The sequence below is a fragment of the Zea mays genome, chromosome 9 (assembly GCF_902167145.1).
Source record: "Zea mays cultivar B73 chromosome 9, Zm-B73-REFERENCE-NAM-5.0, whole genome shotgun sequence".
Lineage (NCBI taxonomy): Eukaryota > Viridiplantae > Streptophyta > Magnoliopsida > Poales > Poaceae > Zea > Zea mays.
In genome coordinates this window covers 83,784,278-83,856,366 of record NC_050104.1, presented here as the reverse complement: position 1 = coordinate 83,856,366, position 72,089 = coordinate 83,784,278, and the positions used below count along the sequence as shown (strand labels likewise).

The window sequence follows — 72,089 nt, the reverse complement described above, 5'->3', positions numbered from 1 at the left end:
GAGCCCTGGGTCGGGCGGGGCGGAGTTCGCCGTCTTCTGGGACTTAGCCCGAGTCCGAGCCCTGGGTCGGGCGGAGCGGAGTTTCCTATGGTGCCTTCGGCCGGGCCTGACTGCCTGTCGGTCTCACTCTGTCAAGTGACACCGCAGTCGGAGTGGCGCAGGCGGCGCTGTCCTTCTGTCAGGCCGGTCAGTGGAGCGGCGAAGTGACGGCGGTCACTTCGGCTCTGCCGGCTGGGGCACGCGTCAGGATGAAGGTGTCAGGCCACCTTTGCATTAAATGCTCCTGCAATTTGGTCGGTCGGTGCGACGATTTGGTCAGGGTTGCTTCTTGGCGAAGACAGGGCCTCGGGCGAGCCGGAAATATGTTTGCCGCTGGAGGGGGGCCTCGGGCGAGACGGAAATCCTCCGGGGTCGGCTGCCCTTGTCCGAGGCTAGGCTCGGGCGAGGCGTGATCGAGTCCCTCGAACGGGCTGATCCCTGACTTAATCGCACCCATCAGGCCTTTGCAGCTTTGTGCTGATGGGCGTTACCAGCTGAGAATTAGGAGCCTTGAGGGTACCCCTAATTATGGTCCCCGACAGTAGCCCCCGAGCCTCGAAGGGAGTGTTAGCACTCGCTTGGAGGCTTTCGTCGCACTTTTTTGCAAGGGGACCAGCCTTTCTCGGTTGCGTTTTGTTCCGGTGGGTGCGCGCGAGCGCACCCGCCGGGTGTAGCCCCCGAGGCCTCGGAGGAGTGGTTTCACTCCTTCGAGGTCTTAATGCCTCGCTGTTGGAGACTTGTTCTCAAATGCTAAGAATTAAGAACAAGGCAACACAAAAAATGTTAAGTGTTAAGGCCCTTCGTCCTCCATAACGATATATCCCTTCGGGATATAAAGCATCTCGGACGAAGGTTACGAAGGACATACCTTCGTAAGCATAACAACGAAGAATGAAGCATTCACATAAATCATAGAATATGAAATAAACATTTAAATATTGTCATAGAATTATCTCTACTTGTATTAATGAATACAAATGACTTTGAATTACAAATGTACCTTCGGTCCTGCGGAAGGCAAAAGTACAAGCGTGATGCGAAAGCAAATGACAAGTTAGCGTGAACAGTACGGGGGTACCGTTCACCTATTTATAGGCACGGGGTACAACCCATACAAAATTACATACATGCCCTTTACATTTGGTGATAATTCTATAGCATTCTATCGAGGTCTAAATGGCCTTTTCATCTTTAAGTCGGTTCCCCTTTCTGCGAACATGCCGAAGCTTTCCTGCTTCACAGCTTCGGCACTGTGTCAACCTTCGTATCTTTTGAGCTTCTCCCTTTCTGATTCAAGTCCGAAGATACCTGTTCACACATTATACTCCAGAAACATTGTTAAATCATGTTTTTGAGGACCTTCGGAAGCCGAAGGCCCCCAACAGTAGCCCCTCGCAATATTAATTTGTTTGAAATAATAAATTCAGATTGCGATATGAACGAAGGCTTTATGCCGAAGGTCCGAAAAAACACCTTCCCTTTGCTAGAATAGCAACATTCAATGACAAGTGGGGTCTTTCAACTTTCAACGCATCAAGCGTATAAATACGGCCATACCGCAAACTTATTTTGCACGCTTTCTGGCCAACCACTCCTGCTCACTCATTTTTTAGCTCTTGTGCACTGTGATCTGCTAAGTTTTTAGCTTTGAAGCTTCGGCTTTTAGAAACAGTTTTTTAGCGCTTCCGAAGATGTCTGAAGCTGCTAAGAAGGCTGCTGCTGAGATGAAGCTGAGTCTTGATGAAGAGAAGAACCTAGGGTTTCTTATAGCGATGTCGAAGTCCAACACAGAAAAGATTACCAAGGAAATTCTGGAGGGGCTGTCTGAAGATACTGGTGACAGTGAAAGTTATGATATGGACAGCGGTGGCGAAGACTCCGAAGATCGCCCCTGGCGACCAAGCCATTCAGTTTATGGTAAGTCAACTATCAAAGAGAATCATCTTGTTAATATGAGAGGAAGGTATTTCCGGGATCTGTCTATTGTGAGGGCGGACGAAGGGGAAAAAACTTGTCCACACCCTGAAGAAAATGAAGTTGTGGTGTACCGAAGCTTTTTGAAAGCTGGATTGCGATTCCCCTTGAGCAGCTTCGTCGTGGAGGTGTTGAAAATCTTCGAAGTCTATCTTCATCAACTTACTCCCGAGGCAATTATAAGGCTAAATATCTTCGTGTGGGCCGCGGGGAGTCAAGGTCTGAAGCCTGACGCAAGAAGCTTTTGTAATGTTCATGAATTATTATATGAAACAAAGCCTTGGGGCAAAGAACAGTACCATAACAACTTTGGCTGCTACAGCTTCGTTTCTCGGTCCGGGGCAAGCTGTCCCGTACCAACCTTTCGGAAGAGATGGCCCGGGGATTGGATGACAGAATGGTTTTATGTGAAGAATGACTTATCAGCACGAGAAGACATCAAAGGTATAATTATGCGTCCTATTTGGCAAAGCTTCGGCCTTCGGAGGCCGAAGGTTGAAATGAACGAAGCCGCCGAAGAGTGCCAAAGAGCCTTCGGCGTTGTCTGCTCTTTTATAGGAACAAGGGACTTAGTACAAGAACATATCGCCTTCAGGGTGTGGCCGCTTGCTGAGAAATGGGAAATGCCACAAGAAACCATAAAAGAGGCCGACGAAGGTGAGCTTGTGAGACTGAAGTACACGTTCAAATTTGGAGATAAATTTATTGAGCCAGATGATGAGTGGTTGAAAAGCATTGACAATTTAAGTGATGAGCTACTCGGGACCTACTCGAAGGCTGAAGATAATGCAATGTCAGCAGCCTTCGGAGGCCGAAAAAAGAAGAGACTGAATCGGGTATTTGATGCCATTGGGTTTGTCTACCCTGATTACTGCTATCCCATTCGAAGGCAGAAGAGAAAAAACACAATCTCTGCAAAAGAAGAAGCTGCAGCTGCTCCTAGCGAGCCAGAACCCAAAAGGAAAAAGATAAAGGTTCTTACGCAACGGCCTCGTTATATTGAACCAGCTTCGGTGCCGGAGTTTACCGGGAAGACTTCTTCAGCCACCGAAGCTGAAAAACTAATCGAGCCAGCCTTGTTGCCAGAGATCGCAGAAACGGCCGAAGTGCCACCAAAGATAGAATCAGAACAATCAAACATTTTGTTGTCAGAAACAAAAGAGGAAACCGAAGCACCGCTCACAGAAAAAATTGAGGAGGTAAGAGAAGCAACTGAGGGCTCCAAAACATCAGAAGTTTTGAGTCCTACAGCAATCATTGGGACAGCAAAAAACCAAAAGGGGCCATCAGTGACCCCAAAAAGGAAAAGAATGGTAAATGTACTAGACGTCTTGGAGACAATTAAGTCTTCAAGCACAATTCCAAAAAAGAGTGTTGAAGTTGCTGAAGCTTCTACTGAAGCTTCGGCTCAACAAGCTGAAGCTGAAGCTGGGCCTTCAGAGCCCTTCAAAGAACATCCTTTTGAAGCCGAAGCAGTAAAAATTCCGGAACCAATATTAGTTGAAGAAACGGACACCGTCATCCCCGAAGCACCTGCCGGCATGCATGATTACATCATACGACATGCTTCGGGGAAAAAGCTATTTGAGGAAGAAACTCATGAGGCCAACCATTACGCAAAGGAGCTGAAATATCCGAAGGGGGCAGTAATATTCAATGGAACAAATGAAGATGACTTCTTATACTGCCTGCCTGATAACAAAGAGCTATCCGTCTGCCGAGAGATGGCGAGAAGCATAGGCTTTCCGAAGCTTGAAGCTGGGTTAAGTGCCATGACGAAAGAGGATCTCGCAGACAGCCTCGCGTACAACAGCCTGAAGGTACGGGAATTAAACACTTGAGAAAAAACCCCCTATCTTTTTTTTTTACGCAACTCATTCCTTTTTCCTTATATGAATTCTTTTTTCATATAGGGCCTGATCCTAAGCAACGCGTTAAGAGCGCAAAAGAGCGCCGAAGATGAAAGTTATGAAATTGCGTTTAATAATTTACGCTCCGAAGTTATCAAACTGAGAAACGAAGCTTTGGAAAAAGATAAAATTCTACTTACACTGGTAGATAAAGTGAAAAAAGACGAAGCTGCTTCAAAGGCCCAGGCCGAAGCTCAAAAACGCGAGATTAAAGATCTTCAGAAACAGCTGGCTAGAGCTAAAGAGGAGCGCGCGCTTGAGGAAACGAAACGAGAACTTAGTGATTTTATGGTCAACAAATTGGAATCAAAAGTTAAGGAGCTTCGCACATCTCAGGGGAAATGCTATGTCAAATCTGTAGAATGTGTGAATAAAATTAAATCCAGCTTCGCCAGCGTAGGCGCCTTTTCCAGCGAAGAGAATTTCTCTCGAGGCAATCCCGAAGGTCCGCTGGAATGGATTAGCCACGAAGCAGAGGCCTTCGAAGAGATTCTGAACAGTCGTGGCGACATATGTGCTTTTTCGGGCGCCAGAGGAATTGCTTCCGTCTTAGAGAAGAAAGGTTGCGAACATGTAAAATTTTTAGCTCAATCCGAAGCTACCTTATCTACCGAAGACATCAAGGACCCCTCGGCCGAAGCGAGCGTGGTTGGTGGCAAATTTTTTACTGATATCTGGAACGACGGCGGCCGAGGAATGGCGCGAGAGATCATTGAAAGAAGCGAAAAAGGCATTCACGATGCTAGAAGAGTAGCAGACGCTGCCGAAAGGAGTAGGGAGCCCGAAGAACAGTTAGGTACCAACTAGTCGTTCTTGTTGCGCTGTAATTTTCATTTTAAACTTTGCTCACGATCTGTAAAAGTACTGAAGAAGTGCTCTCTTCGCTCAGAAACTGTTGGACGATCTGCCGACCCCCATACAAAAGGGGATGAAGAAATTAATCAAATGGCCGAAACTATCATGGACAAGGTTGTTGACCAACTTCTGAACGAAGCCGCCGAAGCAGTATTGAGGGAAGATTAGGTGCTATTTGAAAAAACATTTAAAGTGTAATCTATGCATCACTTTGTACATTTGAATGTAATATACAAGTCTCTTTTCATTATTGAATTCTTTACGATGCATGAAACTTTAAATACATACCACTTTTGAGCCTTCGGCGAAAAAACACCTTCCCTTCTTTTCATGCGTCGTGAAGAAGGTAGCCTTCGTCAAAATTATTCTGATGAATGACATCGATGCCTCGTAAAAACATTTTCCGAAGCTATTTTCCGAAGCTATGCAACTTTGATATTGATCTGATAAAGTTCGCCCATGTTTCGTGAAAATATTCCCCGAAACTGTATTCCGAAGCTATACAATTTCAATGTCACTTTTTCAAAGCATCCCTTCGAAGGTTGAGAGTGTCCCCTTCTCTTGCCAAATGCGATATGATGTATGATGCTTATGCTATGCAAAATGATGTGATGATGTTATGTTATGCATGTGACATTTGTTCCGAAGATACACATAAAATATATTCGTAAGCTCTGCATTCCCTTAGGAACGTCTTTGGAGCTTCTTCGTCTTTTACTTAGACGGCATCAGCGTTGACTTTTCGCTGTAAGCCTCCCTTAGGAGCTTCTTCGTCTTTTACTTAGACGGTATCAGCGTTGACTTTTCGCTGTAGGCTCTGCATTCCTTTAGGAACGACTTCTGAGCAGAAAACTTACGCTGCGCTCCCTTTGGAACGACTTTCTGTGACTTTATAAACTTACTCTGCGTTCCTTAGAACGACTTTTTGTTACTCCGAAGGATTTTTAGTCCGAAGGTCCTTCTTGGTAACGGAAGAAATTTTAGGCTTCGGCAACTTAGGCCTGTGAATCAAATAAATTTTTCTCGTGGAAACAACGAAATTATTACATGGAAACTATCAATGTTTTTTGCTTCACAGAAAACAAAACTGAATAGAAAAGACTGCTATCAAAGGTAGGATATGTCAATAAATGTGCTTCGACTCTGGCACAGTGCTGTTGACTGTGCGAGCTTCGGACTGTTCTCTGAAGTCCCTCTGCTGTGGAGCGTATTGACTCCCTTCTGGCTGTTGACCTTGCTGCAATGGAGGTGGAGGCGGAAGCTGCTGCCAGGAAGCTTGAGGTTGACTTGCCGAAGCTACAGAAGCCGCAGGGTGGTTGTCTATGTATTGTGGGACATAAGGCGGATGAAACGAAGCAGTATGCATAACCTGCTTCGACTGAACTTGTTGAGATGCAGCTTCGGCTAGTTCCTTTTGCTTCTGGATTGTAACATGGCACGTCCTAGTGGTGTGGCCCTTGCCCTCTCCACAGAATAGGCAAAACAGTCTCCTTGGCTGATCTCCGAATCTTCCGCCGAAGCCCCTGGCGCCTCTGCCTCTTGGAGCTGGTGGCCGAAAGGAAGTTTGTTGTTGCCCCGAAGCCTGTGAGGAGCACTGCGGCCTGTTTTGCTGACTCCCCTTATCATCATTCTGAGTGCTGTGAATGGAACGGACATGCCTCGGGTAGTATCTCCCTCCGAAGCCCCTGGTCATCTCAGAAAATCTGAAGGCCTCCTCCCTTCTCTGGCGAAAGTCATTGTCGGCACGAATGTACTCATCCATCTTCTGGAGCAATTTCTCCAAGGTCTGAGGAGGCTTCCGAGCAAAGTATTGAGCTGCAGGTCCAGGACGAAGCCCCTTGATCATGGCTTCGATAACGATTTCATTGGGCACCGTTGGTGCCTGCGCCCTCAATCGTAAGAACCTTCGGACATACGCCTGAAGGTATTCTTCGTGATCCTGAATACACTGGAAGAGGGCTTGAGCTGTAACCGGCTTCGTTTGAAATCCTTGAAAGCTGGTCAGTAACATATCCTTCAGCTTCTGCCATGAAGTGATTGTTCCTGGCCGAAGGGAGGAATACCAGGTCTGAGCAACATTCCTGACGGCCATGACGAAAGACTTCGCCATGACTGCAGCGTTGCCCCCGTACGAAGACACTGTTGCTTCGTAGCTCATCAAGAATTGCTTCGGGTCGGAGTGGCCGTCAAACATGGGGAGCTGGGGTGGCTTATAGGATGGAGGCCAAGGAGTAGCCTGCAGCTCAGCAGACAGAGGAGAAGCATCATCAAAAACAAAATTTCCCTGATGGAAATTATCATACCAGTCGTCTTCGTTGACGAAGCCCTCCTGATGAAGGTCTTTCTGATGAGGCCTTCTGTTCTGCTCATCGTGAGTGAGATGGCGAACTTCCTCAGAAGCTTCGTCAATTTGCCTTTGCAACTCAGCTAGGCGGGCCATCTTCTCCTTCTTCCTCTGCACTTGTTGATGTAGCATCTCCATCTCTCTGATTTCTTGGTCTAGCTCTTCTTCCTCAAGCGTCGGGCTAACAGCTTTTCTCTTCTGGCTTCTGGCCTCCCGAAGAGAGACGGTCTCCTGGTTGTGGTCCAGCGGTTGTAGTGCTGCAGCCCCAGCCGCTGAAGCTTTCTTCGGCGCCATAGCGAAGGTCTATAGCTTCCGAAGGTGTTCACGAAGACTCGAAGTGGAAGTGAGTTCACCGGAGGTGGGCGCCAATGTTGGAGACTTGTTCTCAAATGCTAAGAATTAAGAACAAAGCAACACAAAAAATGTTAAGTGTTAAGGCCCTTCGTCCTCCATAACGATATATCCCTTCGGGATATAAAGCATCTCGGACGAAGGTTACGAAGGACATACCTTCGTAAGCATAACAACGAAGAATGAAGCATTCACATAAATCATAGAATATGAAATAAACATTTAAATATTGTCATAGAATTATCTCTACTTGTATTAATGAATACAAATGACTTTGAATTACAAATGTACCTTCGGTCCTGCGGAAGGCAAAAGTACAAGCGTGATGCGAAAGCAAATGACAAGTTAGCGTGAACAGTACGGGGGTACCGTTCACCTATTTATAGGCACGGGGTACAACCCATACAAAATTACATACATGCCCTTTACATTTGGTGATAATTCTATAGCATTCTATCGAGGTCTAAATGGCCTTTTCATCTTTAAGTCGGTTCCCCTTTCTGCGAACATGCCGAAGCTTTCCTGCTTCACAGCTTCGGCACTGTGTCAACCTTCGTATCTTTTGAGCTTCTCCCTTTCTGATTCAAGTCCGAAGATACCTGTTCACACATTATACTCCAGAAACATTGTTAAATCATGTTTTTGAGGACCTTCGGAAGCCGAAGGCCCCCAACACTCGCGTAATGCTTCGGCTGGTCTGGTCGTTCCCTTATGCGAGCTGGCCGTAGCCCGGGTGTACGGTCGGGTCCCAAGTTCTCGGGCTGGTATGTTGACGCTGTCAACGGTTTGGCCGGAGCCGGGTTTGCGAGAGCAGCCCCCGAGCCTCTGCACAGGGCGAGAGGGCGATCAGGGACAGACTCGGCTTTTTTACATACGCCCCTACGTCGCCTTTCCGCAAGGAGGAGTGGGGTAAAGCGCCATGTTGCCCTCGATGGGCGCCGAACATGGTGTCTCCGGTGAGCTGCAAGCGGATAATCCGAGTGGACGTCCGTGCCCCGTTCGTTAGGGGTCGGCTAGGGGCCCGGAGGCACGCCCAAAAGTACCTGCAGGTGATCTGCCGGACCCGGTCCCCTGGCGACGGGGTCCGAGGGCTCGATGCCTCCCTCCGATGGGATTCCGTTACAAGATCGTTCCCGCTGGTCTCGGAAATGTCCTAGGGTACCTCGGGAGCACAACCCGAGCCTTGGTTATGTATCGAACGTACCCATGGTCATCCCTCGTTCGGCGTCTGAGGCGGCTGTGAACCCTTCGGGGGCCAGCCTTCGAACCCCTGATCAGTAATGGGCGCGGAGCCCGAGTAGCCTGAGGCGGCCGTGGAACCCTTCCGAGGGGCCGGCCTTCGAACCTCTGACCAGTAGTGGGTGTAGGGCCCACGTGATCTGAGGCGGCTGTCGAACCCTTCCGGGGGGCCAGCCTTCGAACCTCTGATCAGTAGGGAGGCTCGGAGCCTGGTTCCTTCACGGGGAAGGATCATTTTCGGGGTATCCCCCTTTCCCGGTCCCTGTTGCAAGAGAGAGAAAGAGGAAAAAAAGGAAAAGGATACGAAATCGAACGACGCGGCGTACCTTTTTTGACGCGGTCATTATGGCGAAGGCGAAGCGTCGCCCGCTTCTCCTGCTAGAGGCGCCGCCTGTCCCGCCGCGGAGTTAATGCGACGGGGCAAGTGGTTGGCGGGGCGGCCGTTGCACGTGCGCGAGCCGTTCGAGGAACGGAGCACAGGCGCGTTGTCTTCACGCCATGAGAGAGGGTTCTCTTGCTGCCCCCGGATGGGACGTGAGCTTGGCTGACGACGGGGTCGCTGCTCCTGCCCGCCTGCCACCGCCATTACTGCCGGCCCATCTTTGGCCGCATTGACCGTCGCGCTAGGCTGGCGCTGCTGGGTCGCGCGCTGGGTCGCCTCGAGTCGCGGTATTGGTTCCGCAGTCGAGGAGGCGCGGTAGTGGCGCGAGTGGCGGTGCAGTTGCATGCACGAAGCATTTGGCGCGCCGGTTGCATGACGCGTGGGCCTGGGCCCCCATGCCGGGCGTGTTGGGAGTCGGAGAAATGCACCCACTTGGCGCGGTTGCATGCCGCCTGCATGGCTGCCCGCCCTTTCGCCCGCTGGCCTGGGCAAAAGTGGAGGGTCGCTTGTAACCGCTGGGCGGTTGTACGCACCGCGCATGGCGGTTTGGCTTCTTCTGCTCTGAGCCGGCTTGCATGACGTGTGGGACCCAGCCCCCGCGCCGTAGGAGGAGGACCTTGGAGCGTGTTGGAGAAGACTCAGCCCGCGACGGCTGGGGACGCAAGTAAGGGGAGTCGCCTTTTAAAAGGAGGGTGACCCCCTTAGAAGGTGACCATGTCTTCGTGCTCCCTTATGCATCGTGTCTTTCCACCTTCCAAGCCCCCGAATGGGGGATACCCGCCGTCTTTTTGCCTCGTTGTTGGAGGAACGCAACTCCGTGGGAGTTGGTACCTTTCAGCCATCGTGGAGTTGGTACCTTTCAGCCATCGTTCAGCTTCAAGGATTTTCATCATGCAGCCCGGCCGCACACCTCCGCCGGCGGTCACCCAAGACGGTGACCTCCAGTTTGATGGTGGGGGAAAGCGAGCCGGGCTGCGGCCTCTGCCCCTCCCTCAGCCTCAAGGATTTTCATCACCAGGGCTGGGGAGGGGAGTGTGCCGAGTTGGGGCCGGCCCCTGCGTGGGCGGCGGCCCGCTCCTTCCCTCAGTGATCGGGGGGAAGGGCGGTTGTTGTCCGTGGCACCGGCAGCTGCCGCGTGCCTGGCTCTCGGACGCGAGTGGCTTCGGAGCCGCTCCCGGCGCCAGCGTCTGCCACGGCAGCTAGAAGAGGTTCTTCCGCCGACGAGATAGCCAGGGCCGCCCACGGACCGACCTCCAACTCTACGGCCTTCTGCCCGTCCTTGCCTCACGAGTTTGGGCATGGGCGAGGGCCTCCTAGCGGCGGCATCCGCCCTGAGGTCATCGCTGCCGCTGTTCGGCCCCCCGGAGCAGAAGTCGTCGTCGTCGCCGCTGCCGGAGCGGGCGACGGCGTGCCGTTCGTCGTTCTTCTGTTGCTCCGCAGGCCCCCCCCATCGAGTGGGGTTGTTCGTACCTGCGGAGGTGGAACCGGAGTTCCGTTTGTAATGGCACTTTGAATGCCAGTGTTTTTTGTTCATTGTGGCTGTCGAGGCCTGAACATGTATGTAATTTTGGCACGGAGCCGTGTTCTTTCCTCATTTTCGAGCACTAAGACTCGCCTGTTGGTTGTCTGAACCGCTTCACCAAGCGTGAGTCGCCCCGTGTAAAGGCGACGAGTGAGGTATCCGTATCCCGGAGGCGTAGGAGTCCCTCGGCTCGGTCGGCCTTGTTGTCTGAGGCTTCTCTAGCTTACTTAAAGGAACCCCTCGGCCGCTCTCCGATGAGCCGAGGCCAGGGGTAGCGGTGTCAGCATGAACAGAGGCAGAGTTGGCTCGAAAAGAAAACCTGGTTGGCCGGAGCCTGGCCGGGTCGTCCGTTAGCGGGGCCGACGCCGGAGTTGACCAGCCGAGGCCTCGGGTCGGGCTGACGTCCTTGGAGGACGGCTGGCCGAGGCCCCAGGGTGGCCGGCCGAGCCGCCTGCTCGGGCCGGATTCCCGGAGAAGACCCTGGCAGCGATTGCCCGGGCGTGGCGATGACGTCGTCCTTCAGAGTGGAGATCCTCGGACCGCGTCGCCGTCCGAGGCTAGGTCGGACCTCGCCGAAGGTGTCGTCGATCCCGAGGGTGCTGCTGCTCCCTTCCAGCGTCAAGACCCGAGCCTGCAGGATCGGATTGTCTTGTAGCGTGTGTTTTCTGCGGTCGCCGAGGCCAAAACACACCCTCGCCGTGTTGTAAAGCTGTGTCTTTTTTCCTCTTGTTTCGAGTATCTGGACTTTTTTGTCGGTAACAGAAATGTTTGTGCGAGCGAGAGTTGCTTCTCGCGGAAGGTGATGAGTGAGGTATCCGTATCCCGGAGGCGTAGGAGTCCCTCGGCTCGGTCGGCCTTGCCGCTTACGCGCACTCTTACCCGTCCATGGGGCTCTATCACCGACGCAGTCGATAAGGCTCGAAGGATCGCTTCGGCAGAAGAGCTTCCGAACGTGAAGACTTGTTCGGTCCGCGGAATCACTTATCCGAACGTGAGTTACTTATCGCAGAAGGTGATGAGTGAGGTATCCGTATCCCGGAGGCGTAGGAGTCCCTCGGCTCGGTCAGCCTTGGCTGCTTACGTGTACTCCGTCGTTTTCAGGATCCACTTTCGAAGTAGTCAAAAAGCACGAAAGACATTCTGGCAGAAAAGAACTTTTTTCGAGGAAAATTTCGACGCAGAGGGGGTTCCCCCCCTTTTAGCCCCCGAGGGAGGGTCGGGCTTTGCCGAGGCGAGGCCGACCCTTCCTTGATGACTAAACTTTGCGTGGGTGCGAGGTATATGATCAACTTGAAAACATCTTAAGGGTAGAAGCGACGTAGCTGTTGGATGTTCCAAGCGTTGTCGTAGACCTCGCCTTCACTGTTGGCCAGCTTGTACGTTCCGGGCTTCAGAACTTTGGCGATGACGAACGGCCCCTCCCAGGGGGGCATGAGCTTGTGCCGCCCTCGGGCGTCTTGTCGCAGCCGAAGCACCAGGTCGCCCACCTGGAGGTCTCGGGACCAGACCCCTCGGGCGTGGTAGCGTCGCAGGGACTGCTGGTACCGCGCCGAGTGTAGTAAGGCCTTGTCCCGAGCCTCCTCCAGCTGGTCCAGCGAGTCTTCTCGGCTAGCTTGGTTGCTTTGGTCGGTGTAGGCCCTCGTCCTCGGGGAACCGTATTCTAAGTCTGTGGGCAAGATGACTTTGGCCCCATAGACTAGAAAGAACGGCGTGAAGCCCGTGGCTTGGCTCGGCGTTGTCCTCAAACTCCAGACCACCGAGGGGAGTTCCTTCATCCACCGCTTGCCGAACTTGTTGAGGTCGTTGTAGATCCGAGTCTTGAGCCCTTGTAGAATCATGCCGTTGGCACGCTCTACCTGCCCATTCGTCATGGGATGAGCCACGGCGGCCCAGTCCACCTGGATGTGGTGATCCTCGCAGAAGTCCAGGAACTTTCTACCGGTGAACTAGGTGCCGTTGTCGGTGATGATGGAGTTCGGGACCCCGAAGCGATGGATGATGTTGGGGAAGAACGCCACCGCCTGCTCAGACCTGATGCTGTTCAGGGGTCGGACCTCGATCCACTTAGAGAATTTGTCGATGGCGACTAGCAGGTGCGTGTAGCCCCCGGGTGCCTTCTGCAAGGGGCCAACGAGATCCAGACCCCACACAGCAAAAGGCCAGGTGATGGGTATCGTCTGCAGAGCCTGAGCGGGCAGGTGGGTCTGTCTTGCGTAGAATTGACACCCTTCGCAGGTGCGGACAATTCTGGTAGCGTCGGCCACCGCCGTAGGCCAGTAGAAGCCTTGTCGGAAAGCATTCCCGACAAGGGCTCGAGGCGCTGCGTGATGGCCGCAAGCCCCCGAGTGTATCTCTCGCAGGAGTTCCTGACCTTCGGCGATGGAGATGCATCGCTGGAGGATGCCAGAGGGGCTGCGGTGGTAGAGCTCCTTCTCATCGCCCAGCAAGACGAACGACTTGGCGCGCCGCGCCACCCGCCGAGCCTCGGCTCGGTCGAGGGGTAGCTCTCCTCGGTGGAGATATTGCAGGTACGGGGTCTGCCAGTTTTGATCAGGCGTGATCCCACTTTGCTCCACCTCGACGTGCAGCGTCTCGCCCTCAGGGGCCGAGGGTACCTCGGGCTGAACCGAGGGCGCCTCGGGCTGTGCCGAGGGTACCTCGGGCTGGGCCGAGGGTATCTCGGACTGGGCCGAGGGTGTCTCAGGCTCGGGCGTGTCGTCGATCTTGACGGAGGGTTGATGCAGATCCCGGGAGAAGACGTCCGGGGGAACCGTTGTTCGCCCCGAGGCTATTTTAGCCAGCTCGTCCGCAGTCTCGTTGTAGCGCCGAGCGATGTGGTTGAGCTCGAGCCCGTAGAACTTGTCTTCCAAGCGCCGAACCTCATCGCAGTAGGCCTCCATCTTCGGGTCGCGGCAGTGGGAGTTCTTCTTGACTTGGTCGATGACGAGCTGCGAGTCACCGCGAGCATCGAGGCGTCGGACCCCTAGCTCGATGGCGATCTACAATCCGTTGACCAGAGCTTCGTACTCAGCCACATTGTTGGACACCGGGAAGTGGAGGCGTAGCACATAGCGTATGTGCTTCCCGAGGGGCGAGATGAAGAGTAGGCCTGCGCCGGCTCCCGTCTTCATCAACGACCCGTCGAAAAACATGGTCCAGAGCTCCGGTTGGATCGGAGCCGTCGGTAGCTGGGTGTCGACCCATTCGGCCACGAAGTCCGCCAAGACCTGGGACTTGATGGCCTTCCGAGGGGCGAACGAGATTGTCTCGTCCATGATTTCCACCGCACACTTTGCAATCCTACCCGAGGCCTCTCGACACTGGATGATCTCCCCCAGGGGGAAGGATGACACCATAGTTATCAGATGAGACTCGAAGTAGTGTCGCAACTTCCGCGTGTCAGGATCACCGCATACAGCAGCTTCTGAACTTGTGGGTAGCGGATCTTGTTTTCGGACAGTACCTCACTGACGAAGTAAACTGGCCTCTGAACGGGCAATGCATGCCCCTCTTCTTGCCTCTCGACCACAATCGCGGCGCTAACCACCTGAGTGGTCGCGGCGACGTAGACCAAGAGGGCTTCTCCGGCAGCTGGAGGCACCAAGATAGGGGCCTTTGTGAGGAGCGCCTTCAGGTTCCCGAGGGCTTCCTCGGCCTTAGGGGTCCAAGTGAAGCACTCGACCTTCCTCAAGAGGCGGTACAGAGGTAGACCTCTTTCGCCGAGGCGTGAGATGAAGCGACTCAGAGCCGCGAGACATCCCATGACCCTCTGTACGCCTTTCAAGTCCTTGATGGGCCCCATGCTGGTGATGGCTGCGATCTTCTCCGGGTTGGCTTTGATGCCCCGCTCGGAGACGATGAATTCCAAGAGCATGCCTCGGGGCACCCCGAAGACACACTTCTCGGGATTGAGCTTGACGCCTTTCGCCTTGAGACATCGGAATGTCACTTCAAGGTCGGAAAGGAGGTCGGAAGCTTTCCTCGTCTTGACTACAATGTCATCGACGTAGGCCTCGACCGTGCGGCCAATGTGTTCGCCGAACACATGGTTCATGCACCGCTGGTACGTCGCGCCCGCATTCCTCAAGCCGAACGGCATGGTGACATAGCAGTACATGCCGAAGGGTGTGATGAAAGAAGTCGCGAGCTGGTCGGACTCTTTCATCCTGATTTGATGATCCCCCGAGTAGGCATCGAGGAAAGATAGGGTTTCGCACCCAGTAGTGGAATCCACGATTTGATCGATGCGAGGCAGAGGGTAGGGAACCTTCGGACATGCTTTGTTGAGACCAGTGTAGTCTACACACATCCGCCATTTCCCCCCTTTATTTCTCACAAGCACAGGGTTGGCAAGCCATTCAGGATGGAATACCTCTTTGATGAACCCTGCCGCCATTAGCTTGTGGATCTCCTCGCCTATGGCTCTGCGCTTCTCCTCGTCGAATCGGCGCAGAGGGTGCTTGACGGGTCGGGCCCTGGCTCGGATGTCCAGCGAGTGCTCGGCGACATCCCTCGGTATGCCGGGCATGTCCAAGGGACTCCACGCGAAGACGTCGGCGTTCGCGCGGAGAAAGTCGACGAGCACTGCTTCCTATTTGGGATCGAGCCCGGAGCCGATCCGGATCTGCTTGGAGGCGTCGCTGCTGGGGTCGAGGGGGACGGACTTAACCGTCTCTGCTGGCTCAAAGTTGCCGGCATGACGCTTCATGTCTGGCACCTCCTTGGAGAGGCTCTCCAGGTCGGTGATGAGGGCCTCGGCGTAGTCCACGCACTCCACGTCGCATTCGAACGCGTGTTTGTACGTGGGGCCGACGGTGATGACCCCGTTGGGGCCCGGCATCTTGAGCTTCAGGTAGGTGTAGTTGGGGACGACCATGAACTTCGCGTAGCATGGTCTTCCCAGTACCGCGTGGTAGGTTCCTCGGAACCCAACCACCTCAAACGTCAGGGTCTCCCTTCGGAAGTTGGAGGGTGTTCCGAAGCAGACGGGAAGGTCGAGTTGTCCGAGGGGCTGGACGCGCTTCCCGAGAATGATCCCATGGAAGGGCGCAGCGCCTGCTCGGACGGAGAACAGATCGACACGCAGGAGCCCGAGGGTCTCGGCGTAGATGATGTTGAGGCTGCTGCCTCCGTCCATGAGGACCTTGGTGAGCCTGACGTCGCCGATGACGGGGTCGACGACGAGCGGGTATTTCCCTGGGCTCGGCACATGGTCGGGGTGATCGGCTCGGTTGAAGGTGATGGGCTTGTCGGACCAGTCTAGATAGACTGGCGCCGCCACCCCCACCGAGCAGACCTCCCGGCGCTCTTGCTTGCGGTGCCGAGCCGAGGCATTCGCCGCTTGCCCACCGTAGATCATGAAGCAGTCGCGGACCTCGGGGAACACTCCTGCTTGGTGATCTTCCTTCTTATCGTCGTCGCAGGCCCTGCCACCCTCCGCGGGTGGCCCGACCCTGTGGAAGTGGCGCCGAAGCATGACGCACTCCTCAAGGGTGTGCTTGACGGGCCCCTGGTGATAGGGGCACGGTTCCTTGAGCATCTTGTCGAAGAGGTTGGCACCTCTGGGGGGTTTCCGAGGGTTCTTGTACTCGGCGGCGGTGACAAGGTCCGCGTCGGCGGCGTCGCGTTTTGCTTGCGACTTCTTCTTGGCGCCGCGCTGAGTTGACGCCTCGGGAGCATCTTTCGATAGGCGGCCCTGGGGCTGCTTGTCCTTTCGGAAGATAGCCTCGACCGCCTCCTGGCCGGAGGCAAACTTGGTGGCGATGTCCATCAGCTCGCTCGCCCTGGTGGGGGTCTTGCGACCCAGCTTGCTCACCAGGTCGCGGCAGGTGGTGCCGGCGAGGAACGCGCCAATGACATCCGAGTCGGTGATGTTGGGCAGCTCGGTGTGCTGCTTCGAGAATCGCCGGATGTAGTCCCGGAGAGACTCTCCCGGCTGCTGCCGGCAGCTTCGGAGGTCCCAGGAATTCCCGGGGCGCACATACGTGCCCTGGAAATTGCCGGCGAAAGCTTGGACTAGGTCGTCCCAGTTGGAGATCTGCCCCGGAGGCAGGTGCTCCAACCAGGCGCGAGCGGTGTCGGAGAGGAACAGGGGGAGGTTGCGGATGATGAGGTTGTCATCGTCCGTTCCACCCAGTTGGCAGGCCAGACGGTAGTCCGCGAGCCACAGTTCCGGTCTTGTTTCCCCCAAGTACTTTGTGATAGTAGTCGGGGGTCGGAACCGGGTCGGGAACGGCGCCCGTTGGATGGCCCGGCTGAAGACCTGCGGACTGGGTGGTTCGGGCGAGGGACTCCGATCCTCCCCGCTGTCGTAGCGTCCCCCACGCCTGGGGTGGTATCCTCGGCACACCCTCTCGTTGAGGTGGGCCTGACGGTCGCGGTGATGGTGCTCGTTGCCGAGGTGACCCGGGGCTGCAGGCGCGGTGTTGCGCGTGCGCCCGGTGTAGACCGAGGCTTCCCGCATGAATCGGGAAGTCGCGGCATGAGGTTCCGAGGGGTACCCCTGCCTTCGGGAGGCAGAGCTCTCGGCCCGTCGGACCGCGGCGCCTTCCAGGAGATTCTTGAGCTCCCCCTGGATCCGCCGCCCCTCGGTGGTTGATGGCTCTGGCATCGCGCGGAGAAGCATCGCTGCTGCAGCCAGGTTCTGGCCGACCCCACTAGATGCGGGTGGTGGCCTGACCCTGACGTCGTCGGCGACGCGGTGCTGGAAGCCCTAGGGTAGATGACGTATTTCTCCGGCCGGGGGTTGGCCCACCCATGCCTGCCCGACGTCCCGACGGATCGGCTCAAGCGCTCCTGCTCCCTCGTCGAGCCTGGCCTGCACCCCGCGGATTTGCTCGAGCTGTGGGTCATGGCCCCCCGCCTGAACGGGGACCACAGCTAGCTCCCGTGGGATGTCAACGCGAGGCACCGGCCTAGGGAGATCACCGTCCTCCGGCATGCCGAGATGGTTGCCTTCGGAGGGACCCCCTAGATCGACGTGGAAGCATTCGCGACTTGGGCCGCAGTCCTCGTCGCCGAGGCTACGGCTACCGTCGGAACAGTCGGAAAGGCAGTAGTCACATGCGGTCATGAAGTCCCGCATGGCACTGGGGTTGCCCGGTCCAAAGAAATCCCAACAGATGCTGGGCTCGTCGTCTTCCTCGGACCCGGAGGGCTCGTAGGTCGAGATGTCCGTCAGCCGGTCCCAAGGTGACCGCATACGAAACCCCAGTGGGTTTGGACTTGCCCCTACGAGAGCGCCCGCCAAAGCGGGGTCGCTAGGAGGGTTGAGGCTGAATCCAAATGACGTGGGATGGGAATCGGTCAAGACCTCTTGGTCGACGAGCGGCGATAAAGTCACGTCGGGGACTGACTGCACCGTCATCTCAGGTACGAGGGTGACATCCAGCAAGCTTTTCACGAGCGTGCTGGCGTCGTCTGCTTGCTCGGGATTGGCGTGTCGCGGGGAGACGGCGCTCGTCTTCGTCTCAAGCGCGAAGTCGATACCCGGTGCGCCCCCCGTTGGGGTGTCGTCGCTGTCGACTCGCTCGACAGCCGACGAGGCGCTGCCTCCTGCTTGGCCTTGGTTGCCCTGCCTTCCCCTCCGTCGGCGGGGAAGAGGGCGGGATGAGCTCGAAGGTTGTTCTTCCACCACGCGGGGAAGACGTCGTCGATTCCGCCGGCGGCGGGCGGGCTGTCGGCCGCCATTGTCGTTGTCGCGCGGCGGTGGAAGGAGTATCATGTCGTAGCTGCCGTCGAGGGACATGAACTCAAGACTCCCGAAACGGAGTACCGTCCCGGGTTGGAGAGGTTGCTGGAGACTACCCATCTAGAGCTTGACGGGAAGCTGTTCGTCAACACGCAGCAGGCCCCTACCTGGTGCGCCAACTGTCGGCGTTCCGAGACCGGGGGGTCCCTGAGCCGACGAGTGAATGTCGCCGCGTGCCCCAGCCCAGATGGGTCGAGCGCGAGGGCGAGCGCGAAGGGGGAGAGCGAGGCGGCCAGAGACCGGCGTGAGAGAGGTGGGAATCCCGCGGCCTTCGTGTTCGTCCCGCGCCCAGGTCGGGTGCGCTTGCAGTAGGGGGTTACAAGCGTCCACGCGGGAGAGGGAGCGAGCGGCTTCAAGCGAGCGCCTGTCTCGTCCTCGTCCCCGCGCGTCCAACCCCCTCTAAGAGGGCCCTGGTCCTTCCTTTTATAGGCATAAGGAGAGGATCCAGGTGTACAATGGGGGGTGTAGCAGAGTGCTACGTGTCTAGCGGAGGAGAGCTAGTGCCCTAAGTACATGCCGTTGTGGCAGCCGGAGAGATTTTGGCGCCCAGCTGGTGTGATGTCGTGGCCGTCAGAGGAGCGATGGAGCCTGGCGGAGGGACAGCTGTCAGAGCGGCTGAGTCCTTGCTGACGTCCTCTTGCTTCCGTAAGGGGGCTGAGAGCCGCCGTCGTCACAGAGTATGCGGGGCGCCATAATTGCCTATCTGGCGGAGCGAGCCAGATGGGACGCCGGTCTTGTTCCCTGCGGCCCGAGTCAGCTCGGGGTAGGGTGATGATGGCACCTCCTGTTGACGTGGCTGGTCTGCGCCCTAGGTTGGGTGATGTGGAAGCTCCTCCGAAGCCGAGGTCGAGTCTGTCTTCCCTGGCCGAGGTCGAGTCTGTGCCCCTGGGTCGGGCGAGGCGGAGGCCGCCGGCTGAGGCCAGGGCGGAGTCCGAGCCCTGGGGTCGGGCGGAGCGGAGTTCGCCGTCTTCTGGGGCTGAGCCCAAGTCCGAGCCCTGGGTCGGGCGGAGCGGAGTTCGCCGTCTTCCGGGACTTAGCCCGAGTCCGAGCCCTGGGTCGGGCGGAGCGGAGTTCGCCGTCTTTCGGGACTTAGCCCGAGTCCGAGCCCTGGGTCGGGCGGAGCGGAGTTCGCCGTCTTCCGGGACTTAGCCCGAGTCCGAGCCCTGGGTCGGGCGGGGCGGAGTTCGCCATCTTCCGGGACTTAGCCCAAGTCCGAGCCCTGGGTCGGGCGGAGCGGAGTTTCCTATGGTGCCTTCGGCCGGGCCTGACTGCCTGTCAGTCTCACTCTGTCAAGTGGCACCGCAGTCGGAGTGGCGCAGGCGGCGCTATCCTTCTGTCAGGCCGGTTAGTGGAGCGGCGAAGTGATGGCGGTCACTTCGGCTCTGTCGGCTAGGGCACGCGTCAGGATGAAGGTGTCAGGCCACCTTTGCATTAAATGCTCCTGCAATTTGGTCAGTCGGTGCAGCGATTTGGTCAGGGTTGCTTCTTGGCGAAGACAGGGCCTCGGGCGAGCCGGAAATATGTTCGCCGCTGGAGGGGGCCTCGGGCGAGACGGAAATCCTCCGGGGTCGGCTGCCCTTGTCCGAGGCTAGGCTCGGGCGAGGCGTGATCGAGTCCTTCGAACGGGCTGATCCCGGACTTAATCGCACCCATCAGGCCTTTGCAGCTTTGTGCTGATGGGGGTTACCATCTGAGAATTAGGAGCCTTGAGGGTACCCCTAATTATGGTCCCCGACACCATGGGATTGAGGTATATGGGTGTGTGTGATACCAAATTGAGTATTATCTCAAAAGTTAGTGGAAATATTCATAAGAGACTAAACTTGATGGATTTGAGTGGCACACAAACCCTAGAATACTCAAAACCCTAATAAGAGCCCTGGAAACCCTAATTTGTGCCCTATAAGGTGATTTCAATTTCTATACACTTTTGGACCAAAGTGTCTATATCAAAGTGGTAGAGTATCAAAAACTAAACAACTTTTACATTGGAAGATTTTCAAGTGATGTAAAACAAATTGGAGTTAATTGTAAAAAGTCCCAAGTCACTATGTGGCTTAAACTCTGAAAATCAGTGACATTAGGCCAAGTTTATGACCTTGTATCTCTTAATCCATGAAGGTTTTGCCCTTGGTCATTATAACAAAATGATAGAGCTATGTTAGTAGTTTAAGTTTGATTAAGTGACCAAGCCTTGGAGCTGTATGGAAAGTGGAGAAAAATGGACCTAAAGTTGTGCTGTCAGTCACCACTGAAACTGAAACTTGACTGACAATGTGCTCGGATAGACTTTGGGATTGATTTTGAATAGGATCCATTAGATGTTTGATCAAGGTTGCTATAACAAAATTAAAGCTGGTTTGTAGAAGAACAATTTTGCTACAGATGGATTAGGGAGTTGTTACATGAAAATTAGAGAACGGGGCTGCTCAACTTGCTCGGTCAAGCGCTTAAAATGGAGCTCCCATGGTACAGTAACCTGAATCAGATTCCAGGTTCAGTGAACATCGCCTCCGATGATCCCTACGCATAGAATCACGTCGGCCTCTACGATTCGTGCCTAGGTGAAGTGGATAACCGTGGCAGGTGAAAAGATCTCGAACGCGGATGAGATCGTGAGCTGGCCACCGTACCCACTTGCCCTGCGACCGGTCAAGATGACCATCGCCGGAGTTCGCCGCTTGCCACAAGGATGCCACATATTTGGAAGCATTACCATGTCATAGTAGACAGCAGTAGATAGCCCATCTGTCACCTGAGACATTGCCCCTGTGAACGCCAAGGTAGTTTTGCTCCGGTAACTCACCTCCTCTCCGGCCGCCAGCTTACCTTTCCCGAATTCAGAGCCACCGCTTGCGGACGCTATAAATTAAGTGTGCGGCCGACTCCCTTAGCTTATTACAAAACTAGAACACCATCTCTCGCCTCCAATTAGCCGTCGTAGCACCTGAATTTAGTTTTTCCCCCAATTCGGTCGATGTCTCCACCGAGGAGAGCTCTTCTGTGGCCAACTTCGTCTAAGGTAGTTCTAGCCCAACTACCGTCCGTTCTAGCTTCCTTAGGGTATAGTGATGCTCCCCATACTTAGAATTTGAATGCTACCATGCCTAGTCGTCGGGAACAGCTCGACCTCCCATCGGTGTTCGCCGTCGTTGTGGGCAGAGAGGATTCTAGGTTGAATTAGCTCAATTAGGGCTCAGACTAGGTTCGCCTGGGATCGGGGATGGCGATCTGATGCTCGGTTTTGATTGTTGTCGCCATTTGTGGCGTGTTCCAGTGGGAAGATGGCCGGTGGGTGAGCGCGTCGTTGCCAGGGATTGGTTTCGAGAAGAAACAAAAGTGCGAGGGGTGTTGTGCAAATGTCAGAGGGACATGTGAACAGTACCGTGGGCTCTTTACCAGTTATTCAAATGGCCAGGGGCCTCTACGCAAAGTCATCAACGCGAGCGCGCGCGTGGGCGCGTTTCCTCCATTCGCAGGTCGGTTTGGGCCAGAATTGGCCCAGTACTGTTCCTTCTTTTTCCTTTTCTTTTTACTGCCAGACTTGGAAAATTGAAGAAAATAGTAGAAAAATGGTAAAATTATGGTACTAGTTGTGCTAGACTCCTAAAATCATCTAGTATTTAATGAAAATAGTTCCAAGATTTTTATTCCAAACCTGGAATTATTTAGCATTTAAAGATGCCCAAACCCAGCCTTTTAGAATTTTAGAATTAATTTAGTAGCTCCAAAAATAATAAAACATTTTGGGTAAGCTTAGTGTGATGATTAAAGCCCTTGGGTGAAGTTTGAAATGATTTGGACATTGTTTGGTCCCAAACCCAATAAGGTAGCCTCCTAGGGTTTAATTGCCTAATACTCATAGAATACTAACTTAGGAAACCCAAGTGACTAGTGTGTACCGTGACTACCCATGTTGTTGTAGGTGATGAAACAGCTGAGTTTTGTTGTTTCTGCTCTAGGGTGGTGCCAAAGCAGGAGGAAGATCACTAAGTTTGTTTGTGGGAGGGTGTTTTGCCTCCTAGTCATGTAATAATAAGTGCTGCACTCGAACACCCGTTATGTAATAAATACTCTCTCTATATTTGGTATGAATGTAAATTATATTATTGTAATCCTTCCGCTTATTCTTTTCTCCGATTATGTGTGTAATGTCTAAGAGATGGGTGAAGCACTCTTGGGTGATATGATGAAGATACAGATAACCGAACTTGTCGAGTGATTATGCGCACCTGTATGACTGTCTGAGGTCCTTAGGACAAGGACATCTGTAGGTGGGCCTAGTACCTTGGGAGATTCCTTGACAACTGGTATTAGAGCGAAGCCCGTCTCTTCAGACATTATGTAGTACTTCAAAAGAATTTTTAAATACTTACCTTAAAACATTCTTTTATTCTTATCTTGCCACTTTCTGGTAGTAACTTACCTTATGAAGTCAGGTAACAGAGTGCCTAATAATAGTATGCGTAGGAAATAGGGGATCAACAAAAAGTTGATTCCATGATTATTAGGTTTTGCATGCATCATGTTTAAACTATACTAAATAAATTTTCCCCTCTTATGGAGATATGGCACGCACCAAAATCACCCAATGCAAAGCAACTGGACCTCATGGTGTACCCCGACATCAGCTGGCCCCTAGACAAGAGGGAACAACAATGGAAGCAACAACCCAATAGGGGATTTGGAGGCCAGGGTGGCGCGACTCATGTCTGAGCTAGGCCACGGGAGTAGGGAGCGTGCGCGAGATAGCCACCACATTGCTGAACTGTCAGCGGAAGTTCATCGCTTGCAGTAGGAAATTGCGGAACAAGATACGACCATTGGCTGGGCCGTAAATTCACGCTCTTTCGCCTGGGATTGTGAGGCCAAGGCTCTAGACTGGGTAGCGGAACTAAGCGCATCCCTGGAAAATCTGCAAGCATATTGTAACACCCTGCATGAAGAGGTGCACGTGTTATATGACCGGCTACATCCAAACGTGCCACCAGAAGTTGCAGCAATGGGAGCCGGACCATCTGGAACAACTAATGGAAGACCTGATGGGGAGTTGGACCTTTTTGGAGCCCCTCCTTCCATGAACCTCGCAGATGAATGTTCTCCTGATGCTGGCAGTGGAGCGGCCGAGGACAAAGATAATTAGAGTAGTATAGTTTAAGTAGTGTCCTTGTGTAAAATAAATAAGGAATTCGAGTTGTACTACTGAGTATGTATAATTATTACAGTTCAGCACAATGTAATAAAGATGGTGTATGTTTGGCATGTAATAATACATGATGTTTTTCTTCCTCAAATGCCATCACGAACTTGTGCTCATGACGGGGCGGGAACTTCTCGCGGCGGGGAGGAAACTCCCAACCCGCCACCTGTACCTCCTACATTGGCTGAGGCTATCGCTGCCTTAGTCAACGCTACCGCCGACAACACGCGTTTCCTATGTGAATTGGCGGGAAATCAATTTCAACAACACGGAGGAAGAGGTCAACCTCAAGGGCCACGAGACACTACTTACATGGAATTTTCTGAAACCCGTCCACCGTTTTTTGTCAAGGCAGAAGAACCCTTGGAAGCTGATGAATGGGTACGGGTTATGGAACAAAAGTTCAGGCTGATCCGATGTACTGAAAAACAGAAGCCCCTATTCGCCGCTCAACAGTTGAGAGGTCCTGCCAGCACTTGGTGGGAAACATTTTTAGCCATTTAGCCTGCTGGACATCTGGTCATGTGGGCAGAATTTAAACATGTGTTCAGGGAACATTACGTTCCGGAAGGGGTGCTACAAATGAAGCTGGAGCAGTTCATATGTCTGAAGCAAGGGGGAGATTCCGTGATGTAGTACCTCAACAAGTTTAATCACCTCTCCCAATATGCTATTGACCAAGTGGACACATATCTGAAAAAGAAAAATTGCTTCATGAGAGGGTTGAATGACAGACTCCAGCGCAAAATGGCTACGTATCTGGATCTCGCGTATAGCAGAGTTGTTTGCACAACACTAGTAGTTGAAGCCAAAAATTCGGGACAAGGAAAGCCAAAAAGATATGCGGGTGAAGGACCATCTCAGGGGTCTGAAAAGCGGACAAGGTTGGTAATCTGTCCCTTCAACCCAAATCGTTCTTCTCCTTGTCCACCCACATATTCCTCTCAGACAACCCGTGTTCATCTGTCCCACTCCTGCCCCCACCTAGAATAATCAGCCGAGAGTCCTTGGTGCTCGTTTCCCTGTCCTTCCCAGTTCCTCAAGCGGCTGCTTTAATTTTGGAAAGTCTGGGCATTTCATCAAAGACTACCCCTATCCAAAGCAGAACAAATCAAACTTTCAATAGAATTCTGGGAACGCAAATCAAGGAAAGGGAAACACGGTCAACCCTCCAGCGGGCAAAAATATGAAGAAAATTGGGTGAGTTTATTATACCCAGGTAGCGACTACACGGGAAGGAGAACCGGTGATGATGGGTATGTTTCTCTTTGCCAACCACCCAACAGTTATCCTTTTTATTCTAGTGCATCACATACCTTTATGAGCAAGACTTTTGTGGAGAAGCATTGCATACATAGCACTGAATCAAGGGAGGGATTTATTATTCACTCACCTGGGGGTCAAATATTTACTAAGCAACTAGTCTTCCACGTACCCGTAACCTTGGTCGGACGTGAGTTCGCTACAAACATGATTGTTATAAAGGGACAAGATATAGATGTAAATCTAGGCATGAACTGGTTAGCCTAGAATAAGGCCATCATCAATGCGGATCAAAGGACCATCCAATTGAGTTATGGTCATGAAGAAGTCCAATCGTCCATCCCTGTAGCTGTCCCAGTAAAAGCATCTGGACAAGTTTTTGAGGCCATAGTACAAGAAATCTAGGATATTCCGGTGGTGTGTGAATTTCCGGATGTATTTCCCGAAGATTTGTCTGGGTTACCTCGGGAAAGGGACGTGGAGTTTGTGATTGAATTGAAGCCCGATACGGCCCCTATTTCCAGAAGGTCGTACCGTATGCCACCCAATGAACTGGCAGAACTCAGGACACAATTACAAGACTTGTTAGAGAAAGGGTTCATTAGACCCAGTTCATCGCCATGGGGATGTCCAGTAATTTTTGGTAAGAAGAAGGATCAGACTCTTCAAATGTGTGTGGACTATAGACCCCTCAATGAAGTTACTATTAAGAACAAGTATCCTCTCCCTCAGATCGATATTCTATTCGATCAACTTACTGGAGCCCGGGTATTTTCTAAAATTGATCTTAGATCGGGCTATCATCATATCCGAATTCGACCCGAGGATATACCCAAGACCGCATTCACCACTCGGTATGGGTTATTTGAATATTTGGTTATGTCTTTTGGATTAACAAATTCTCCAGTCCACTTCACATACTTGATGAATTCGGTATTCATGCCCAAATTAGACAAGTTTGTGGTGGTCTTCATTGATGACATTTTAATCTATTCCAAGAATGGAGAGGAGCATGCAAAACACTTGCGGATTGTGTTAACGCGCTTAAGAGAACATCAACTTTATGCCAAATTCAGCAAATGTGCGTTCTGGTTGGAGGAAATCCAATTTCATGGACATGTTTTGTCTGCCAAAGGGATTGCGGTTGATTCCAGCAAGGTCAAGGATATTCTGGAATGGAAATCACCCACTACAATGCATCAAGTTCGGAGTTTCCTTGGATTGGCTGGTTATTACCGCAGATTTATTCCGAATTTCTCCAAGATTGTTAAACCCATTACCGGGTTATTGAAGAATAATACTAACTTTGACTGGTCCTCTAAGTGTGACGAGGCCTTTGAACAGTTGAAAGTATTGTTGACCACTGCACCGGTTTTGGCCCAACCGGACATTGAAAAGTCTTTTGATGTGTATTATGACGCGTCAGGCAGTGGACTTGGATGTGTCCTGATGCAAGAAGGACGAGTAATAGCCTATGCTTCAAGGCAGCTGCACCGGCATGAGCAACATTATCCCACACATGATTTCGAACTGGCTGCAGTAGTTCATGCTCTTAAGATTTGGTGTCATTATCTGCTGGGGAATATATGTCACTTATATATGGATCACAAGAGTTTTAAGTATATCTTCACCTAGTCATAGCTAAACATGAGGCAAAGAAGGTGGCTCGAGCTAATCAAAGATTATGACTTGGAGATTCACTATCACCCTGGAAAGGCTAATGTGGTGGCAGATGCTTTAAGTCGCAAGACTTCTTGTTATTGTCTCACAGTAAGGACACTTGACACCACCTTATGTCAAGAAATGGAAAATTTGAATTTGGGGATAATATAACAAGGAACTTTAACACATTTGAAGCTTGAGTTAGTTCTTTTACAAAGAATTATTGATGCTCAAAGGACAGATAAGGGTATGAAATATATTCATGAGAAAATGGAGGCCGACAAGGCTAATTGTTTTAGGAAAGATGATCAAGGAGTAATATGGTTCAAAGACCGCATAGTAGTACCAAAGAATGTGAAAGTCCATCAACAAATCCAGGACGAAGCTCATCTTAGTCGGTATTCCATTCACCCTGGAAGCACTAAGATGTATCAAGACTTGAAGTAAATTTATTTATGGACTAAGATGAAGATTGAAATTGCACGCTATGTGGCAAAATGTGACACATGTAGACGTGTCAAGGCAATACATATGAAGGCCACTGGACCATTACAATCCTTGCCAATCCCAACCTGGAAATGGGAAGATATCCGTATGGATTTCGTTGTAGGTTTACCCAAGACAGTTAAAGGATTTGACTCTATTTGGGTCATAATTGATCGGCTCACAAAGACTGCCCATTTTCTTCCCATTAAGGTGAAATATACAGTGTCTACATACACAGAACTTTATATTGCTCGTATTCTCAGTTTACATGGAGTTCCAAAGACGATAGTGTCGGACCGAGGACCGCAATTTGTATCCAAGTTTTGGGAGGAGTTGCACAAATCTTTGGGTACTAAATTACTCCACAGTTCGGCCTATCGTCATCAGATAAGTGGACAAACTAAGAGGGTAAATCAAATACTTGAAGATATGCTACGAGCATGTGTCCAAGAATTCCCACAGAAATGGGATGATTGTCTACCGTTGGCAAAATTTTCTTATCATAATTGTTATCAAGAAAGTGTTAAAATGGCACCATTTGAGGCATTGTATGGACGACGATGTAGAACACCCTTAAATTGGTCAGAACCCAAAGAACGATGGTTTTCAGGCCTGATTTGGTTAAGGAAACGGAAGAAAAAGTCCAGCGTATAAGACACAACTTGAAAGAAGCTCAAGCTTGGCAGAAAAATTATGCGGATAAACGACATCGACCATTGGTCTTTCAAGCCGATGATCATGTATACCTGAAAGTATCACCGATGAAGGGTGTGTAACCAGTTCGGGGTAAAAGGAAAATTGACACCCCGATATATTGGCCTGTTCCCCATTCTTGAGCGATGTGGGCCAATGGCGTATAGACTTCAACTGCCCGCATCATTATCTGTGGTGCATAATGTGTTCCATGTATCTCAGTTAAAGAAATGCCTCCGGATTCCTGATCAAACCATAGATGTGGTGGATGTTACTTTGGAACCAGATTTGATGTATTCAGAGCATCCCATTCGAGTTCTAGATCAGAAGGACAGAATCACTCGAAAGAGGACTCTCAAGTTTTATAAGGTACAATGGAACCAACACACTGAAGACGAAGCTACCTAGGAAACTCAAGACTTTTTAGAGAAGAACTTTCCTAGGTTTTTAGCTTCATGTAACCTGTAAGATTTATGTACTTTATTATAAAGTTGGAACAAACCTCACCCACCCCCTGCTCTGTAAGATAAATAAGGAAATGAAGTTGTGACGTGTTTCCTTTTCCATTACTTACCCTAGGACCTTAAATCTCGGGATGAGATTCTTTTATGGGGGGAAGGATGTAACACCCCTGGTATCATATGCATTGACATGTCATTATGTTTGTTACACCTAGAATGCATCCACTTTGCTAAAACTTCAAAAACAAGTTGCGATGTGATGACTTGAAGTGCTTCTTAACCCAAGAGTATTATCTCAACCATGGGATTGAGGTATATGGGTGTGTGTGATACCAAATTGAGTATTATCTCAAAATTTAGTAGAAATATTCATAAGAGACTAAACTTGATGGATTTGAGTGGCACAAAAAACCCTAGAATACTCAAAACCCTAATAAGAGCCCTCGAAACCCTAATTTGTGCCCTATAAGGTGATTTCAATTTCTATACACTTTTGGACCAAAGTGTCTATATCAAAGTGGTAGAGTATCAAAAACTAAACAACTTTTACATTGGGAGATTTTCAAGTGATGTGGAACAAATTGGAGTTATTTGTAAAAAGTCCCAAGTCACTATGGGCTTAAACTCTGAAAATCAGTGACATTAGGCCAAGTTTATGACCTTGTATCTCTTAATCCATGAAGGTTTTGCCCTAGGTCATTATAGCAAAATGATAGAGCTATGTTAGTAGTTTAAGTTTGATTAAGTGACCAGGCCTTGGAGCTGTATGGAAAGTGGAGAAAAATGGACCTAAAGTTGTGCTGTGAGACACCACTGAAACTGAAACTCGACTGACAGTGTGCTCGGATGGACTTTGAGATCGACTTTTAATAGGATCCAGTGGATGTTTGATCATGGTTGCTATAACAAAATTAAAGCTGGTTTGTAGAAGAACAATTTTGCTACAGATGGATTAGGGAGTTGTTACATGAAAATTAGAGAACGGGGCTCCTCAACTTGCTCGGTCAGGCGCTCTGAATGGAGCTCCCATGGTACAGTAACCTGAATCAGATTCCAGGTTCAGTGAACGTCGCCACCGGTGATCCCTACGTGTAGATTCACACCGGCCGCTACGATTCGTGCCTGGCTGAAGTGGATAACCGTGGCGGGTGAAAAGATCTCGACCGCGGATGAGATCGTGAGCTGGCCGCTATGCCCACTTGCCCCGCGACCGGTCGAGATGACCATCGCCGGAGTTCGCCGCTTGCCGTAAGGATGCCATGTATTTAGAAGCGTTACCACGTCGCAGTAGACTACAGTAGATAGCCCATCTATTGCCTGAGACATTGCCCCGGTGAACGCCACGGTAGTTTTGCTCTAGTGACTCACCTCCTCTCCGGCCGCTAGCTTACCTTTCCCGAATTTGGAGCCACCGCTTGCGGACACTATAATTTGAGTGTGCGGCCGGCTCCGTTAGCTTATTACGAAACCAGAACACCAACTCTCGCCTCCGATTAGCCGCCGTAGCGCCTGAATTTAGTTTTTCCCCCAATTCGGTCGATGTCGCCGCCGAGGAGAGCTCTTCCGTGGCCAACTTTGCCCAAGGTAGTTCCAGCCCAATTACCGTCTGTTCTAGTTTCCTTAGGGTATAGTGATGCTCCCCGTACTTAGAATTTGAACGCTACCACGCCTCATCGTCGGGAACAGCTCGACCTCCCCTCGGTGTTCGCCGTCGTCATGGGCAGAGAGGATTTTGGGTTGTGCAAATGTCAGAGAGACACGTGAATAGTACCACTGGCTCTTTACCAGTTATTCATATGACCAGGGGCCTTTGCGCAAAGTCACCAGCACGGGCGCGTTTCCTTCGTTCGTGGGTTGGTTTGGGCCAGAATTGGCCTAGTACTATTCCTTCTTTTTCCTTTTCTTTTTACTGCCAGACTTGGAAATTGTAGAAAATACTAGAAAAAGGTAAAATTATGGGACCAATTTTGCTAGACTCCTAAAATCATATAGTATTTAATCAAAAAAGTTCCAAGATTTTTATTCTAAACCTGGAATTATTTAGCATTTAAAGATGCCTAAACCCAGCCTTTTAGAATTTTAGAATTAATTTAGTAGCTCCAAAAATAATAAAACTTTTTGGGTAAGCTTAGTGTGATGATTAAAGCCCTTGGATGAAGTTTGAAACGGTTGGACATTTTTTGGTCCCAAACCCAATAAGCGAACCTCCTAGGGTTTAATTACCTAATACTGATAGAATACTAACTTAGGAAACCCTAGTGACTAGTGTGTACCATGAAGGAAAGTTGTATTTAAGATACAACTTAGTATGTTTCTATTATGTAACTGCATATTCATAACATCACATAAGCATTCATGTATATGTACTGTTATGCATAGAAAACGAGGAAGAGACTGTAGTTGAAGAAGCTGTCCCTCAAGCTGAGAATCCACTAATCGAGAGCAACTTCTATTTTGACATCTGTGGAACAGACCCGGAACCTCCTGCAACACAAGGCAAGCCCCGGTGCATTTACCCCTTTCCTTGTTATTTTAAATTATTTATCACTTGAGATGATGCATTAGGTAATAGGAGTTGTGTGCTAAATAATTGTTGCATTTCCTTCATTAGAAACTGATTTCCATTCCTTGGTACCTGATTTACTTAAAGTTTTCTAATGCTTAGCTTTGCTTTAGAAAACAAAATGTTTTGTTTTAAAACAAAAGGTGATGCTTCATATGGGATGGGAATTTTACAAAGCAAAGACTGGTGATGGTGAATCCATCATGGTCATGATGGGTTTAGCATCAGAAAAGATGTACCTCTGTCAGGTACCAAACTTTGTGGTTTAAATGATAAAGACGAGACCGGGTGGGAGACTTGCACAAGAAGAGAGTCTTGGTTTAGTGTCTCCGTCTGAGTCGCTTAAGGACCGAGCCGATGTAGGCTTGCTGATCGAGGACCTTTTAACTGGCCACATGCCTCGTCATGGGTAAGCTTTGCCTCGGTCGGACCAATACCAGAAAGGCCACCACACAATGGGAGTGGAGAGATGGCTAGAGTAGCATGTACCCTCCGTGGCAAGAGGCTAGATGGTGGTGTATATGTGCTCTCGGTTGGCGTGAACCCATTCTACTCTTGAGAAACCCGGTGTCGAGTTGACATAAGCAAGGGTTAAGTGCTATATATGTCGTGTGGTTGGAGATCCCCAGCTGGGTATTAATCGATTCGGATCGCCGTTACTTCTCGGACATGAAGACTTGGTCACTGCCCTACATGTAGCAATCCAATGAACTGAAGGGATGATAAAAGACGGCTAGTATAGGCCAAGTGCCTGATCTAGGATAGAAAGAATTCTAGATGCAGGTAACTACTTAACCTGAATATAAAAATGGTCTTTTTAAGGATCCACTCATAGCAAGCTTTTCCGCAAACATGAGTCTTTGAATTTTGATGAGCTTTACCTTGATTCCCAAAGGCCAGCATATCCTTGAGAGTCTTTTTCCTTTGTCGGGTAAGACTTGCGAAAGTACACTTAATACTCAGGGTTTTCAAACCCATGTTGTTGTAGGTGATGAAACAACCGAGTTTTGTTGTTTCTGCTCTAGGATGGTGCCAAAGCAAGAGGAAGATCACTAAGTTTGTTTGTGGGAGGGTGTTTTGCCTCCCAGTCATGTAATAATAAGTGATGCACTCGAACACCCGTTATGTAATAAATACTCTCCCTATATTTGGTATGAATGTAAATTATATTATTGTAATCCTTCTGCTTATTCCTTTCTCCGATTATGTGTGTAATGTCTGTGTGATGGGTGAAGCGCTCTTGGGTGATATGATGAAGATACAGATAACTGAACTTGTCGAGTGATTATGCGCACCTGCATGACTGTCTGAGGTCCTTAGGACAAGGACATCTGTCGGTGGGCCTAATACCTTGGGAGATTCCATGGCACGTATCCAATGCACCCGAGCTGGAAATATAAGTGCATGGCAGATGCCCTGTTCCTGTCGACCAAGACCAGCACCCAACATAAGACTTTCCTAGTTATTTAGCCAAGGGTGTCCCATACCATCATCATAATCACACTATTTTCCTAGGCGGTCCCTCCATGTTCCAATTAAATCATATGATCTTGATTAATTAATGAAGCATACACAATAGCAATGATAACTATAACATGATCTTTGGAGCAATAATATCATAAACATGAGTGACTGCATAATGTTAAAGTTGTAGCAATAGCATAACTACTAAAGTAGAGTACAATACCCAGGTTTGATCAAGGAATAAGGTTGGACAGGTTAGGTGTATTTGAATAGGTAACCCATCAAATTATGCATATCATGATTGTAAACTTAGTTATCATGTGTTGATTAGGTTCAAACAAAATATGCAGGGGGAGAAGTCCACTTGCCTTGCTGATAGAAAACTTGAGATTCTTTCATGGAATGGATCTTGTTTCTCAACTACTGGATCAATATCTAAACATCACATAACAAACAAGAAACATACAAACACAACTCAATAACATACAACATTCACCATAGGCAAAGCTAAAAGAAAGTTTAATGAAAAGATCATTCACTTTTCAAAAACATCACAAGCAATGGTTAACAAAAAGGCACTCTTTCGAAAAAAGGTTTGGTTTATATTTTGTAATACTAGACATAAACATAAGAATACCTTAATTAGAAATATATAAACATTAGGTGAACCATTTTAATCTTTTATAAAAGCCATACGTTGTATGTCTAAGATTAAGAGTTCATTAAAAGATAAAACATATTATAACCTTATTAAACATTTTTAACCTTTTAGAAAAGATATATGTTATATATAAGGTTAATGAGTTATGAAACACATTACCATACATTAATTGATGAGAAGCTATATATAAGCCTAAACATGTTTTATGTGGAAAGATAATTGTTGATACCGACTGACACATGGTCAGGTGGGTCAGGTGGGCCCAAGCAATGAAAGGTAGGAATGCTATGATGCTCAACAACACAACGGGATGGGGCAATGGTGTTGTTAAGCGTGTCCCATCAATGTACAGTGCGAGGGTATTTATAAGTAACCAGGAGAGTGGACATGCCCTTGTAAGTACGATCATGCCCCTGGTTACCTACGTTATCCCTGGAATATTCCCCTTGGGGGCCATTACATGTCATTACAGTGGGGTTAAGTACAACCTAAACAAACACACCATCAATCCTACCCTACAATGGGGCCTACACAAGGGCCAAGTAAGTCAGCAAGGCGCCGTGTGGGCCCATTTTGCCAACATATGCGGGCATAAATTGCGTTCTTCGCTCGGGGCACCGGGTATTCGAGTCTTGCCGAGGCCGATGCTTGGAGTTGCGGCAAGCGAAGTCTTGAAGAGCCCCCGCTTAGACCGACTGGTACTTTCACCCGAAGCCTTCGCCAGTTCTCCGACCGAGGAGCTACCTTCGTTGCGGGTTGAGATAGACTCAGCTTCTTTTGACTGACATGACCTGTTTAGCTTATGTTTTAAGTAGACCGAGCGAGGGGGGCGGACGACCTTCATCCAACAATAATGAAACAAATAATTATCTTTATTTTTAGGACTAATAAAAACATGGCCTATATTACTATTAAGAAAGCTATATTCAGAGCAAATATCTTTACTATACTTAAAGCACCTGTTTCAACGGTCGTCATGCGTCGTTTTTTTTACAAAAAAGCCTCTACATTTTTCTAAATCAACTCAGCGTAAAATATTTAAAAAGCGGTGCAGCAGGTGGGGTTTGAACCCACACCCTAATGGAAGAAGGATGAAAAATATTGTGCAAAACTGTCTAACCAGTAGAACATTATGCTCAGTTGCTTATAATATTGAATATAAATTGTACATATGTATATATGATTTTTTTGTAAAATGATAATAAAAAATCGTGTCGGACCAGGCCAGCAATACGGGCCGAGGCTACGACCCAAACACCGCACGGCGCTCGTGCCGGGTTGGCCCAGGCACTATTAAATGGGTCGTGCCTCGAGCCGGCTCGCTAGCACGGTCCATTTGTCCATCTATACCTCCGCACGATAATGATGGTCATCGCCTCAGTTGTCACTGCCTCGTTCGCCATTCTACTTCTTTTCTCTCTCCCCTCGTGCCTCCACCTCCGCGCCACCCCATTCTCGGCAGAGGGCATAGAAGCAGACACCTCCTCCCCGTATTCGTCCGACACCAGCCCCGACACCGACTCGCGCAGTGGCTATTGCACGTCCATGAGGACGTTTCACATCATGTGCGCACCATCGTTTTCGTCATCGTCGGACGTCCCATTCGTATTCCCTGCCTTCGCCCTGTTTTTCCACCTCGACCTGCTGCCTCTGCCCACGGTCGCAGCCGCGAGCCGACCGATGCTCGTCGACGCGGGTATGGGGTGAATCGGTCATGCTCCTGTCCTTTTTCTGTGCGTGCCGTCGAGAAGGACATGGTGGCGCCTGCCACGCGTAGGTTATCTTAACGATGAGGAGTCTAGGTCTAAGATATTAGACAACTAAGGCCCGTAGCGTGGCAGCAGTCAGCATATGCTACGGAGTTGGTGGTGGTGTTGTGTCGACTCGGCGGGTCCAGGGTTGTGAAGACACTCACATTCTCTCGCCCTTCTCGGACTGACGCCTCGTGCGGGTGCCTCTTGCTTTGGAGCTGCTCCAGCTAGGCTTCTTTCTCCGCTTGTGTGCTCTCTCCCTGTATATCTAACGGTATACTACCTATGTCGTCTCCAGATGCCCAGGTCTTCGTCATGTTTTTCTCCGGCAACGAACAGGTATGCTCGCCTCTTCCCTTCCCCTCCCACTCTATGAAATCTTGGAAGTGGGAGAGACAAGTGACAGGAGTCTCTGATTTGTTGCCTATGGTACCCATGCGTTCATAAAAAAATATTGTGTAAAGAGTGGAGACAACTAATAAAAAATCTTGAGATTTTTTTGGTGGATAATTTACGTGGGTATTGTTGTGAGCCGTCGCAATATACGGGTAACCGACTAGTATAACATTTTAGTTATAAAAAAACACTAATTACTATATTTTATGACTATATTAAACACGACAAGCAAGGAGTTCCTGCAACGATGAGCTCCACGAGCAGCGATAATCAGGGTAGGAGGTTCGGCACAGCATGGTGGACATGGACGACGAACGGCGGAAGGGCACGATCTACGACATGGCTTTGGGATCTGGCCAAACGACCGATTCCTTTTATGTTTTTTTATTATATATATATTTCAAAAATTATAATAAATTCAAAAATGATAAAATTATCCATATTAAAGAATAAATTATTTTAGACAAAAATCTTTTATTTAAATATATTAGACTTTGACAAAAAAGAAACAAATAAAACTTTCACACAAACCTACGACGAAAAATTATTGACCTATCAAAATACATATAAAAAACTTATTTTAACAACACATTATTATTATTTTTAAATAAGATTTTCACACTAACTTAAATCCAAAATGAATATATCAAACAAAATGGATATATCAAACAACTTAAATGCTATTTCGATCTCCTCCATGGTACGTTTCCGAGCTCTCCTAGCTCTTGGTGGATGGTCTGATTGCTGTTATGGCTATTGAGTGACATTGCTATTTATTGGTCAAAATACATACCATGCATTCAATGCAAGATTACAAATTGAATCTGTGCACAATAATAAATGGTCTTAAATGCATTCACCAAAGATTCACAACAATGGAAGATCAAATCGCAATAGCATTGTTTGTTAGAAGAATGTGATTTTATTTATAGATATTTTTTATGAACAAATAAGATGTATGAACTGGCACAATTTTATTTTTATATCTTCAAAATAATTGTATCAATCGATAGAATGTTATAACCGTAAAAAAATATCGAATAAACAAATAATGATATTGTTGTCTTTATACATTAGATAACAATAATCTGTATTTATATAATCTAGACAACTAAAACAACTATATATAAATTATAATTTAGATAGATTATAGTCCAGATTATATAACCTAAATTATAATTCAGATTATATAACGAAAAAAGGCCCGAACCGAGAGCCGTATTCAGATTATACGACTTGTCCCCGCCACGTGTTTTGACCAGATCGAGAAGTCATCGGAACGACGAGCCAGACGTCAGTAGTGCATTCCTTTTTCTACCCACGCCTTGCGACTCTTTTTGGTAGGGTTTTTTTTGGTCAGACTTGAATTGCTCTGCAATTTCTGCATATATATATATATATATATATATACAAACATACTCCAAAAAAGAGCGGACAGCGCTTCCCACACAGCAGCACAGATCGCTCCTTCCAGTGTCCCAGCCAGTCCTCCGGAATGCAGTCCTTGCTTGCAGGAATCCCCGCGGGCGGTGCCGCGGCGGCGGCAGCCGTCGGTGGGCTGGTCGCGGCCGCCGCGCTTGCCGAGAGGGCCGACCAGAAGAACCGCCTCAACTTGCCCCCAGGTGACCTCACTTGCATCGGTGATCCTCGCTCTAGCTTAGCATAGCGCCGGTCCTGACTGTCATCGTCACCACACTGCGGTCTCCTGTCTGTTCTTCCTTGGGTCAAGAATTCAAGTTATTTTTTCGTGAAAAAAATGAACTTATTTTTCCGGCACATTGAAAGCTTGCCTAAACCTGTCTTCTATGCACATGGATAAATTATTCAGGCGCTGGGCCAGAACAACCGTTTCAGAAGCCACCTACGTATAGTTTGACTGTTTGAGGAATGTAATGAACTAATCTGTCAACGATACCAGAGTCCATTCGGTCCTCTGTGAGAAAAAAAAATCATCCGGTGAACCCGTGGTGATCCCATTCCATTATTCTAGATGGATTGGTTCATCAACCGAACATCCGACTGGTGATTTTTTTATGTATATAGCATTAATGTATTGAACAGTAGTAATTCAGTAGGAGTAGGCCAGATGGTTCCATGGTGCAGCTAAGTGGATTATATCGAGGCCTAACTCTTACAAAGAAAAACTCAACCAGCTTAGAAGGATAAGTTTGTATTGCAAATAAGAAAAAAAAATAGGCACCTAAAATCAAGTCAAAATGACTAGAACCTAGATGGTGGAGAACAAACAATGTATTGTTGTGATTGTAGACAATATATTCACCAAATTTGCTAGATTACAACAGGACAGATAAAAACAAGCATTATGATTTAATTGAGTTGTTCATGTCTCCAACCTTCCACAAACTGGCAGCAACAACTTAAGTGTTCTGTTTGTTTTCATTTGTGTCCCTTCCATGTGTAATGTCAGAGTGGAATTTTACTATTGTATTCCTGCAAAAGCAATGCTCGAAAATTTACTCCTAACCTGCAATGAGATAAAATAGAATGGTTCTTCCTCCATTTCCGCAGCCTTCTGCTTACTTCTGTCGAAAAGGTGATGGTTCTGCTCTAGCTATTGCTGAAAAATGACTAGTCCCACGGCCCTCTTGACATTTTTCATCTAATTAGCTGGGGAATCCCTCCAAATAAGTTTTTGCTCCATTTATTTGCTTTGTTATGTTCCCTTGTTTCCTTGAAATTTTAGTGTGATATATTGAACATCAGGTCAGAAATTTTGTTATATTTTTTCTTGTATCGATTTACATTGTCATGATCAATGTTTTCGTAAATACTAAACTATAAACAGCCAGTCACCTAATATGTACCCATCAGTCAGGCTAAACAGCCACATAAATGGACTAAAGATCAATTAAACGAGACGAGCGTCCGATTAAAGAGGAAAGGCATACCACCGTGTACCGTTTACATGTTGTTTGAACAGGTGGCCGTTGAGGCAAACTGTAGTCATGATATGTTATAGCTTCATCATCACATAGAAATGTTTAGAATTCAGTTTTATCCGAGAAAAAGAACTCAGTATTTTGACGATTTTCTGGTATGGTCATGCAGCTGTTCCTGGTTTACCTATCATTGGGAACCTTCATCAGCTGAAAGAAAAAAAGCCTCATCAGACATTTGCAAGATGGTCTGAAGAATATGGGCCAATATACAGTATAAGAACTGGTGCTTCTTCTGTGGTGGTTGTCAATTCTGCAGAAGTTGCCAAAGAGGTAAATCTGAAGCTGTGTTTTTTCTGCCATTTATAATTCAGTGACTGATATGTTTGTGATCTGCAATTATACAGTAGGTTTTATTCACTTTGGGGGAAGTGTGGCACAAGACATTTTTAGTGTTGTTACTGTTGCAAATCCTAAATTTTGTCAGTTTGCTCTTCTGGTGATTAGCTTACCAGCAGTTCATTTTCTCTGTTTCCTCAAGGTAGAGATGTATCAGGGTCTTAAACGACCACCCTTTTGCTTCGAAAAAATGCCATATTACTGCCGAATACCATTAAACGTAAAATTTATTTTAACCTGCACTGTTCTGGCAGGAGTACAATATACAAATTTGTTAGGTCTTGTATCATAACTCATATTGCTTCATCTTATGGTCGACACGACAATGATTTCCTGCACTTGACTACAACTAATAAGAACACATATTTTGTCCTGTCAATTGCAGGCTATGGTTGCAAAATATTCATCCATAAATACTCGGAAGCTACCTAAGGCACTTTCAGTGCTCACACGAGACAAAAAGATCGTTGCTATGAGCGACCAGGGTGAGCTTTACAAAATGGTGAAGCGCTATATTATGGTGAGCATGTTGGGTGCTGCTGCCCAGGTATGAACTGAACAGTCCCAGAACCATAAAGTTTTATACGAGTCCTTGGATTATATCAGTAAAAGAATTGTAAACTCACGGGCATGTAAATAAAGTGGGATCGTACAAATTTCAGAAACAGTTTCGTGACACAAGGAACACGATGATTGACAACATGTTGAGCACTTTTCACGCATTGGTGGCCGATGACCCAAAGGCTCCTCTCAACTTCCGGGATGTATTCCAGAATGAGCTATTCGGCCTATCCATGACTCAGGCAAGTTAGTAGTGCTTTCTGTAATTTTTTTTTTGGTACTGTCAACCTGTTCCAGATGATTTTCTACATATATTGAGATTTGAGACTGGGCTGCAAATCCAGGCTTTAAGCGAGGACGTAAGTTCCGTCTATGTAGAAGAGTTTGGGAAGGCTTTATCGAGGGAGGAAATCTACCAGACTGCTGTGGCTGACATGATGATGTGTGCAATCGAGGTCGACTGGAGGGATTTCTTCCCATACCTGGGCTGGATCCCAAACAGGAGCTTTGAAACAAGAGTATTGACTACGGAAGCCAGGAGAACTGCACTTATGCAAGCCCTGATCAATCAGCAAAAGGAAAGGATCGCACGTGGAGAGGTACCTACAAATCAAACAAAAAGGCACAGTTTAATTTTTTTTTTACTTGGGTGAGAACAGAAAGATTATTGTTCTTCAGTTCTTAAATCAGTAAAACCCCAACGTAATGCAGAGTAGGATGTCGTACGTGGACTTCCTGCTGGCTGAGAATACACTGACGGATGAACAATTGCTAATGCTGGTGTGGGAAGCAGTCATAGAAGCTGCTGATACTACCTTGGTCACCACCGAGTGGGCCATGTATGAGATTGCGAAGCACCCAGAAAAACAGGTAAAGTACTGAAGCTTGTTCTTCACCTTGTTGTAGGAAGACTGTCATGTACTTCGGTAACCGCATTATATTTATTTCGCACATCAGGAATACCTTTATCAAGAAATCCGAAAAGTCTGCGGCAACAAGACAGTCACCGAGGATCACCTGCCAGAGTTACCGTACTTGAACGCGGTGTTCCATGAGACCCTAAGGCGGCACTCTCCAGTTCCGCTGGTGCCTCCAAGACTTGTCCATGAGAGTACCAACTTGGCTGGCTACGAAGTTCCAGCCGGGACACAGGTGAGCACACAACGATGTAACAGTGTAGCTAACGGCTGCTGGCTAGTGGCTAACGCAGTTCACAAATTGAAATGCTAGATGATCATAAATCTGTACGGATGCAACATGAACAAGAGCGACTGGGACGCGCCCGAGGAATGGAGGCCAGAGAGGTTTCTGGACGGGAGCTTCGAAGTCGCAGATATGTACAAGACCATGGCATTCGGCGGAGGAAGGAGGGCCTGTGCGGGAAGCATCCAGGCAGTGAACATCGCGTGCACAGCCATCGCGAGGTTCGTGCAAGAGTTTGCGTGGACGCTCAAGGAAGGCGACGAGGACAAGGACGACACCATCCAGCTTACAACCAACAGGCTTTACCCGTTGCATGTGTACCTCACACCTAGAGGAAGGAAATGAGCATCACATTTATTTGGTCTCTGGTCTGTGAGCATATGATCGAATAACAATTTATTTTAAATGAAAGCAGATCCGGTCGTCTCGGCGTACATGTCGCGTTTAATATTAACACATGTATCTCACATGTTGATTATCACACATAAATCAAAGGAAAAAATAAATTATAAACTAAACATAAGTTTAATCATACAACTTGTCATAAAAAAAAGTTTTTAATAAGTGTTTAATGTTTGAAACTCCAACCCACGCGCTCATGGTGATGTCCAAACAATGTAACCTAACTAGCAAAAGAAACGGAGCGATGACCATGATCACAAACTATGGTGTTACTATCCAAAGACGCCACAAAAACATCCATAACATAAGTCAAGACTGTATGGGCTCACTCGTCATTTGACGGAGGAACAGCGAGTTGAAAGTATTAAAAACAAGGGAATATACATTAGAAGATTGAAACCTTCTCCTTTCTTTTGTCTCTCTTCCGAAGATATAAATTAAGGTAGAAGACGCAAACAAAGGGTAAAAATGAAGTAAAAGGTATAAGAATGTAATAGAAGAGGAAGTGTGTTACACTCTTTATATGACTTAGCATTTTTCATTCTATTCTTCTCCGTATAAGATAAATACACAACCGTACCTTCGGCTTTACACGGGAATTGGCTCGAAGGTACTTCGAAGGCTAAATGAAACGAAGCTTAGGGCCCTTGAAAGGTAAATTTATGTATGACAACGTTCACCTATTTATACGGAAGTTATACAACTTCGTATAAAATTACAAACATGCTCACAAAATTTATAAATATGGTTCACAAATATCACAGGGGTGAAATCGTCTTTTTCTTCTTTCTATCTTGTCGTGCAAGTCTTGGACTTCTTCCCTTTGTCGCTTGTGCATGAAGTTTTCTCCACGCCGAGGTTGACGACCTCAGCCCGCACCTTCGCTGCACACGCGTATAGTCAAAGTTTCTTTACATGCTGCTTCGACCGAAGGCCACCTTCGTCCATCCTTTGCTATATGTATGAAACACATTTGCTTACACCTAAGTAAAGATGTTTTCAGGACCTTTGGCAAGGCAGGCCCCCAACAGTAGCCCCTTGCGGAATGAGTTCGTTTCTTCATAACGAGTTTAGATCGCAAAAAACACAATTGTGAGGCCTTGTGCCGAAGGTCCGAAAAACACCTTCCCGAAGCTCGTTATGAAACGTTAGTTTGGGACCACTCTGATCAGTGGGACTCGGTGCTAAGAGAGTGTAACATTTAAATTTAAAAAGTTGCCCGTATAAAAGAAACATCGCCCATCGGGATTAGCATGTCATTTGATGTTTTCACACGCTGTTGTTAGAGTCTGCTCTGCCTTCAAAGCTTGATTTGAACGTCTTTGTTGGTTTCAAACCAGCCTTAGCCAGCACGAAACAAGTATTCTTTTGTTAGAAATGGCCGGAGAGCAATCTACCCTCGGGCTATCTTTGGTGACTTCTCTGCATGTTCCAGAGTCAAAGGTTGAAGTCTTGACCGTGATAGCAGAGGCCACTACTTCCCAAGTCGACGCTGCTGATGCGGATCCATCTGAAGGACTAGGAAATGACAGTGATGATATTGATATTGAGGAAGATAATACTATCTACGAAGCCAAGCCAAGTTGACTTCGGAAAGTCGAGGAATAAAGGAGGACATATCGAGGTACTCACTAAGTTTGATTACATTGATAACACTGATTGGTTCGACTGGGGGCGATGACTTAGTGTCGAAGCCTAAAGAGGACGAAGTTGTTATTTTTCGAAGCTTCCTAAAAGCTGGTCTTAGATTTCCTTTGCACAAGGTGATAGTTGCTGTTTTGAAGAGGTTTAATATATATCTTTATGAGCTTACTCTAAATGCCAAAGTGTGGCTAGGAATTTTTATTCGGGTCGTGCGGAGTCAAGGTGTTGAGCCCGATGACGAAGCTTTTTGTGAGGCCTTTTGTCAGATTCATGAATTGCACTTTCAGATGAAGGCGATTAGGGGCCTTCATAATAACTTTAGTTGCTATAACTTTGCTTATTGAAAAGGAGTTATGTTTCCAGCTCTTGTGTACTGAAGGAAATGCCTGAATGAATGGGCAAAAGAGTGGTTTTATATGAAGAATGATTTAAAAGAGCAGGCTGATATTAAAGGAATCATTCAAACTCCTATTCATACATGCTTCAGGTACAAAAGACCAACTTGTTATATCAATTTCGAAGCTCAAGATGCATAGTTGCTTTCAATGTTGTACGTACTCATATTGGAACAAGAGATCTTGTTCAAGAATATTTAGCGTTTAGAATCCACTGAGGGTTGAATGGGAGATGCCAAAGATGACCAAAAAAGATGCTTCAGATACAGAGCCTGGGCTGATTAGGCTTCGTTATAAATACATGTTCGGAGATGAATTTGGGGAGCCTTGCGATGAGTGGCTAGATTCTATTGAAGCAAAATGCATTGAGATTCTTGGGAATTATAGCAGACAAGAGGTCGAAGCTTTGCATCGGGCCTTCGCTGCGTGAAAGAGACGCTGATTGAATCGTGCTTTTTATGTTATTGGCTTTTCTACCCTCGCTGTAACACCTCAGGTGTTACTCAGGGTGTCCACCCAGGGCTACACCTGTAAACCTACTATCACATGTGGGATAGTTTGAGCAAAGTATCTCAAACTTGGAATTCAAGGTCCTAAGCAAGTGCCACCCATCTTGGATATCATACCCTAGCTTGTCATGCACATCTAAAGGGGAGAATTGCCCAAAACCCTAAAGCAAACCCCTTTGGACAATAGGAACCCTAGATGTAAGTGGGATCAAAAAGTCATGAAAACCTTATGATCATGGCTTGGGCCAAATATAGAAGTTGTTGTACACTTGATAACCTACAAATAATAGTAAGAAAGTAACCCCAAAAAGATTTCAGAAAAGCCGCAAAAAGTTCACCAAAGGGTTGAACACAAAAGAAAAATCAGAAAATGCCTAAGTCCAAAACTAACCCTTGGACAAAGATCACACATGTTCACCTTCATCCAAAATTCAAAACACTTCGACCCAATTGACAAAGTAGCGCCAAATTAACCCTAGAATGCCCTCGAAAGAGTTGACACCTACCCTTAGACGTTTGACACGACTTGGCACCATTTTTGTCTCGGTTTGGACATGTCTGACACAACCGACTTCCCACCCCCATATCTCTTAACCCGACCACATCTACTCTTGGAACTCACATGAACTAGGTAGCTCTAGGTGCAGGGAAGAGATCTCCCACAGGCTCTAGGGCAAGATTCGTACATTTTGGCCGCTCAGCAGAGGGAAGAACACAGGCAGAAGCAAAGAGCCACGTGTTCGACGCGCTCTGAGCTCGCCAGAGCACGCCCGCGCGCGCCCCCGCGTGCCCCGCGTCGCGCCAAAGGCCAGCCGACGCCATGGCCCGCGCCCGCGCCTATATAACGCCAGTGACCTTAACCGTACCATTCCGCGCACGCTCAACCTCACCGGAGCTCAAACTCACCGGCGTTTGCCCGTGCACGGCGTGTCCGCGGCCACCCGAGCCCCTGCCGCCGTAGACCGGCCAACCAAGCCTTTCCCAACCCCGTCCGACCCTCGGAGAAAACTGAGCACACCTCGGTGAAGCTCCCCGAGCGAGGAATCGAAGTCTGCTTCGCCGGAGAGGCCAGTCCACGGTCGCCGGACTCCATCCGACCGCCGGCGAGCGTAGACCGGGTAAGACACTGCGCCATTTTTCGATTCAATGCACAGATAGCCTCTACATCAACCCGTGAAGCTCACCATGCCAATGGATTGAACTAGATCGCCGTGATTTGGCCGGCACACCCGCCACCGACGAGGACACCCGCCTGCGTACGTGGACCGAGCGATTCCGGCCACCCCCGCCGTCAAGCCGTACACCGTTGTGACCACCAGAGCCTCCCTGAGCCAACCCCGCCCCTCGCCGGACCTCTCTCGCCGCCGGTAAGCCGCGCCGCCCTTTTCTTTCCCGCGGGTACTGTTTACATTAGGGGAAGGACCTCGGGGAAGAAGAAGGAAAGGTCAGGGGGATTTTTGAACTGTCAGTGACTCAGGGGAATAGTGGCGCAGGGGTAGATTTGAGTGGGTTGATTTGGATTAAACCCAGGGTCCTCGGTGTAAACTGTTTTTCCAGGAAACCTTTATTAAATCTGAATTAAAATTTGAACAGAACTTGAATAATTCATAACTTCTGTTTTATTCATCCAAATTTAGTCAAACCAATTTTGTCAAATCTTAAATAATATAAACTACTTAGGAAAAATATAAAACCCCTATGTTCTACAGAAAACTTTAGGGTTCTGATTTAATTATTGTTTTGACCAAAAGCTAAATAATAGGAAGAAAAATAGTTGCACTATTTGACTAGGGTTAAAAAATTTTTGGAGAAGTTTATGTCCACCTACTGACCTGTTTAAAATGCTAAACCTCTCTGTCCACCCCATTAAGGTAGCTTTTGCCACTTATTTTATAATATGCTTAAGGTTAAGAAAAATAGAAAAGGTAATTTAATTAATGAACCAGGGGGTACTCCTATTTTTGTTAGAGTACTTATTCAGTGTAGTTTACTAGAAAAATCTATTATACTCTAGTTTAGTATAAAATAAATAGGATACCTTTGATTTTAAGAAAACAAGGAGAACTTAGAAAAACCCCACAAGGATAACCCCAAGGTGAAAACACGCCAACCCTTGGGATAGTTAATGTTTTGTTAATAAGAACTTAGGAAAAATATGAAATCTGCTGTTTGACATTTTTCAAATAACAATGTAGTAGAAAGTGCCTTTTTGACATTAAACTTTGGAAAATCACAACTAAATAACCATCCCTTAGCTTTCTGTGGTTTTTAGCACAGAAGCCTATTATTACTGTTAGATGCCAACAAAAATAACCCTTAGGACGGAACCCAAACTTAATTAAGAGATGTAGTGCAAAGTGGCCCATTTTACACAACTTTTGTTATTTTTGTCTAAAGCATAGCCTTTTTATTTTGAACCTCAAAATCCTAGAATGGGCTATAATGACCAATGGCAACCCACTGTAATTTTTTCAGAATTTTTGGAAAAAGTTAAACCACTGTTGTAGTTCAAACCTACACTAGAAACTATAAATAGAAAATAAAGAAAGGAAAAATGAATAATAGAAATTAGTGTCATCCTAAAACCCTTTGTAAATTGTCCACAAAATTATATTAAGGAAATACCAACCCACTATGCCTATCCCTAACCAAGAGTGATAAGCATAAACCACTAAAAGCCCCGTATGACCAAGAAACCCTAAGTTACTCATTAACTTAGTTTTTCTTCCTTTAGCATAATGTTATTAAATCCTGCATAATCATGACATACATGTTCATTACATTTCGATAGACTGTAACCTCGCTGACGGAGAGTACGTCCTCGTGCCGGAGCAAGGAGCTGCTCAGGAGGTAGCCCCGGATCCAGCACCAGAGCCTGCACCAGAGGATCTGCCTGCCACTGCTTTGGAAGGCAAGCCCTGGTTTTATGCATAACCTGTTATATATGCTATTTACTATACTTAATGATTGTAGGATTAAATGTGCACTTAGGTGTAGGAGTTGTTTGAAACCCTAGTTGCATGATCTCAGGAATCCTTTTGAAATGGATACTAGTATGCTAGGTCGAGTAGTTGCTTTATTAACTAGGATCTCGGTAGAAGTCGAGTGGTTTTTCTAGCACTCGCGCGAGGTCAGGAATTGGTTGTACCCACTTTCATATCATATTGATAGTTGGTTTGTGGACACGGATCCATGGGGATGCGTGGTCTACGAGAGGAAAATGAAATAAGGATTAACGTGCGGATACCTGTGTCAAGCGTTTGAATGTACTAAGCACATGCCGAGAAATATGGTAAATCGGTAAGCCTAGTACCTGATTGAACCTGGCAGTGGACTTTACCCCTCACGCGACCTGAGACGTGGTCTCCCATTCCGGTTATGGTGGGTACAAGTGCGGTCACTGCACGACGGCGGTCGGGGTCAGTGAGGCATTGTATGCCAAGGCGGTGAGCCCTGATCTGCTGACGGGGAATCGATGGGGACGGTTGATGTGTGTGGGGACGGAGTGCCCCTACATGTCGTGTGTTTAGGTTTACCTTGCAAGGATAAAACTCGATTCGAATCGTCTGCTTCTCGCAGCTAATGAGACTGCTTGATCCATTGTACTGCATTGAGTAACAAGTGGAGATATGATGAGTTGATACAAGATGTTGATTGCTAAAAATGTTTGCTACTATGTATGAGTAGATAGTACACATTTAGCCTTAAGAGAGTCACACTTAAATTGGCAAAGTTAAAACTTGACTTAGAAACTCAGCTAGTGCTTTTGGCAACCCAACCCCACAGCCAAGCAGCTGCATGTCTAGAGGTAGAGGAGTAGACTCCTCACACCGGGTAAGTCTAGCTAAGTATTAGTATACTCAGCCTTGCTTGTGGCACAATTTTACAGGTTCTCTGGAGGATATGATTGCCGGAGTGACTTGGCCGTCCATCTTGCCACCGGGTTGGACTGTCGAGTGGGACCCTACCTCGGCTGAGGAGGAGCATGAGGAGTGATGGGACAGGCTTCCCCATCTCTCTGTTTATTTACCGTTAGTTTTATTCCGCTGCACTTCGAACAATGATGACTACTTTTGCAAAACTCCGATGGTGATGTAATAATTTAATACTCTTACATGCATGGTTTTGTGCTTTATTGTATTTGCTCTGTGACTCACCATCGAGTGAGATTATGGTACTTGATCCTGTCAGTGGCCGTGTCGGACTAGATCCGAGGGATTGATGGTTATTCCCATTTAAGTGTGGTCTAGCCTCTAAGGCGGGGCTTAGGCACTTAAGTTGGAATAATTCGGGCAGTTCCGCCACAGCTGGTATCGGAACTTGTACCACCACAGAGGAATCAATAAAATATAAATACCATCCTTTTCCGAAGTAAAACTTGGTAGAAACAATGTTGGATAGATCGTAGGACGATCAGGATAGACCTAGGACTTGAAGCCTTAGGATGATAGAGGGGTAGTTAGGTGGCTAAGTGATTAAGCCCTACAGGCTACTATAAGGGATGGGAGTTCTTCCCTATTCCCTTTATATTGATGTGAGGTCGTTCAGGACGAGCATGCATGCATTCTTAAATTAAACAAATGGAAAATTAAGTAAGGACTTAAAATACAAAATGATGACCAACTAAGTACCCCAGTACCATTGTTATAATTAGAGAGAGGCTGAGTTGTGTTTCCTTTTTCTTTTTATAATTCTTTTTCTTTTACTTACACTTAACCGTACACAGATGACTTCCCACGGATCCTCAGACGACGGGAATGCACTGTCCCACACTGACGGGCTTGCACGAGAGGGCTTTCCCCGCATTTTGTGGGAGGTACTTTAGGGGGCCGGATACACGACACCTCCTCAGTATGCGGTGCAGCAGTTCGAGAAGCACCGAGTGCCCCGCTGTAGGGTGAGGATGACCTTGGAGCCTCATCCCCTGCAGCTAGGCTGGCGTTCACTGGACTCTCAGTCCTTTGGATACCGGGCTGAGGACACAATCGAGGCAATTGCTCTGCACGGGTTGACCACTTTCTGCGAATTCCATCCCTTGGAGCTGTCTACCCACCCAATTGGCTTGTTCCCTGCGGAAAGGGAGGACGACCCAATATGGAAGGATCGGGTGGAGCATGCCAAGGATATCTAGGCTATCTACCTAGGTCAGACTGCTCACTTGACCGTGCGGTGCATGAATGCCCTGTACCGTCTGCAAGTGATGCGTGGTGAAGCAATGTCCCATCTGATGGCACTGTTGGAGGCAACAAAGATCACCCTGGACAACACAGAGGAGCTTGTCGTTGATTTGTCCACTGAGATGGTGGAAAAGGACTTGCAGGTGGAGCAGCTGTCAAATGAGATCCAAGAGTTGGAGGAATTAGTGGGGACCAGGGAGAACACCATCGAGGTTCTCGAGGATCAGCTTATTAACACCCAGCAGTAGCTTGTCGAGGCGAATGAGCACCTGGATATGCATCACCAGGAGATCCAGGATATGGAGGCCAACGAGGACGTCGACATTGAGGGAGGAGAGGAGCCTGCCTCCAGCTTGGACACTGCTGGCTCAGGGAGACCACCTTCCCCCGAGTCGAGTGTTGCCTCGTTCGCCCACTAGGTATCAGGAGTAGGGTTAGAAGTCGGTGATGGTAGGACTCCTCACAACTAGCTTAGCTTTTGCACCCTTGGGGTACTAGGCTAGATAGAGTTGAGTCTTTTTGGGACCATTGATGTAATCGTGATAAACTCTTTTGGAAGCATGGTCGATGGATGCTGTTAGTTTTAAATTGGGAAGGAAAGTTTATGCCTTTTGAAATCCTTTTTGTTTATGTCGGAGTCTATCAATTCGCATTTGACTCTTTCACCGCGATTAAACCTTAAACTTGAAGATGTGTTATTGAGGATATATGTGATTTTTCAGATGGCCGGGAGAGCGCGTCGTGGCCAGATTGAGCGCGTTCCTCCACCGCCGCCACCGCCTCCCACTCTGCAGGAGCTAATGGCTCAGCAGAATGAGATCTTGAGGCAGCTAGCTCAGCGTCAGCCACCACCTCAGCACTATGGTGGTGGAGACCATCAGCGTCACCCCACGGCAGCTACCTACCAGGAGTTCCTCAGTACCCAGCCTCCTTTGTTCACTAGGGCAGAGGACCCACTTGATGCAGATGTGTGGTTGAGAGTAGTGGAATCCAAATTCCCGCTACTTCATGGAGTTTGCTCAGAGGTCACTAAAGTCAGGTTCGCCACCCAGTAGCTTCGCGGACCCGCAAGGACCTGGTGGGACCATTTTCTTGCCATGCAGCCAGATGACCGAGAGGTGGAATGGAGAGAGTTCAAGGCAGCTTTTAGGGGACACCACATACCAGCCGGGATTATGGACCGAAAGCTCAACGAGTTTCTGGCACTCACTCAGGGCAACAGGACAGTGTTGCAGTATGCTCAGGCTTTTAATGACCTGTGCCAGTATGCTGGGTATCATGCAGATACGGACGAGAAGAAGAGAGACAGGTTCAGGAGGGGGCTCAGCACTAAGCTCCGTGACCGTCTCAACATCGTCAGGGCCAACAGCTACAATGAGTTGGTCAACATGGCCATCTCCTAGGAGGACTGCATTACAGCTCGTCAGGCAGAAAAGAAGAGGAAGACCCCTGTGGCAGGACCCTCAGCTCAGCCACAGCGCTTCAGGATTGTGTCCGACACTCAGAACAGGGGACCCCAGCAGCAGCAAGGGAGATGGGTGATCCAACCACAGCAGCAGCAGCAGCAGGCACCCAACCGCACCCAGTTTCCAGCTCAGAGGAACAATCAACAACAGCAACAGTATCGCCAGGCAAATGACAACAGGTGTTTCACATGCAGCAACACCGGACATTATGCCAAGAATTGCCCCAGGAACCAGCAGAGGCAGGGGCAGAATGTTAATCAGAATCAAGGCAAGAGACAGAAGGTGCAAGTGAGGCAGGGCAGGCTGAACTTCACCACCATGGCTGATATTCCAGAGGGAGCACCCGTCATGACCAGTATCTTTACAGTTTTGAATTATCCTGCCATCATTCTTTTTGATTCTGGTGCATCGCATAGTTTTATCAGTGCCAAATTTAGTGCCAAGTGTCAATTGCCTTTTCACCACACCAATGGGGGTATCAAAATTTCAACATGAGGAGGCAGGGTTGCCACCTATCAAGTCAACAGACATGTGCCCATAAGGTTTGGGAGTCTAATAATTAAAACCACCCTCCTCATTTTGGGTTTGGATAGCGTGGATATTATATTGGGAACTGACTGGTTAACCAGGCATCAGGTAGTTATTGACATTGCAGCTAGGGCCATTGAGGTGCACTCACCAACTTGTGGTGAAACCACACTATTTTTGCCCGACCAAGGTTGTACCCGTTCCTGTGCCTTCGTTATGCTAGAATCCCCAGTAGAAAAGATCCCAGTGGTCTGTGACTACCCAGATGTTTTTCCGGATGAATTACCGGGAATGCCACCGGATAGAGACATTGAGTTCGCCATTGAATTGCAACCCGGGACTGCTCCTATCTCCAAGAGACCCTATAGGATGCCTCCCGCAGAATTAGCAGAACTGAAAAAGCAACTGCATGAGTTGTTGGACAAGGGGTTCATTCGCCTAAGTACTTCACCTTGGGGATGTCCTGTGACGGAACCTCCCAAGTAATTAGGCCCACCTACAGTTGTCCTTGTCTAACAGACATCAGACACCCTGTAGATGTTCCTAAGTCACTTGACAAGTTCGGTATCTTTCCTTACCTTACCAGGAACGTCTCACCCGTCTTGCAGACATTACAGAACATCGGAGATAAAGAAATGCGGAAGCAGTTACATAAACTTACATTTATTTCAAAAGCAAGCTTGAGTTATTTTATTACAGACCAGACTAAAAGTGAGTGCAGAGTAGTAATATTATACAAACCAAGGGAGGCACAAACTCCTCCCGATAAGTTCTTAAGCAAAAGGTCCTAAGTGGAGGACCGAGTCCTCCCGCACTTCAGTCTTGTTTTTCTTCTTTTGGAACCACCTTGGCACAGAAGCAGCAAAAGTCTGCTACTTCCTCACCTAAAAACAACGAAGGGATAAACCCTGAGTATGGAATTACTCAGCAAGTCTTACCCGACTAAAGAAAAGACTCTCAAGGGTATGCTGGTTATATGGGAGTCAAGGTAAGGTTTTTCAATATTCAAAGACTCTGTTTTGCAGAAATGCTTACTAAAGTGGATCCTTAAAAATCCAATTTTATTTGTCAAGTTAGGTAAAATTACCTGCATTAGAGTTCTTTCTACCCTAATTCAATCACTGGTCCTGTACTAGCCAATTTCTTAACAAAAGCCCATCGTCTTTAGTGGAATGCTACGTGTAGGGCAGTGACCAAGTCTTCATAACCGCGAAGGTACGGCGATCCGAATCGATTATACTCAGCTGAGGATCTCCAATCACACGACATATGTAGCACTTAACCCTTGCATATGTCAACCTGCCACCGGGGTTCTTAAGACCGGATCAGGTTCACGCAAACCGAGAGCATAGCTACACCACCGTCCAGCCTCTTGCCACGGAGGGTACACGCTACTCTCGCCACCGCTCCACGCCCATTTCGTGTTATCTTATTCCGGCCTTAGTCTGCCCGAGGCAAGGCTTACCCATGACGAGGCATGTGACCAGTTAAAGGGTCCTCGATCATCAAGCCTACATCGACAAGGTCCTTAATCGACTCAGACGGAGACACTACACCGAGACTCTCTTCTCGTGCAAGTCACCCGCCCGGTCTCAACTTACTTATTTCAAACCCAAAGTTTGGTACCTGACAGAGGTACATCTTTTCCGATGTTGAACCCATCAAGGCCTTGATGGATCCACCATCAAATTTTATTTTCGAAAACATCCCACCCACTTTTGCCACATCACATTTTGTAAAAACAAAACCTTTTGTTTTTCTAAAGCCAAGCTAAGCATCAAAAAAAAACTTTTGTAAAACAGGTGATTAAGGAAGGTAATCAAATTCAAGGAAGGTAATGCAGGAATGGCTTTATCAAGCAACTCCTATCACCTAATGCAGCAATCAAGTGAGAAAGATTTTAAAATAGCAAGGAAGGTGGCAAATGCACCGGGGCTTGCCTTCGTTTACAGGTGATTCGGGTTCGGATCCACAGATATCGAAGTAGAAACTATTCCCGGCCTGGGATTCCGAAGGTGGTGGTGTCCTGTCTTCGGTGACTTCTATCTCTTCTTCACGTTCTAATCATAACCATACATAGGTATAAGAATGGATGCCATGGGATGCTCATGAGGATGCAAAGATAGCATGAACTTATTATTTATGTCTTGAATACAACTTTCCTTCACGGAGTTTCGGGAACTTAGGGTTTCCGGAGTCGGTAAAGGAGTTCATAGGGCAGGGGGGGTGTTTTGGGGTTTGGTGATCAAACAAGGTCCAAATCAATTCAAACTCTACCCAAGGCTTCTAAATATTATGAGGAACTCATATAAAAATTTTGAGCATTTTTGGACTTACCATTTGTTTTCTAAAAATCCATAACCAACATTTTTAACCACTTTAAATACCCTAAAATTTCTTACTTTCACTAAAAATCACAAACTTATTTTTACTAAATTCTAGGGAAAATAACAAGCCTAGGAAAATTAGTTTCATAATTTTAGCATTTTTCTACATTTTTCTACATATTTCTAAAGCTCTGCTGGAAAAAGAAAAAGAAAAGGATTAAATAGAACTGGGCCGGATTCAGCCCAGCGGCCCAGGTCCAGGGAGGAAAGGCGCCCGCGCGCGCCCACGCCCTGGCGGTTTTGCAGAAAGGGCCTCACGGTTTTGGCTAACAGAAGTTGGGTTCGGTTACTATGCTTATGAGTCACTGACAAATTGCACCGAGGTCCAAGAACTTCTATTTCTTTACACCGACCGGACCCCGACGGCGTTCACGCACGGCCGTGCTCCGGCGAGCACCTATACCGGCCGAACGGAGCAACGGCTGAGTTCTCCGAGCAACAGACACCGAATTGGATCGACCCTAAGCCTTTTCCCCAAACTAATTTGGCTATTAATCAACTATGGAGCTCTAGCCACGGTGGCCGTGAGCATCACGGCAAGACAGCCGTGTTCCCGGCGATGGGTGGCGGTCTAGTCAAATTAAAGGGGTCGGGGAGCATCGCAGATGTATGAGAATGCTCAAACAAGGGAGCAGAGGACGGGAACTGACCGGAGCTGGGCTGGCGATGGTGAGCTCGGTTTCACGGTGGCGGAAATCGGATTTGGGGGAAACTTCGAATTCGAGCACACGAGTGGATGATTGTGGCCGATTAGCGGTGGTTAGCTAGCTGACTACCTCACGGAGCTGGACACGGGCTCAATTTATAGGGCTCGCAAGCGGTGGCCGGTGAATCGGACGGGACGCGCGGCGGCCAGAGGAAGAAGAAGACCACGGACGCGGTGAATTCGTGTCCACAGTCGTGGCAATTACTCTGGCGAGCCACGGAGAGCGAGGGTAAGTCGCGGCGGTGCGGTGGAAAAGCTTGGACACGCGGCGCACAGCCGGGAAGCGGCGGTCTCCGGCGAGTTAATCCGCTTCGGCTGCCGGGCAAGGGGGAGAGTACGACGGGGGTCCTCAGAGTGGAGTCCAGCTCACCGGCGGCGAGGATTTTTACCATGCGGGACTTATCCGATGGCCATGGCGCACGAATCGCAACGACCGGCAATCAACGGCGACGGGCCACCGGCGACGAGCAAAAAGGGGGGGGGGGGGAAACCGTAATCTTCTTCAGTCTGGAGTTTACTGTACCCTGGCGAAATCAGCAAGACGAACTGACAGAGCAAGTTTAAGCCACTTTTTCTCTGATTTTCCAATGACAACACATCCCGTGACCTATAGCAAAGTTGTATAGCTATATACCATCTACAATTCGACTATAGGGATGAAACTTATTTGAGCACTGGATCAAGGTCTAATTCACACTCAAAGTCGACCCTGTTACACTGAAAAGCTGAGTTTCAGAATGAATCCAGCCTGACAGTCCAACTTAGGTTGAGATTTTCTTCAGTTTTTCCTTAACAACAATGCCCACACCTTTAAGCAAAGTTGTTCTCCTATGTTTGGTCTTCAACTTTGATGTGGTGACCTAGGGCAAAAACCCTATGCTTTGAAAGTTACAAAGCCCCAAAGTGGAGCCTTTAACACTGAATTTCAGACTTTGTATAGAACTCAAATGAGGTCCATTTTGCATTTAAGTCCAAAACTTAGGGTTTGGCTTTCAAGTCCACATATTTGTGAACCAATTGGCTTTAGATGCTTAAACATAGTAGTTTTTACATTTTAGTCCAAAGGTTCATCACTTTTGCACATAAGCCCCTAGGGTTTGGTTTTAGGGTTTTCCAGGGTTCCAATTAGGGTTTCTGGTATCCCAGGGGTATAAATGTGATTCAATCTTATTCTTAGGGTCATTTTATGACTTTTACCCTAGAGCTTTTAGGTTTTCTTAACTTGGGTTAAGTTTTACCCCTTTAACCACTATTTAGGGTTAAGTCCTTTAACAAGGGTTCTATTTGCAAAAACATTAAAACAATACAACTTGTTTAAAATTTTTGCCTAGTGAATGCACTCTAGGTGTGTCAAACATATGCAATGCCAATGCTCATGATGCCATGCTCAGGTTTTAGTTATAGTAACACCAGGGGTGTTACATCCTTCCCCCCATAAAAGAATCTCGTCCCGAGATTAAGATCCTAGGGTAGGTAATGGTAAAGGAAACACATCACATTTTTATTTCTTTAATTCTGGTACAAGGCAGGGGTGATGTGGGGGTTACTTCTTTATTACAATAACTATATACACTTTACAAATTACAGGAGGCTAGAAAGCCTGGGAAATTCTTATTCAAGAAGTCTTGAGTTTCCCAAGTAGCTTCATCTTCAGAATGTTGGTTCCACTGTATCTTGTAGAACTTGAGAGTCTTTCTTCGGGTGATCCTGTCCTTTTGATCCAGAACTCGAATGGGATGTTCCGAGTATGTTAAATCTGGTTCCAGGACAACATCAGTTACTTCAATGGTTCGATCAGGAACCCGAAGACACTTCTTCAATTGTGACACGTGGAACACATTATGCACAGCAGACAATGTTTCGGGGAGCTGAAGTCGGTATGCCACTGGTCCACATTGCTCAAGTACCAGGAATGGGCCAATGTACCTGGGTGCAAGTTTCCCTTTAACTCCGAAACGCGATACACCTTTCATTGGTGAGACCTTTAGGTAAACATAGTCTCCTTCCAGGAAATATAAGGGCATTCGCCGTGTGTCTGCATAACTCTTTTGACGAGCTTGTGCCTTCTTCATATTATAAATAATTTTCTGAACCTTATCCTCGGCCTCTTTCACCATATCAGGCCTAAAGAAGCATCTTTCTCCAGGTTCAGACCAATTTAGCGGAGTTCGACACCGTCGTCCATATAGCGCTTCGAAGGGTGCCATCTTGATACTTTCTTGATAGCTATTGTTATATGAAAACTCCGCCAAAGGCAAACATTCATCCCATTTCGGTGAGAAGTCCAGGACACATGCCCGCAGCATATCTTCAAGTATTTGGTTCACTCTCTCAGTCTGTCCACTGGTTTGAGGATGATAGGCCGAACTGTGGAGTAACTTAGTACCCAAGGATTTGTGAAGTTCTTCCCAAAACTTGGATAGGAACTGAGGTCCACGATCCGACACTATGGTCTTTGGAACACCATGCAAACTGAGAATACGGGCAATGTATAACTCCGCATAGGTAATGACGGGATATTTTACTTTGACAGGGAGGAAGTGGGCGATCTTTGTGAGTCGATCAATGATAACCCAAATAGAGTCATACCCTTTCGCGGTCCTGGGCAATCCCACAATAAAGTCCATGCTGATGTCTTCCCATTTCCAGGTTGGGATTGACAAAGATTGTAATGGACCAGCAGTTTTCATGTGTATGGCCTTGACACGTCTGCAAGTGTCACACTTAGCCACATAGCGTGCAATTTCAATCTTCATCTTTGTCCACCAGTAATGTTGCTTTAAGTCTTGATACATCTTAGTGCTTCCGGGATGAATTGAATAGCGACTAAGATGTGCCTCATCAAGAATTTGCTGGCGGAGCTCTTCGTTCTTTGGCACTACTATGCGGTTTTTAAACCATATCACACCTTGATCGTCTTCCTTGAAACATTGGGCTACTCCAGCCCTTATCTTCTCTCGTATGTGCTTCATACCCAGATTATCCTTTTGAGCATCAATTATTCTTTGCAAGATGATTGACTCAAGCTTTGACTGATTCAGAGTCCCTTGTTGGATGATTCCCAGGTTTAGCTTTTCCATTTCTTGACACAAAGTGTTCTCGGAGGTCTTCGCCATAAGACAGTGGCAGGAAGTCTTACGACTTAATGCATCTGCCACCACATTGGCTTTGCCTGGGTGGTAATGGATCTCCAGTTCATAATCTTTAATAAGCTCAAGCCATCGTCTTTGCCTCATATTTAACTCTGACTGGGTGAAGATGTACTTCAAACTTTTATGATCTGTATATATGTGACAGAAATTTCCCAGCAGATAGTGACGCCAAATCTTTAGAGCATGAACCACAGCAGCTAGCTCCAGATCATGAGTTGGATAATGCTCCTCATGTCGGCGCAACTGCCTTGAGGCATACGCAATCACTCGGCCCTCTTGTATCAGTACACAGCCGAGCCCACTGCCAGATGCATCACAATATACATCAAAAGGTTTAGTGATGTCCGGTTGAGCCAATACTGGAGCAGTGGTCAATAGTGTCTTCAGTTGCTCAAAGGCTTCATTACACTTAGAAGACCAATTGAACTTAATGTCATTCTTCAATAAACTTGTGATTGGCTTCACAAGCTTAGAAAAATCTGGTATGAATCTGCGATAATACCCAGCTAGTCCAAGAAAACTCCGGACTTGGTGAACAGTTGTTGGGGGTTTCCACTCCAGAATATCTTTGACCTTGCTAGGATCTACCGCAATTCCTTTAGCCGATAACACGTGCCCCAAAAATTGAATTTCTTCCAGCCAGAACGCGCACTTACTGAACTTGGCATATAGCTGGTGTTCCCTGAGGCGCGTCAATACAATCCGTAGATGCTGAGCATGGTCCTCTTCATTCTTAGAATATATCAAGATATCGTCGATGAAGACTACCACGAATTTGTCCAACTCGGGCATGAACACCGAGTTCATCAAATAGGTGAAGTGGGCAGGAGCATTTGTGAGCCCGAAAGACATTACCAAGTATTCAAACAATCCATATCGCGTAGTAAACGCGGTCTTTGGTATATCCTCGGGCCGAATACGGATTTGATGATAGCCCGACCTGAGATCAATTTTGGAAAATACCCTCGCCCCAGTCAGTTGATCAAATAAGATGTCGATCCTTGGAAGAGGGTACTTATTCTTGATAGTGACCTCATTCAGGGGTCGATAATCCACGCACATTCGCAAGGTTTGATCCTTCTTCTTAACAAAAATGGCGGGACAACCCCAAGGGGACGAGCTTGGCCGGATGAATCCTTTATTCAGTAGATCTTGTAATTGAATCTTCAGTTCCGCCAACTCATTAGGGGGCATACGGTACAATCTTCGGGAGATGGGAGCCGTACCGGGCTTTAGCTCAATTACGAATTCTACATCTCTTTCAGGGGGCAGTCCAGGCAAATCTTCCGGAAATACATCTGGAAACTCACATACTACCGGAATGTTCTTGATCTCCGGTACAATGGCTTCATATATTCTACCAAAAGCTTTGGCTGGATTGGTTGCGGGGAGAGTCAAAAGAATCTCTTCTTGGTTATAGCTCAACCTAACGGTTCTGAGTTCAGTGTTGAGAATTGCCTTGTGTTGGGTTAACCAATTCATACCCAAAATTACATCTATATCCTGGCCCTTTAGAACAATCATGTTAGCAGGAAAGTTCCGTCCGGCCATTGTTACTGGCACTCCATAGGCCACTTCTCTAGTATAAATGTGTCCCCCAGGTGAATGAATTTTAAATCCCTCCTTTGATTCATGGTATGCAATATGATGTTGTTCCACAAACTTCTTGCTAATGAATGTATGTGAAGCACCAGAATCAAAAAGAATAATTGCTGGGTGACTGGCCACGGGAAACGTACCCATCATCACCGGCTCTCCTTCCGGTGTAGTAGCCACTTGAGTGTAATATACACGCCCTGTCTTCTTTGTATTCTTCCCCACAGCATTTCCTTTAGGCTGAGCTGATTTCCCAGATCCTTGTGAAGCATTAGATTGATTTTGCCTAGGATACGGGCAGTCTTTGATAAAATGTCCCGACTTGCCGCAATTAAAACACCCAGTTGAAGAACTAGGCAAGGCAGGGAATCGAGTGCCTGGGGCACCCGGCTGATTTGGGGTAGTGGGGGTATTGTGGGGGCGAATAATGATAGGCTGTTTGAAAGGGAATGAGGGTGGACGAGAAAAAGTGCGATTTTGGTTTGAAGGTCGGATCACAAACCGTTGCTTCTTCGCCTGGCCCTGATTAGGCCTCTCACCACCGAATCCCTTATTCTTCCCAGAATTTGTGTATTTGGCTTCAACAGATAAGGCCGTGCTGACAGCCTTTCCATACGTGAGATCTATGCATGTGGCCATTTTCCTTTGTAGCCGATCATTCAGTCCCCGCATAAAACAGTTCTTCTTCTTTAAATCGGTATTCACCTGGTCGATGGCATACTGCGACAGGTGATTAAATTTGTTGAGATATTGGTTGACGGTATCTCCACCTTGTTGTAACTTCATAAACTCCTCTTGTTTCATATGCAGCACTCCTTCGGGGATGTAGTGTTCACGGAAGGCTGCTTTAAACTCATCCCAGGTGACTTGATGGTTGACAGGTTGAATAGCCACAAAATTTCCCCACCAGGTACTGGCAGGACCATGGAGTTGTTGTGCGGCGAACAACGGCTTCTGCGTCTCTGAGCAACGGAGAAGACCAAACTTTTGCTCAATAACCCGAATCCACTCATCAGCTTCTAGGGGATCTTCTGCCTTGACGAATAGAGGTGGACGGGTTTCAGAGAAGTCCAGATAGGTGGTTTCACGGGGGCCTTGCTGAAAACCCCTTCCCGCCTGCTGCTGGAATTGCTGCTGACCCGCCATTTCCCTAAGGAAGCGGGTATTGTCTGCGGTGGCATTCACCAAGGCGGCAATCGCCTCGGCTAACGTGGGAGGAACCGGAGGTGGGTTTGGGGTAACATCCCGTCCCCCAGAAGTTCCTGCTGCGTCCTGTCCTCGAGTCCTGGTCGGCATCTGTGGCAAAAACATTTGAAGTAAACATAATGTGCCAGAGAAAACCTTCCATTTTACATTACTATAAAAAGTAATGATACAGACTCGATATTACATAACAGGATACAATACCCATTATACAAAAGTTCAACCTATTATACAACAGTACACCCTACAATACCCTACTCTACTTTTACTTCTATTACACCCTTATTCCTGCTTTCCATTAGTCTTGGCGGCCTCATCGTCAGGTGTGGGAGTCCAGACATCAACCAACCTCAAAGAAGGAGGGGGCTCAAAAAGGTCTAACTCCCCACCGAGCGCACGTCCCGCAACGTGAGATGGTCCGGCTTCTGCCTCAGCAGGTTGTGCAGGCTCACTTGGGTGTAATTGTGAGTATAGTATATGGACTTCCTCGTGCAACGTATTGCAGTAAACCTGCAGGTTATCAACCGTTGAGCTAAGTTCTTTAATTCGGGCCTGAGCCCTTGCTTCCTTAGCACACATTAGCAAACGAGACTGTACGGCCCAGTCAAGTGCTAAGTCTCGATCAGCGAGCTGATCTTGCAGATGTCGGATGTCCCTTCATAGTTCATTGATTCTATCTCCGTCGGCGACCCAAGCATCGGTCCTGTGTTGCAGCGATGCTTGAAGTCGACTCACACGAGCTTCAAGGTCTCCGATGGGGTCATTACTTCCACTGCTGCTGCTTTCATGTCGGGGAGCCAATTGATGCCGAGGCACCCCAATTGGTCCCGTAGACTTGCGTGCCGTTAGCCTGGTGCGTGGCGGCATCTTTTCTAAGGGGGAAAATGTTATTAGTATAGTGCTTAGCATGATGCATGTATAATTACTGAATCAACCTTAGTCGATTCAACCTTCTATACGTTGCACTCTCCCTATCTGGTCTTTAAGATAGACTCTTCAGAATACTTAGGTAAGAAGAGAAAAGAATTTTGAGGTAAGTCTTTTGAAAATCCTTTTGAAGATGCCTCATAATATCTGCCAAGAAGGGCTACGCTCCGATACCAGCTGTGACGGAACCTCCCAAGTAATTAGGCCCACCTACAGTTGTCCTTGTCTAACAGACATCAGACACCCTGTAGATGTTCCTAAGTCACTTGACAAGTTCGGTATCTTTCCTTACCTTACCAGGAACGTCTCACCCGTCTTGCAGACATTACAGAACATCGGAGATAAAGAAATGCGGAAGCAGTTACATAAACTTACATTTATTTCAAAAGCAAGCTTGAGTTATTTTATTACAGACCAGACTAAAAGTGAGTGCAGAGTAGTAATATTATACAAACCAAGGGAGGCACAAACTCCTCCCGATAAGTTCTTAAGCAAAAGGTCCTAAGTGGAGGACCGAGTCCTCCCGCACTTCAGTCTTGTTTTTCTTCTTTTGGAACCACCTTGGCACAGAAGCAGCAAAAGTCTGCTACTTCCTCACCTAAAAACAACGAAGGGATAAACCCTGAGTATGGAATTACTCAGCAAGTCTTACCCGACTAAAGAAAAGACTCTCAAGGGTATGCTGGTTATATGGGAGTCAAGGTAAGGTTTTTCAATATTCAAAGACTCTGTTTTGCAGAAATGCTTACTAAAGTGGATCCTTAAAAATCCAATTTTATTTGTCAAGTTAGGTAAAATTACCTGCATTAGAGTTCTTTCGACCCTAATTCAATCACTGGTCCTGTACTAGCCAATTTCTTAACAAAAGCCCATCGTCTTTAGTGGAATGCTACATGTAGGGCAGTGACCAAGTCTTCATAACCGCGAAGGTACGGCGATCCGAATCGATTATACTCAGCTGAGGATCTCCAATCACACGACATATGTAGCACTTAACCCTTGCATATGTCAACCTGCCACCGGGGTTCTTAAGACCGGATCAGGTTCACGCAAACCGAGAGCACAGCTACACCACCGTCCAGCCTCTTGCCATGGAGGGTACACGCTACTCTCGCCACCGCTCCACGCCCATTTCGTGTTATCTTATTCCGGCCTTAGTCTGCCCGAGGCAAGGCTTACCCATGACGAGGCATGTGACCAGTTAAAGGGTCCTCGATCATCAAGCCTACATCGACAAGGTCCTTAATCGACTCAGACGGAGACACTACACCGAGACTCTCTTCTCGTGCAAGTCACCCGCCCGGTCTCAACTTACTTATTTCAAACCCAAAGTTTGGTACCTGACAGAGGTACATCTTTTCCGATGTTGAACCCATCAAGGCCTTGATGGATCCACCATCAAATTTTATTTTCGAAAACATCCCACCCACTTTTGCCACATCACATTTTGTAAAAACAAAACCTTTTGTTTTTCTAAAGCCAAGCTAAGCATCAAAAAAAAACTTTTGTAAAACAGGTGATTAAGGAAGGTAATCAAATTCAAGGAAGGTAATGCAGGAATGGCTTTATCAAGCAACTCCTATCACCTAATGCAGCAATCAAGTGAGAAAGATTTTAAAATAGCAAGGAAGGTGGCAAATGCACCGGGGCTTGCCTTCGTTTACAGGTGATTTGGGTTCGGATCCACAGATATCGAAGTAGAAACTATTCCCGGCCTGGGATTCCGAAGGTGGTGGTGTCCTGTCTTCGGTGACTTCTATCTCTTCTTCACGTTCTAATCATAACCATACATAGGTATAAGAATGGATGCCATGGGATGCTCATGAGGATGCAAAGATAGCATGAACTTATTATTTATGTCTTGAATACAACTTTCCTTCACGGAGTTCCGGGAACTTAGGGTTTCCGGAGTCGGTAAAGGAGTTCATAGAGCAGGGGGGGTGTTTTGTTGTTTGGTGATCAAACAAGGTCCAAATCAATTCAAACTCTACCCAAGGCTTCTAAATATTATGAGGAACTCATATAAAAATTTTGAGCATTTTTGGACTTACCATTTGTTTTCTAAAAATCCATAACCAACATTTTTAACCACTTTAAATACCCTAAAATTTCTTACTTTCACTAAAAATCACAAACTTATTTTTACTAAATTCTAGGGAAAATAACAAGCCTAGGAAAATTAGTTTCATAATTTTAGCATTTTTCTACATTTTTCTACATATTTCTAAAGCTCTGCTGGAAAAAGAAAAAGAAAAGGATTAAATAGAACTGGGCTGGATTCAGCCCAGCGGGCCCAGGTCCAGGGAGGAAAGGCGCCCGCGCCCTGGCGGTTTTGCAGAAAGGGCCTCACGGTTTTGGCTAACGGAAGTTGGGTTCGGTTACTATGCTTATGAGTCACTGACAAATTGCACCGAGGTCCAAGAACTTCTATTTCTTTACACCGACCGGACCCCGACGGCGTTCACGCACGGCCGTGCTCCGGCGAGCACCTATACCGGCCGAACGGAGCAACGGCTGAGTTCTCCGAGCAACAGACACCGAATTGGATCGACCCTAAGCCTTTTCCCCAAACTAATTTGGCTATTAATCAACTATGGAGCTCTGGCCACGGTGGCCGTGAGCATCACGACAAGACAGCCGTGTTCCCGGCGATGGGTGGCGGTCTAGTCAAATTAAAGGGGTCGGGGAGCATCGCAGATGTATGAGAATGCTCAAACAAGGGAGCAGAGGACGGGAACTGACCGGAGTTGGGCTGGCGACGGTGAGCTCGGTTTCACGGTGGCGGAAATCGGATTTGGGGGAAACTCCGAATTCGAGCACACGAGTGGATGATTGTGGCCGATTAGCGGTGGTTAGCTAGCTGACTACCTCACAGAGCTGGACACGGGCTCAATTTATAGGGCTCGCAAGCGGTGGTCGGTGAATCGGACGGGACGCGCGGCGGCCAGAGGAAGAAGAAGACCACGGACGCGATGAATTCGTGTCCACAGTCGTGGCAATTACTCTGGCGAGCCACGGAGAGCGAGGGTAAGTCGCGGCGGTGCGGTGGAAAAGCTTGGACACGCGGCGCACAGCCGGGAAGCGGCGGTCTCCGGCGAGTTAATCCGCTTCGGCTGCCGGGCAAGGGGGAGAGTACGACGGGGGTCCTTGGAGTGGAGTCCAGCTCACCGGCGGCGAGGATTTTTACCATGCGGGACTTATCCGATGGCCATGGCGCACGAATCGCAACGACCGGCAATCAACGGCGACGGGCCACCGGCGACGAGCAAAAAGGGGGGGGGAACCGTAATCTTTTTCAGTCTGGAGTTTACTGTACCCTGGCGAAATCAGCCAAACGAACTGACAGAGCAAGTTTAAGCCACTTTTTCTCTGATTTTCTAATGACAACACATCCCGTGACCTATAGCAAAGTTGTATAGCTATATACCACCTACAATTCGACTATAGGGATGAAACTTATTTGAGCACTGGATCAAGGTCTAATTCACACTCAAAGTCGACCCTGTTACACTGAAAAGCTGAGTTTCAGAATGAATCCAGCCTGACAGTCCAACTTAGGTTGAGATTTTCTTCAGTTTTTCCTTAACAACAATGCCCACACCTTTAAGCAAAGTTGTTCTCCTATGTTTGGTCTTCAACTTTGATGTGGTGACCTAGGGCAAAAACCCTATGCTTTGAAAGTTACAAAGCCCCAAAGTGGAGCCTTTAACACTGAATTTCAGACTTAGTATAGAACTCAAATGAGGTCCATTTTGCATTTAAGTCCAAAACTTAGGGTTTGGCTTTAAAGTCCACATATTTGTGAACCAATTGGCTTTAGATGCTTAAACATAGTAGTTTTTACATTTTAGTCCAAAGGTTCATCACTTTTGCACATAAGCCCCTAGGGTTTGGTTTTAGGGTTTTCCAGGGTTCCAATTAGGGTTTCTGGTATCCCAGGGGTATAAATGTGATTCAATCTTATTCTTAGGGTCATTTTATGACTTTTACCCTAGAGCTTTTAGGTTTTCTTAACTTGGGTTAAGTTTTACCCCTTTAACCACTATTTAGGGTTAAGTCCTTTAACCAGGGTTCTATTTGCAAAAACATTAAAACAATACAACTTGTTTGAAATTTTTGCCTAGTGAATGCACTCTAGGTGTGTCAAACATATGCAATGCCAATGCTCATGATGCCATGCTCAGGTTTTAGTTATAGTAACACCAGGGGTGTTACATGTCCGGCCTTATTTGTGAAGAAAAAGGATGAGAGTTTGAGAATGTGTGTCGATTACCACCCTCTCAATGCGGTGACCATTAAGAACAAATACCCACTGCCCCGCATTGATGTTTTGTTTGATCAGTTGGTGGGAGCCAAGGTATTCTCCAAGATAGATCTTCGCTCAGGTTACCATCAGATCAAGATCCGTGCCAGTGATATTCCCAAGACTGCCTTCTCAACCAGATATGGGCTTTATGAGTTTTTGGTGATGTCTTTTGGGTTGACCAATGCCCCGACTTATTTTATGTACCTGATGAACTCAGTATTCATGCCAGAGTTGGACAAGTTCGTGGTCGTTTTCATTGATGATATTCTGATCTATTCAAAGAATGAAGATGAACATACTGAGCATCTGCACGTCGTGCTTTAGCGGCTACGCGATCATCATCTTTATGCTAAGTTGTCTAAATGTGAGTTTTGGCTGAAGGAGATTAAATTCTTAGGTCACACAATTTCTCAGGATGGGATATCTGTTGATCCTGAGAAGGTACAAGAGGTGATGGATTGGAAACCCCCGACTACAGTGAGGCAAATTTGGAGTTTTCTGGGATTGGCAGGATATTATCGACGATTTATTCCGGATTTCTCCATAATTGCCAAACCAATGACTGAACTGTTAAAGAAGGGAGTCAAGTATGATTGGAGCCAAAAGTGCGAAGATGCTTTTCATACACTAAGGCAACATTTGACAACAGCCCCAGTGCTGGCCCAACCTGATAACACCAAGCCATTTGAAGTTTATTGTGATGCTTCCGATACTGGATTGGGATGTGTCTTAATGCAAGATAACAGAGTAATTGCTTATGCTTCCCGAGCACTCAAACCCCATGAGCAGAACTACCCTACACATGATCTGGAGTTGGCAGCTATGGTTCATGCTCTCAAGATATGGAGACACTACTTGATGGGAGCTCACTGTAACATTTACAGTGATCACAAGAGCCTCAAATACATTGTCACTCAGGCAGATTTGAACATGAGGCAGAGGAGATGGTTAGAATTAATCAAGGACTATGATTTGGTGGTGCATTACCATCCTGGCAAGGCCAATGTTGTGGCAGATGCCTTGAGCAGAAAGGCCCAGTGCAATTGTATGAGCATGTATGCAAGAGTTACCACCCTGTGCGATGAGTTGTGCAAGCTGAACCTGGAAGTTGTTTCTTCGGGTGATTTAAATTATATCTCGGTAGAGCCCACATTACAAGAGCAATTAGTCAGGACCCAGTTTGAAGACAAGGGTGTTCAGGTTATCAAAGAAATGATCAAGCAGAAGGCAGAGAAATACAAGTGCTTCCGTCAGGACAGCAAGGGAATTCTATGGTTTGGAGATCGATTGGTTGTTCCCAAGGACCCTGAGCTCAGAAAGAAGATATTGGATGAAGCTCACCTTTCCAAATTCTCCATGCACCCTGGTAGCAACAAAATGTATCATGATCTCAGATCTATATATTGGTGGACCAGGATGAAGAGGGAAATTACCAAGTACATATCCGAGTGCGATAACTGCCAGAGAATCAAATCCAGTCATTTGAAGGCAGCAGGCCCTTTGCAACCCCTTCGCATACCATCGTGGAAATGGGAAGACATTTGCATGGACTTTATAGTGGGATTGCCCAATACCTCCAGGCACCATGATTCCATTTGGGTTATTGTGGACAGATTGACCAAGACTGCTCATTTCTTACCAGTGCATACCACCCACAAGACAGAGAAGTATGCAAAAATTTATGTCGATCAAATAGTGCGGTTGCATGGTATTCCAAAGACCATTGTGTCTAACAGAGGAGCACTTTTTGTGGCATGCTTTTGGGAGCAGCTGCAAGAATCACTTGGGACCCAGGTACTACGAAGCTCAGCATACCATCCCCAAACAGATGGCCAGACGGAAAGGGTAAACCAGATTTTGGAAGACATGTTAAGGGCATGTGTGCTACACTACGGAAAAGATTGGGACAAGTGTCTTTCTTTGGCAGAGTTTTCTTATAATAACAGCTATCAGTCCAGTCTAAAGATGGCACCTTTTGAAGCCTTATATGGGAGAAGGTGTAGGACCCCGCTGAATTGGTCTCAAGCACGAGAAAGGGAAATATTTGGGCCAGATTTGGTACTTGAGGCAGAGGAAAAGGTCAGAGTTATTACAAAGAACTTAGAAGCTGCTCAGGCCAGGCAAAAGAGCTATCATGACAAGAGGCGGAAGCCTCTACAGTTTGAAGTGGGAGATCATGTTTATCTTAAGGTGTCACCCACCAAGGGTGTCCAGAGATTCAGAATTAAGGGCAAGTTAGCTCCTCGCTACATTGGACCCTATGAGATCAAAGCAAGTTGTGGACCCGTAGCCTATCAATTGGAATTGCCACCTCACATGTCAGCAGTTCACAATGTATTTCATGTATCTCAGTTGCGGAAATGTGTTTGCCTACCCACTGAAGTGCTACCTGAACCAGACATTGAGATAGAACCAGACTTGTCCTATCAAGAATACCCCATCAAGGTATTGGATCAGAAGGAGAGATCAACACGGGCAAGGTCGATCCGAATGTATAAGGTTCAGTGGAGTCACCATTCAGTAGAAGAAGCTACATGGGAGACTGAGGATTTTCTGCGCTCTCGCTTCCCCGACTTTCTGCCCAAAGGAGTCGGTACGTAACCCAAAACCCCACACCCCCCACCTGCCCTTTGAATACAATTATAAGAAAAACTTAGATAGCAAGGGTAGTCTAAGTTGTGGAATTAACTTAAGGACTTCCTTCTGAAGTTGCAAAGAGAATGACATTCGAAGAGCAGTTAACAAGGGAAACCTGGGTAAAAGAAAGAGTAGCACACCAACGCACCTTCAAGCACCCCTCCAAGGGACTCTACCTGAAATCTCGGGACGAGATTCCTTTAAGGGGGGAGGGCTGTAACACCTCAGGTGTTACTCAGGGTGTCCACCCAGGGCTACACCTGTAAACCTACTATCACATGTGGGATAGTTTGAGCAAAGTATCTCAAACTTGGAATTCAAGGTCCTAAGCAAGTGCCACCCATCTTTGATATCATACCCTAGCTTGTCATGCACATCTAAAGGGGAGAATTGCCCAAAACCCTAAAGCAAACCCCTTTGGACAATAGGAACCCTAGATGTAAGTGGGATCAAAAAGTCATGAAAACCTTATGATCATGGCTTGGGCCAAATATAAAAGTTGTTGTACACTTGATAACCTACAAATAATAGTAAGAAAGTAACCCCAAAAAGATTTCAGAAAAGCCCCAAAAAGTTCACCAAAGGGTTGAACACAAAAGAAAAATCAGAAAATGCCTAAGTCCAAAACTAACCCTTGGACAAAGATCACACATGTTCACCTTCATCCAAAATTCAAAACACTTCGACCCAATTGACAAAGTGGCGCCAAATTAACCCTAGAATGCCCTGGAAAGAGTTGACACCTACCCTTAGACGTTTGACATGACTTGGCACCATTTTTGTCTCGGTTTGGACATGTCTGACACAGCCGACTTCCCACCCCCATATCTCTCTAACCCGAGCACATCTACTCTTGGAACTCACATGAACTAGGTAGCTCTAGGTGCAGGGAAGAGATCTCCCACAGGCTCTAGGGCAAGATTCGTACGTTTTGGCCGCTCAGCAGAGGGAAGAACACGGGCAGAAGCAAAGAGGCACGTGTTCGACGCACTCTGAGCTCGCCAGAGCACGCCCGCGCGCGCCCCCGCGTGCCCCGCGTCGCGCCAAAGGCCAGCCGACGCCATGGCCCGCGCCCGCGCCTATATAACGCCTAGTGACCTTAACCGTACCATTCCGCGCACGCTCAACCTCACCGGAGCTCAAACTCACCGGTGTTTGCCTGTGCACGGCGTGTCCGCGGCCACCCGAGCCCCTGCCGCCGTAGACCGGCCAACCAAGCCTTTCCCAACCCCGTCCGACCCTCGGAGAAGACTGAGCACACCTCGGTGAAGCTCCCCGAGCGAGGAATCGAATTCTGCTTCACCAGAGAGGCCAGTCCACGGTCGCCGGACTCCATCCGACCGTCGGCGAGCGTAGACCGGGTAAGCCACTGCGCCATTTTTCGATTCAATGCACAGATAGCCTCTACATCACCTCGTGAAGCTCACTGTGCCAATGGATTGAACTAGATCGCCGTGATTTGGCCGGCACACCCGCCGCCGACGAGGACACCCGCCTGCGTACGTGGACCGAGCGATTCCGGCCACCCCCGCCGTCAAGCCGTACACCGTTGTGACCACCAGAGCCTCCCCGAGCCAACCCCGCCCCTCGCCGGACCTCTCTCGCCGCCGGTAAGCCGCGCCGCCCTTTTCTTTCCCGCGGGTACTGTTTACATTAGGGGAAGGACCTCGGGGAAGAAGAAGGAAAGGTCAGGGGGATTTTTGAACTGTCAGTGACTCAGGGGAATAGTGGCGCAGGGGTAGATTTGAGTGGGTTGATTTGGATTAAACCCAGGGTCCTCGGTGTAAACTGTTTTTCCAGGAAACCTTTATTAAATCTGAATTAAAATTTGAACAGAACTTGAATAATTCATAACTTCTGTTTTATTCATCCAAATTTAGTCAAACCAATTTTGTCAAATCTTAAATAATATAAACTACTTAGGAAAAATATAAAACCCCTATGTTCTACAGAAAACTTTAGGGTTCTGATTTAATTATTGTTTTGGCCAAAAGCTAAATAATAGGAAGAAAAATAGTTGCACTATTTGACTAGGGTTAAAAAAAATTTGGAGAAGTTTATGTCCACCTACTGAGCTGTTTAAAATGCTAAACCTCTCTGTCCACCCCATTAAGGTAGCTTTTGCCACTTATTTTACAATATGCTTAAGGTTAAGAAAAATAGAAAAGGTAATTTAATTAATAAACCAGGGGTACTCCTATTTTTGTTAGAGTACTTATTCAGCGTAGTTTACTAGAAAAATCTATTATACTCTGGTTTAGTATAAAATAAATAGGATACCTTTGATTTTAAGAAAACAAGGAGAACTTAGAAAAACCCCACAAGAATAACCCCAAGGTGAAAACACCCCAACCCTTGGGATAGTTAATGTTTTGTTAATACGAACTTAGGAAAAATATGAAATCTGTTGTTTGACATTTTTCAAATAACAATGTAGTAGAAAGTGCCTTTTTGACATTAAACTTTGGAAAATCACAACTAAATAACCATCCCTTAGCTTTCTGTGGTTTTTGGCACAGAAGCCTATTATTACTGTTAGATACCAAAAAAAATAACCCTTAGGATGGAACCCTCCCCTAATTAAGAGATGTAGTGCAAAGTGGCCCATTTTACACAACTTTTGTTATTTTTGTCTAAAGCATAGCCTTTTTATTTTGAACCTCAAATTCCCAGAATGGGCTATAATGACCAATGGCAACCCACTGTAATTTTTTCAGATTTTTTGGAAAAAGTTAAACCACTGTTGTAATTCAAACCTACACTAGAAACTATAAATAGAAAATAAAGAAAGGAAAAATGAATAATAGAAATTAGTGTCATCCTAAAACCCTTTGATAATTGTCCACAAAATTATATTAAGGAAATACCAACCCACTATGCCTATCCCTAACCAAGAGTGATAAGCATAAACCACTAAAAGCCCCGTACGACCAAGAAACCCTAAGTTACTCATTAACTTAGTTTTTCTTCCTTTAGCATAATGTTATTAAATCCTGCATAATCATGACATACATGTTCATTACATTTCGATAGACTGTAACCTCGCTGATGGAGAGTACGTCCTCGTACCGGAGCAAGGAGCTGCTCAGGAGGTAGCCCCGGATCCAGCACCAGAGCCTGCACCAGAGGATCTGCCTGCCACTGCTTTGGAAGGCAAGCCCCGGTTTTATGCATAACCTCTTATATATGCTATTTACTATACTTAATGATTGTAGGATTGAATGTGCACTTAGGTGTAGGAGTTGTTTGAAACTCTAGTTGCATGATCTCAGGAATCCTTTTGAGATGGATACTAGTATGCTAGGTCGAGTAGCTGCTTTATTAACTAGGATCTTGGTAGAAGTCGAGTGGTTTTTCTAGCACTCGCGCGAGGTCAGGAATTGGTTGTACCCACTTTCATATCATATTGATAGTTGGTTTGTGGACACGGATCCATGGGGATGCGTGGTCTACGAGAGGAAAATGAAATAAGGATTAACGTGCAGATACCTGTGTCAAGCGTTTGAATGTACTAAGCACATGCCGAGAAATATGGTAAATCGGTAAGCCTAGTACCTGATTGAACCTGGCAGTGGACTTTACCCCTCACGCGACCTGAGACGTGGTCTCCCATTCCGGTTATGGTGGGTACAAGTGCGGTCACTGCACGACGGCGGTCGGGGTCAGTGAGGCATTGTATGCCAAGGCGGTGAGCCCTGATCTGCTGACGGGGAATCGATGGGGACGGTTGATGTGTGTGGGGACGGAGTGCCCCTACATGTCGTGTGTTTAGGTTTACCTTGCAAGGATAAAACTCGATTCGAATCGTCTGCTTCTCGCAGCTAATGAGACTGCTTGATCCATTGTACTGCATTGAGTAACAAGTGGAGATATGATGAGTTGATACAAGATGTTGATTGCTAAAAATGTTTGCTACTATGTATGAGTAGATAGTACACATTTAGCCTTAAGAGAGTCACACTTAAATTGGCAAAGTTAAAACTTGACTTAGAAACTCAGCTAGTGTTTTTGGCAACCCAACCCCACATCCAAGCAGCTGCATGTCTAGAGGTAGAGGAGTAGACTCCTCACACCGGGTAAGTCTAGCGGAGTATTAGTATACTCAGCCTTGCTTGTGGCACAATTTTACAGGTTCTCTGGAGGATATGATTGCCGGAGTGACTTGGCCGTCCATCTTGCCACCGGGTTGGACTGTCGAGTGGGACCCTACCTCGGCTGAGGAGGAGCATGAGGAGTGATGGGTCAGGCTTCCCCATCTCTCTGTTTATTTACCATTAGTTTTATTCCGCTGCACTTCGAACAATGATGACTACTTTTGCAAAACTCCGATGGTGATGTAATAATTTAATACTCTTACATGCATGGTTTTGTGCTTTATTGTATTTGCTCTGTGACTCACCATCGAGTGAGATTGTGGTACTTGATCCTGTTAGTGGCCGTGTCGGACTAGATTCGAGGGATTGACTGGTTATTCCCATTTAAGTGTGGTCTAGCCTCTAAGGCGGGGCTTAGGCACTTAAGTTGGAATAATTCGGGCAGTTCCGCCACACTCGTGTGGTTTAGGAGACAAAGAAGAGGAAGAAGCAAATGACGAAGGTGATGAGGAAATGCTCACAAATTCCAAATATAAAACCAGAGACAACAACCTCTCGAGCCTCGGAAGAGACACCGGTACAACAAATTCTGAAATCTGTTATTTTAACTTAATACTATTATGCTGACTTTGTTATTTGTAACTTTTGCAAGTTGTGCCTGAAACTATAGAGCTGCCTGCGATTGAGGAAACTCCCTTGGTTATTACGACTTCAGAGACCTGGGAAGCTACTTGTCGGGAACCTAAGAACAGGGTACCCAAAGAAGGGCCGAAGGCCTCCCAAAGACAGCCTACGAACCGACTGGGCCACCTGCTAAGCAACTCGGTGTAAAGGTCCAAAAGGATTTCCGGGGATGGCCCACCAAGCCAATCAGCCCGCCCACCGAACAAACACCGTCGAGCAACCAGCAAAATGGGGCTATCGGCCAACCTGC

At 47.4% G+C, this 72,089-nt stretch overlaps 1 protein-coding gene across 1 annotated transcript; it reads left to right on the top strand.

The window, feature by feature from the left end:
- The first annotated feature begins 36,389 nt into the window (after positions 1–36,389).
- Positions 36,390–40,454, top strand: LOC103638615 (ent-kaurene oxidase 2). Its single transcript, NM_001361180.1, has 8 exons — positions 36,390–36,588; positions 38,036–38,196; positions 38,648–38,809; positions 38,925–39,065; positions 39,168–39,422; positions 39,535–39,693; positions 39,781–39,975; positions 40,054–40,454. Exons 1-8 carry the CDS (start codon positions 36,462–36,464, stop codon positions 40,369–40,371), a joined length of 1,518 nt encoding a protein of 505 aa, NP_001348109.1. The 5' UTR covers positions 36,390–36,461; the 3' UTR covers positions 40,372–40,454.
- Positions 40,455–72,089: the final 31,635 nt, after the last annotated feature.

Coding starts and splice junctions, on each gene's coding strand:
- LOC103638615 (NM_001361180.1), top strand. CDS start 36,462: ATGCAGTCCTTGCTTGCAGGAATCCCCGCGGGCGGTGCCGCGGCGGCG. Junction 38,810..38,924: donor TGTTGGGTGCTGCTGCCCAG/GTATGAACTGAA, acceptor TACAAATTTCAG/AAACAGTTTCGTGACACAAG. Junction 39,976..40,053: donor AAGTTCCAGCCGGGACACAG/GTGAGCACACAA, acceptor TTGAAATGCTAG/ATGATCATAAATCTGTACGG.